At 33.1% G+C, this 63,333-nt stretch overlaps 1 protein-coding gene across 9 annotated transcripts; it reads left to right on the forward strand.

The window, feature by feature from the left end:
• Positions 1 to 1,228: 1,228 nt before the first annotated feature.
• On the forward strand, positions 1,229 to 41,187 carry LOC134852890 (uncharacterized). Of its 9 annotated transcripts, none has more exons than XM_063868740.1 (9): positions 1,229 to 1,276; positions 18,307 to 18,449; positions 33,459 to 34,330; positions 37,964 to 38,029; positions 38,555 to 38,649; positions 39,314 to 39,368; positions 39,793 to 40,128; positions 40,330 to 40,714; positions 40,897 to 41,187. In XM_063868740.1, exons 2-9 carry the CDS (start codon positions 18,422 to 18,424, stop codon positions 41,109 to 41,111), a joined length of 2,052 nt encoding a protein of 683 aa, XP_063724810.1. In that variant the 5' UTR covers positions 1,229 to 1,276; positions 18,307 to 18,421; the 3' UTR covers positions 41,112 to 41,187. The 9 variants fall into 9 exon arrangements, with proteins under 9 accessions (XP_063724810.1, XP_063724808.1, XP_063724811.1 ...); XM_063868738.1 differs by lacking the exon at positions 1,229 to 1,276 and adding an exon at positions 6,536 to 6,654; XM_063868741.1 differs by lacking the exon at positions 1,229 to 1,276 and adding an exon at positions 11,623 to 11,664.
• Positions 41,188 to 63,333: the final 22,146 nt, after the last annotated feature.

Below are 63,333 nucleotides of genomic sequence, written 5' to 3' on the forward strand. Positions count from 1 at the left end.
TCAGGAGTTGCCAAATAACTAATTTTTTCTGCAACCCAAAATTTCTTTATAACTCATTTGGAATTTATGTAACTACCAAAAATCCATCCAAAAATATCTAAATCCATTTCAGGCGCTAAAAGTAATCCTAAAAATTCTGAGCAGGTTAATAGAAATTAAATTAGATATATCAGATTCTATCATCACATTGTCAATCGATTTGACATTTATCAATTGTGAATCAAAATCAGTTTGTGGCGCGTTGCAAAAAGATCTAAAACAAAGGCTTTTTGTCTGATCCCGTACCCAACGGAGGCTGTTTTTTCTGAATTTTCATATTGATTATCTAGCCTAGTCGTGTCGTTTTTTTTGAGCAGAAAAGATTAACTACTTTTCTAGTTTAGAAATGAACAGTTTTTGGAAAGTGTTAATCACAAAGTGAACCAGTTCAATGTTCAACCGAAACGAGATAAACATGCTTCGAGTTTTTACAATAACAGTAGCAATAAAACGCAAATTATCACTTGTTATAGCAAGTTCTATTTTGCTTAAGCTATTAAGCTTCCTTAAGGCCTGAAGCATGGTGGTTAGCCAATTGACCTAGGAAATTGAAGGTCAGGGGTTCGAGACTTACCAGAACATTTTTTTCTAGCTAAAAATAAACTCTATTTAGGTAATTTTTGATCAGAATTAGGCTGAGAAATAAAGTTTTTAAAAAAATCCCTGCTTTATTTAAACATTTCAAAAAGTATTTCTGACCAGAAATTCGATTAGATAGAGAGTATGTGGGTTCAAAAATAAAGAATTTTCTCGTTATGGAATTCAATTAAAATTTTTGCGACTGAAGGTGCACGTGCTGATAACAAATTTCAGACGCCCTTCTTAATTTACAATTTAGTGCGTTTTAGTACTTTTTTAAAACAGTTCAATCCTAACTTTAAAAATTGCTAACTAAAGATTGACTCGTAATTTTGTTTCACCATTCAGTTTGATATCAGTTTTTGACAAACAAATGCAGAAATTCTTGTGGTAGCTTTTATTTTGAATTGTCTTTCAAAAAATATTTTTTTCATAATTGTCAATCAATTAACATTTTAGCATCATGTAACATAAGTTGAACTACTGATTCACAAAACAGTTTCAAGCATAAACCAGTTTGTAATACATTACATGTTGAAATGAATTGACAGCAAGACTAGCTTGGGAAAAAATTCCTGCTGGTAAAATTGGTAAACAATTTTTTCCACAATCTGTGTTTAGTTGAAGGTTTAATCCGAAAACTGTTATTCCTGCCATGGTAAGTCGTATTTTTTAAATTGAATAAAAATTGATATTTTCGTCATTTATAAACTTCAGTTAGCTGTAAAAATTACAACACCTTATAATTTCTGTTGAGAGGTTACAAAAATTAAATGTGAATCAAATTTAACCTTTTTGTAGACTTAGAAACAAAAGAAAACTAGATAAATTGAACTAAATAGCTAAATCAGCTAAAAACAAATAGGTTGTTTTTTAAAAACACTTCTGTGTTGATCGAGATTTCTACTGGTGAAGTTTTTATTCACTTATAACATTCGAAGCTGAAACTTACAAACGATACTTGAAAAATATTCTTTTTGATACAGTTTAGAAGAAAGGGGGATAAAATAGGAAAGGTTTAATGTGGGAAGCGTAAATTTGAAGGAAATGGCAAGTTTAAATGTCTGTGAGAGTGGGAGTGAGTGTTGTGGTTTGGGTGGGGGTAGAAGTGGGAGAAAATATCAAAACATAAGTTTGGGGTATGATTGTAACCTTAGAGTGGGTTTTAAGATTGAGAAGAAAACATCTTGCAAAATGTAAGTAACTATGAGTAGGTTTAAGATTAATAAATGAACAGGCTGTGATTAATCCTAAAAAACTGCAAGTTTTCCAGGAAAATTGGAAAAGTTATACATATTACAAGCAATTATAGTCCTTACTAATGGATTTTGAATGGAATTTAACCTATTCTACTTTTATTGAAAAAAGGGGTTATATGATATTTAAAGGTCCAAAAGTGTGGAACTAATCATTATAATGGCAACCAGTAGCGGATTTAGGCGGGGCGGGAGGGGGTTTAGGACCCCTCAGGGATTCCACCCCCTGGCCAAACCAAATATTTTGAGATATCCATTTTTGGCGATGGACCCTACAAACCTTCCAAAAGCGCCTTTGGCGCCAATATATACAAGTTTTGAAGGGGGAGCTTGCGTCGAGAAAATGCAACTTTTTGGTCAAAATTTTCCAAAAAGTGCCTAAAAACGTTTTTTTCTTGTCCTGTTTTTTCAAAACAGTGCTTTTGGAGGGCTCGAAAAATCAATTTGGTCGACCTAAAAAAATGGTCGACAAAATTTTCGAAATTTTTTGAAAATCCCCCTCCCCCCTTGATCCGCCCCTGATGGCAACGTTTTTGATTAAGAAAGTCGATCATAATCGCTTGTTGTCAATGAAATGTCAATTTGGAGCCTGACTGGTTCATTTTTTTCGAATACTGATACCACTTCAGTCTTAGATTTGAAGAAGTTTAAAAAAAACAACAACATTGTTTTACAGAAAAATGTGTAGGACTCGAGTCTTTTTTGATTTAGTATTTCTTCCAAAAGTTGCCCAATTTACAGTTTTTTTACCTTTTACCGCTTCGAAGGAATTCATATAGATTGAATAAAACGAAATTTTTGAACCGTCAATTTCTCAAACCGTACGTATAAGAGTATAAATTGATAAATTAAGAACAGTTGGCCGAGCGGCCTAAGCTACAAAACGTAACGTGGACTATAGAGACATGACAGTTGACGTAGGTTCGAGTCACCCACTTGAACATGTTTTAATGTACTAAAAAAGGGGTTACATCCTATTTTAACTGTTTTTGGTTCTAATTCTGTTCAGCCTTGATAAAGGCTGACGGTCAAAAAAAGAAATTTGTCTCAAGGACATTACCGACCGGTACTGTGGCTAGCTTGCGCCAATTTGTTTATTGGAGCTGATGATTGTTGAAATTATGAACATGAGTTATGTGAGTTTTTGGCTTATTTATAAATTAATGACGATGAATGTCTGTATTGCCGAGAATACGAGTTAAACATCATTTCCGAGCCGTTTTATCTAGTTTACGGAGATTGAGCGCATAAATGTTTTTTTTTTGTTGAGAGCGATGTTTTTTTTTGTTGAGATTATGAGAGGATCTGAACGAAAGACTAGCAGTCAATTGCAATAGTTTCAATGAGCAAACATGCATGTTTTAAGCTTTTGTGAATAAAAACTTAATCGAGAAGCAATTTCAAATTGAGACAGTTTTTTAAATTTTATATTTAAATGATTTTCTGATTTATTTTTGATTCACAAGGTTTTTTTCTTCAATGATGCGCTAAAAGAAGCGTCACAAATTAACTTTTTTGGCTACAAAAATGAGTCTGTAAGTCTTTATTGCCTCGAAATTAGACCAAAACATTTTTTAAGAAGAAACGAACTGGCTGTACTCTACATTGGAAAATTTTTTGGAAATTTTTCTTTTAAGGTTCGGAAAAAAACTGTAAGGGTTAAAACAAGATATATCAAAGGACTGCGTCCGCTGAAATTTTTTGTGGCTGAATTTACTGGCGAACTAAGAAAAACAAAAAGTCAGTCGAATGAAAAGCATCTCCCCACTTTCAGTGGTCAGAGCAATTAGCCGGAGCAGAATGAAAATTACTGACTTTCTTTGATTGTGACAACTGAGCGAATCGTTTTCTAAATTTCTGAAATCAAAAGCCGATATGGAGAGATAACGATTTTTTTTCTCCTCGGATGAAAACTTTCACTGCAAATTTTTTCAATATAAGAGAGAAACGGGGCGCAACGTTATCGGTTTGGATATTTTACTATCAGTAACAATTAAACTATGTTGAAATATGTCTTAAAAGCCCAAATTACAAAGCCAGTAGAATACATTGGCTGTCTTAGCATGATCAATCCAGCAATCCTGTATTTCCTGGCAGAGGCTATCCATAAACCTGCCAGGAAGACTAAAATAAACTCTTGAAAAATTTTAAAACAAACGTATTTTAAGACTACAAATTTCTTGTTAGTTACTTGATTGAAAAATTGCATTCTCTGATTGATTTATAATATAAACAAGACTGCTTGTATCAGGGCGAAGCCCTGAATGTTCCGACTGCCTTTGAGGATTTATGGAGCAGTAATAATATTAGAAAATTAAAAGAAGTAAAACAAAATGAAAACTTTTTTTTCTGAAATTTGATGGTTTTTATGGAAACCATCCCCCCACACGCCATATTAAGTACAACAGGATAGATTTCGCTTCTTGTAACAAATCACTTATGTCAAATTGGCTTCTTTCAACCAATTTGAAACGATTTCTAAGACAGGTTGACTTTCGCGAAATATATCGCTCGTTAATTGTCCCAAATTGGCCAAAATGGAAATCTTTAAACTCCGTAACTTTACAAAAATTGATCAAAGGTGAAATATATTTTTTTTCAAATTTGAGCTCAGGACAACAATACTTTTCGAATGATATAAAAAATTTCGTTACTAGATAAAAAGTCGAATTTTGCCTGAAGGAAAAAAACTATCCAAGAATCCCAATCTGTGTTCTGTGTGAAGCCACAATATATTTTTCGAGCTCTAAGCTGGCAAGATAAACACTTATCTGTCAACAAGCTTCGCATATTTTTTTAACACACGGTTCACGGTCTAACTATCTAAATTAGAACACGCTTCTTCCATAGAAATCTGTGTTAAACTTACTTTAACTTAAATAGCAACACTTCAAATGCAGTTTTTCTGTGAAGTTTTTTTCACTAAATATTTGGGTTTTCTATTTGAAAAGTTAATTGATTAAAGTGATTTCAACAGGTTTGAGTAGAGTAGAGAGTTTTAAATTTTACCGAAAAACCTGGCAGTCCACGCCTGATTTTTAACAAAACTGAAAATCAGCGCAGGGCTCTTTGACCGATCCAGGAATTTCAAGCCAATCAATGCTAGACATTGGCATGGTTTTTCTCGTTGTCAGGCCTGATTCCTGAGATAGTTCAAGATATGGTCTTTGATTTACAAGTACCCCAAGATAGTCTATGTGGAAGTTTTACCACAATTTTTATTCCTGGTTGCCATTTTAGTTCCAAATCAAACATCCAAAAAAACTTAAAAAGGGAAAACGCAAGCATATCCCAATCAATTGTAATCGTGAATAATAAACGCCGGTTGCCTTTTAAGTAGCACAGAAGGTTTTTGGTTACAGTCTGTTTGAAACAAAAAGTTCGCAAGCTTCACTTCTTTCTCTCAGTTAAATCTTTTTTTTTATGCGTGGCTGAAGCCGCTGATTTGAAACAAAATATTATGAAAAACTTCAAGTGCATTCCGTTATCTATGAAAAGTAATGACAAAAATGAAAACTAATTTTCTAAAATCAGCTTATAAAATGTTTTCATTTCTTAGTGCAGGGAACGTTCTTTAAAGCGAAAAACTGAATAAATAAAAAAAAACTTGAATTTCTCAACGATAGCTTTTCTCAGTCCTCAATCGCTTATCTTGTTACTATTTGGTAAAAATCAAAAAATTTAACCTAGTTATTTAATTTGAGAAAAATTTTTGGAAAAAAATTGAAAAAGCTTTGACTTACAATTGAAAAGATTCAAATAATATAATTACTTGAAACATTTTAATGATTAGGCCTGGAACTCTATTGCGTGAACAAAACTTATAAATGCTAAAACACAATCAAAGACAAAATTCCATCCCAATTTCTATGGTCCGAGAAACTAGCAATGACTCTGAGTAAGTTTCAAATGCGAAATCTGTCATAATTTCACCTGCTCCAAATTGATTACAGTGATTATACAAATCTCCTACAAAACTTGTTCTCTTTTGGAATGACAGCTATCGTTTTTTTTCTGATCAAATTAAAATCATATCCCTGATTTTTCCCATTTAAAATTATCCGCCTATTCGGATAAGTTAACTGAAGTTTGCTAGCATAAAATTACTTAATTTTGATTGCGTAACAAGTCCTACTTAGTGTCAAGTTATCGTCCTCCCCTAAACAACTCCATGGGAGAGGAATTAGCTTGGTCTTTTTTTTTCAAATTTAAGAGTCTTAAAAATTATGAAAATATTTACAGGCGCGCTATCATACCTTTTAATGAGTCACCAAAAGGCTTTAAATTGGCTTAACCAAATAATTTTTTGTTTTTCACCTGCCAAAAACAAAATAATATCCGTTGCAATTTCCCACTGATACAAATAAATTATGCGTTGACATATGATAATGAAATTTTCAAATCTCAGGAAGGTTTTTTAGGCAACTAAAGCATCATGCTAAATAATTCGATAAGCCTTGATCACTTCAGATAAGGATTTATGCAAATTTAATTCTTCATATCAATCATCCCTTTTATAATCCGTATTGCCAGTTACACTTGCACGACAAAATAGAAGGAAAAGTCCAATAAAAGGCACAAGAAAGAAGGAAAGTTTTCGTAAGGCTTTATTCCCCTGGGAGCTTTTTAAGTGCCCAACTGGAAAACTGCTTTGATGAATATAGGTGTGACCATCAGATACTCTTATTAGCAATCTTGTAAAGATGAATGCCGCTAGATTATTGTATTGGAGCGGCAATTTTAAAGTGATGGCAAAAAAAGTCCTCCTATTCTGTTTCAGGTTAGTTCAAAAATATTTTAAACTAACTTTTCTATTCATGCAAAATAACATGACAAATTGGCTGGATTTAGTTATTGTTCAGTAATTCAAAAACATAAACCGATTTAGTGAATTAAAAATGAATTGATTTGGCTTACTTCCAATGCGAGGGATTTTGTCATATATCTTATTCCAGCCCTTGACCTTTTATAAGTTTAACTGTATTTTAAATTTCCGAATTTTTTATTACTTTTGAGAAAATGGTTTGAAAGTTTTTTTTCTCAGGTCCCAAACGCAAAAAAAAACGGCTAGGGAAATTAGCAAATTATCAGGTCATTTTTTTGATTTTTCAGGCTTAAGTGTCACAAAACTGTTCTAAGAAAACTAATTTTTCGGAAAGCAATCAATTTGAGAGATTATCAAACGTAATTTGATTGAATGGATGACTTAAGATTTAAATTTTGCTATTGCATGCTCACACAAAATCAAAGGAAGTCTTAATTTTTTATTTAGTTGTAAATATAATTAAATTAATATGAAAAAACATTATAATGTAAGCGGATGCAACAGGTTTCAGAGATTTATGGGGACTCCGCTTACAGTTTTCAGATTTCGCTTACAGTTTAAGGACTCCGCTTTCAGTTGCATATTCCGCAACTGTGTTGTCTTGTTATACACATATTTATATTTTTTATGGTTAATGGGTTTCACGGAATGTTCCGGATTTGTACATTGGCCTGTTTTGCGGGCAATTCTGAGTGATAAACTTTTTTGGCTAGTTTTTCATGAAGTTCAAAACAGCAAAAAAAACCAGAGATGTTTAGCACTCCCAGACAATTTTGTGCTTGTCCTATTGCGGACTCCACTTACAATTTAACAAACACATCTTTGGCCTCGTTTTGCGGGAAAAAATGTATTTTGGGAGTCAAATTGCGATTTCAAACTCGGGAAAGGGTTTTTTATCTCAAATTACGGATACTTATTTTTGAGTAGAACGGGCTGTGATCAACCAATGAGTCATGGTTATTACAAAGTCTGCGATATGGTTTCTGGATTGGATTATTGATTAGGATAAAATTTGATTCAACAAAACGCTTTTTGGGAACAAAACCGCTCGTGTATTCAACGATTTTGAAACACAAATGATTTTCACTAGCTTGAAAGAAGCAGTTGTACTGCATTCACATCTTTGTGAACTGCAAAAAAAAATGGAGTAATAGATAGAAAAATTGTTTACTACCAACAACGGATCTTGTTTTTTGATTAACAATCTTTTTTTGATTTTATTTCGTTTAGTTTTTAGCCCTTTGATTTAGCTTTTTTCTACCATTATTTTTTTACTATCACTTTCCGGGTCTTTTTACATTTTTTTGAGCCTCAAATTTTCTCCAAGAAAATCACTCAGAAAAAGAACTCTCACCTAAGGTTATCGAAAGAAAAAAGCAGTGATAAAATTTCTAATCAAAAAAAAAAACAGGGAACGCTGCTTTTTTGTATTTTGAAATTTTGTAGATTCTGCGAAATGCTAAAAACAAAATCTGCAATGTGTCCCACCGGAGACTAGACTGCTGATTTATGTTTACTTGATGTTGAGAGAAACCGGCACTTAAAACTTTTTTCGTTGAGTTTTCTTTATTGTCAAGAAAATAATTGATTTTTTTTATTTGTTAGGTCAAAGCTTACACATAGTTTTATCAACTATGTTTGTGTAAGTTATCAGAAATTTCCTTTCAAAGAGTAAATGAGTTTGGGGTGAAATTAAAAAAGCTTAGATGTTAAGGTATTTGCTCGAAACTTGCAACTTGTACATCCATAGCAACATTCTTCATTATATTGCTTCTAGAAAAATACTATGAGTTTTTGATGTCTTCGGTACTACAGCTCAATTTTTTTGTCCAATTTTTTCATTCCGAACTACAGATCAGAAGAAACCACATTTTATATGGTTATTAGAACTTTTCTTATACGGTTTTAATTATTCCTTACATGATTCGAGCATTTTGAAATGATGGATTTTTTCCGTTTTTAATAAATTACGGCAAATAAAAAAGGACGCGTCAAAGCCAAAAGAAGTTCAACGAATTCTCTTGTATGACCATTGAATAGTTGAATTTTTCGAATGCTGACGCAAAATAGAAGTTTGAATGTCTCGATATTGAGATTAGAGAGGAATAATAATCCGTCAAAATGACGTTTGAAAAAAAATCGAAATAAAACATGAGCAAAGTAACCATGTTCACTTTTCAATATAAGAGAGAAACGGGACGCAACGTTATCGGTTTGTATATTTTACCATCAAAAACAATTAAACTATGTTGAATTATGTCTTAAGAGCCCGAATTACAAAGCCAGCAGAATACATTGGCTGTCTTAGCATGATCAATCCAGCAATCCTGTATTTCCTGGCAGAGGCTATCCATAAACCTGCCAGGAAGACCAAAATATACTTTTGAAAAACTTTAAAACAAACGTATTTTAAGACTACAAATTTCTTGTTAGTTACTTGATTGAAAAAATTGCATTCTCTGATTGATTTATAATATAAAATGAGCTTAGGACAACAATACTTTTCGAATGATATAAAAAATTCCGTCAAAAGTTTCTAGATAAAAAGTCGAAATTTGTCTGAAGAAAAAAAAACCCACCCGAGCACAAATGTTCCGTTACTTTCGTATCGAAAGTCGAAACAATAAAAATCCACGTCCACAAAAAAGGCCCAAACTTCTGCTACATGCCTGTCTGTAAATTAGAAGAAATTAACGCGTCAAAAAGTCCAACGAAGTGAACAAAATCCAAGAAATAAACGCAACACTGTTTTTGAACGGCTTTACAATGATGCAAGTTCATTTCGAAGTTCGAGTAATTTTTCACAAAAAAAAAATTTGGTATTCAATTTGGTATCAACTTCTGTCAACAACTTATTCCAGACACATTTTTCACGCAAATTATCCAAAAATCACAATCTGTGTTCTGTGTGAAGCCACAATATATTTTACGAGCTTTAAGCTGGCAAGATAAACACTTATCTGTCAACAAGCTTCCCATATTTTTTTGAACACACGGTTCACAGTTGAAGTTCTCTAACTATCTAAATTAGAACAAGCTTCTTCCATAGAAATCTGTGTTAAACTTAATTTAACTTAAATAGCAACACTTCAAATGCAGTTTTTCTGTGAAGTTTTTTTTCACTAAATATTTGGGTTTTCTATTTGAAAAGTTAATTGATTAAAGTGATTTCAACAGGTTTGAATAGAGTAGAGAGTTTTAAATTTTACCGAAAAATCTGGCAGTCCACGCCTGATTTTTAACAAAACTCTGTGAAAATCAGCGCGGGACTCTTTGACCGATCCAGGAATTTCAAGCCAATCAATGCTAGACATTGGCATGGTTTTTCTCGTTGCCAGGCCGGATTCCTGAGATAGCTCCATATATGGTCTTTGATTTACAGGTACCCCGGAATAGTTTATGTGGAAGTTTTACCACGATTTTTATTCCTGGTTGCCATTTTAGTTCCAAATCAAACATCCAAAAAAAACTTAAAAAGGGAAAACGCAAGCATATCCCAATCAATTGTAATCGTGAATAATAAACGCCGGTTTCCTTTTAAGTAGCACAGAAGGTTTTCGGTTACAGTCTGATTGAAACAAAAAGTTCGCAAGCCTCACTTCTTTCTCTCAGTTAAATCTTTTTTTATGCGTGGCTGAAGCCGCTGATTTGAAACAAAATATTATCAAAAATTTCAAGTGCGTTCCGTTATCTATGAAAAGTATTGACAAAAATGAAAACTAAATTTCTAAAATCAGCTTCTAAAATGTTTTCATTTCTAAGTGCAGGGAACGTTCTTTAAAGCGAAAAACTGAATAAATAAAAAAACTTGAATTTCTCAATGATAGCTTTTCTCAGTCCTCAATCGTTTATCTTGTTACTATTTGGTAAAAATCAAAAAATTTAACCTGTTTATTTACATTGAAAAAATTTTTGGAAAAAAATTGAAAAAGCTTTGACTTACAATCGAAAAGATTCAAAAAATAAAATTAATTGAACCATTTTAATGATTAGGCCTGGAACCCAATTACGTGAACAAAATTTATAAATGCTAAAACACAATCAAAGACAAAGTTCCTTCCCAATTTCTATGGTCCGAGAAATTAGCAATGACTCTGAGTAAGTTTCAAATGCGAAACCTGTCATAATTTCACCTGCTCCAAGTTGATTACAGTGATTATACAAATCTCCTACAAAACTTTTTCTTTTTTGGAATGGCAGCTATTTTTTTTCTGATCAAACTAAAATCATATCCCTGAGTTTTCCCATTTAAATTCGGATAAGTTAACTGAAGTTTGCTAGCACAAAATTACTTAATTTTGATTGCGTAACAAGTCCTACTTAGTACCAAGTTATCGTCCTCCCCCTAAACAAGGGGAGGAATTAGAATTAGCTTGGTCTTTTTTTTCAAATTTAAGAGTCTTAAAAACTATGAAAGTATTTACAGGCGCGCTATCATACCTTTTAATGAGTCACCAAAAGGCTTTAAATTGGCTTAGCCAAATAATTTTTTGTTTTTCACCTGCCAAAAACAAAATAATATCCGTTGCAATTTCCCACTGATACAAATAAATTATGCGTTGACATATGATAATGAAATTTTCAAATCTCAGGAAGGTTTTTTAGGCAACTGAAGCATCATGCTAAATAATTCGATAAGCCTTGATCACTTCAGATAAGAATTTATGCAAATTTAATTCTTAATATCAATCATCCCTTTTATAATCAGTATTTGCCAGTTACACTTGCACGACAAAATAGAAGGAAAAGTCCAATAAAAGGCACAAGAAAGAAGGAAAATTTTCGTAAGGCTTTATTCCCCTGGGAGCTTTTTAAGTGCCCAACCGGAAAACTGCTTTGATGAATATAGGTGTGACCATCAGATACTCTTATTAGCAACCTTGTAAAGATGAATGCCGCTGGATTATTGTATTGGAATGGCAATTTTAAAGTGATGGCAAAAAAAGTCCTACTATTCTATTACAGGTTAGTTCAAAAATATTTTAAACTAACTTTTCTAACTTTTCTATTCATGCATGACAAATTGGGTGGATTTAGTTATTGTTCTTCAATTCAAAGACATGAACCGATTTAGTGAAATAGAAATGAATTAATTTGGCTTACTTCCAATGCGAGGGATTTTGTCATATATCTTATTCCAGCCCTTGACCGTTTTATAAGTTTAACTGTATTTTAAATTTCCGAATTTTTTATTACTTTTGAGAAAATGGTTTGAAAGTTTTTTTCTCAGGTCCCAAACGCAAAAAAAAACGGCTAGGAAAATTAGCAAATTATCAGTTCATTTTTTTTTTGATTTTTCAGGCTTAAGTGTCACAAAACTGTTCTAAGAAAACTAATTTTCGCAAAAAACACAAAAAAAATCGCAAAAAAACCAGAGATGTTTAGTACTCCGAGACAATTTTATGTTTGTCCTGTTGCGGACTCCACTTAAAATTTAACAAACACACCTTTGGCCTCGTTTTGCGGGAAAATATGTATTTTGGGAGTCAAATTGCGGGTTCAAGCTCGGGAAAGGATTTTTTTATCTCATATTACAGATACTTATTTTTAAGTTGAACGGGCTCTGACCGACCAATGAGTCATGGTTATTACAAACTCTGCGATATGTCTGTTTCTGGATTGGATTATTGATTAGGATAAAATTTGATTCAACAAAACGCTTTTTGGGAACAAAACCGCTCGTGTATTCAACGATTTTGAAACACAAATCATTTTCAATAGCTTGAAAAAAGCAGTTGTACTGCATTCACATCTTTGTGAACTGCAAAAAAAAATAGATAGAAAAATAGATAATATATAGAAGAATTGTTTACCAACGGATCTTGTTTTTCGATTAAAAATATTTTTATGATTTTATTTGGCTTAGTTTTTTTTGTTCTTTGATTTAGATTTTGTCTACCATTACTTTTTACTATCACTTTCCGGGTCTTTTACATTTTTTTGAGACTTATAAGTTATCTCACGAAAATCACTCAGAGAATGAACTCTCACCTAAGATTATCGAAAGAAAAAAACAGTGATAAAAATTCTTATCAGAAAAAAAATCAGAGAACGCTGCTTTTTGTGTTTTGAAATTTTGTAGATTCTGCGAGATGCTTAGAACATAATCTGCAATGTTTCCCACCGGAGACTGGACTGCTGATGTATGTTTACCTGATGTTGAGAGAAACAGGCACTTAAAATTGTTTTTCTTGAGTTTTCATTATTGTCAAGAAAATAATTGATTTTTTTTATTTGTTAGGTCAAAACTTATAGTAAGATATTACTAGGATATTTATTTAGGATAAACTTATGTAAGATATCAGAATTTTCATTCTGCATAGAAGTTTAGAGCTAAAAAGTAGATTAATATTGGGTGAAATTAAAAAAGCTTAGATGTTAAGGTATTTGCTCGAAACTTGGAACTTGTACATCCATAGCAACATTCTTCATTATATTACTTCTAGAAAAATACTATGAGTTTTTGATGTTTTCGGTACTGCAGCTCAAAATACAAAATTTTGCCAAAATTAGAAAAAAATTTGTCCAAATTATTTTTATTCCGATCTACAGATCAGAAGAAGCCACAATTTTATATGGTTGTTAGAACTTTTCTTATACGGTTTTAATTATTCCTTACATGATTCGAGCGTTTTGAAATGATGGATTTTTTCCGTTTTTAATGAATTGCGGCAGTTAAAAAAGGACACGTCAAAGCCAACAGAAGTTTAACGGGCTAATTCTTTTGTATGACCCCCTTTAAACAGTTGAATTTTTTGAATTATGACTCAAAATATATTACTATTTATTGCAGATTATTTTTTTTTGAATTTTAATAATTATTATTTTTTTTAATTTAAGAGGAAATTCGGCGGAAATACTTTATTCCAGGTATTTTGCGATAACTTAAATCAGCTGCTATTGAAAATTGCGGTATCGGACACAAACAAGTTTCAGTTGGTAGTCTGGCTCGCAAAGAGTTTTGAGGCAAGAAAATTGACTTTACTTTCGCATCTAGGACACTCCGCTCACGAGCTAATACCGCATAATATATTGTGCGTCAATTTTCCCAAGTTTGCCATATTGGCACATCCTAAACCTTCATAACTTCACAAAAAAAAATCGCAGGTGAAATTTTCTTTTGAGTTTGAGCTCACGACAACAATACCTTTCGGCAGATATGATTGAATTTCTCAAAATGACTAGTTAACAAAACGAAACTTGTCTGAACAAAAGAAACTGCCATTAATAGTTATTTTATTCAGAACTTCCTGCGCTATTTGCGTTTCATGCTGGCCTTTTAGTAGGGTGGAAAAGTACAAAGATTAAGTTGGGCTTATGCTCGGCCAGTTTTTATTCCACCTCGCGCATAGCTACTATAGGTCAAGTCAACTTTCAAATTAGATTTTTATGACCTAACTCGATTTTGAAAAAACAAATTCTAAGTTTTCATTGTCAAAAACAAACAAGTTTGAATGTCTCGATATTGAGATTAGAGAGGAATAATAATCCGTCAAATTGACTATTGAAAAATTCGAAAAAAACTTGAGCAAAATAACCATGTCGAGCACAAATCGAGCACTTTCTTCGAGCACTTTCTTCGAGAGTCGGAACAAAGAGAAACCCATTTTGACAGGTTACCGAAGCTCTTTTCATTTAATCGCTTTGTCTAAGTTCAATGTCTAAGTTAATTCCTTTCTAAATTTTTAAAACTTTTTTTTTCTAAAACAACTACTTGTTATAAGTTTTCAAGTTTGGAGTTTTGTGGAAATTTCAAATTTATTTGGTTTCCGACCATAAAAATGATATTGAAGTATGAAACTGACTGTTATCATTTCTAATTGATCCATGCAAGATCAAGTGTCACGAATGCAAGTCTTAAGTAGTCAAGTTATAGGTATCGAATTACGAAGCCCTCATTTCTGATTAACTCTCAATTCTTGAGGTTGAAAAAAGTCAGAACTTCGTGTGATGGCGATTTTTATGCTAAAATTTTTGCTGTTTAGACAATTCAAGAACGAATTTTCAAAATAAATATCTCTTAAAGGCATCGGAAAACCACATTTTTTTGTTTGAAGTTACCTTGCTTATTTCCAACTTTTGAATTAATTCTAAAATTTTCCAACCGCTAACAAGAAAAAACATTAACTAAGAAACTTCAAATATTTTATTCAGTTTTTATTTGCAATAATTATTTCTAATCTTTGTGCGGTACTTGCTTTTCGTGCTGACATTTTAGTGGAAAAGTACTATGATTAAGGTTGGTGTTTGCACGGTCATTTTTTTAAACCTCGCAGATAGCTACCAGGGGTCAAGTCAGGTCTCATATTTAAATTTTTTGTCCTAAAAAAAAACGATTTTTTTTTCAAGTTTTCAGTGTCAGAAAAACTAGTTTCAATGTCTTGACATTGTGATAAGAGAGCGGATAATTATCTTTATTCGTATGACTTTTTTTGAATAAAATGGCAGTTTTTTAATGAAAAGATTAATTTCACAAATAATTGTAATTGTTGAAAAGAAAATAACCAAAATTGGGCTCACTTTATGGAAATTTATTAAAGGATTTGGGTGAAAATTTATTTGTGGAATTCATATCGTCTTTTTTCACATTTGTTTTCAGCTCACATCACCAATACGTCTTCCTACTGCTCTCTTATTTCTTTAATTAATAAATTTTCGTCGCCTGAACTGAGGAGTTTATGCCGTTTAATCCCAGACATTATCTCAGATTACTATCTGTTTGCTTCCTTTTCCACACAAATTAGAATGCCGCCAATGTTAGCACGGGTTCAGTTTTCACAATAACAGCTAGACTTCTGTAGCTAACAAGTACTTGTTGCTTGCCTTTTTGTTCCGACTTTCGTAACGAAAGTAACTGAATATTTGTGCTCGGGGTGGGTTTTTTTTTCTTCAGACAAGTTTCGACTTTTTTAACTAGCAATTTTTGACTGAATTTTTGAAAGTAATTCCAAAGGTATTGCTGTCTTGAGTTTCAACTTGGAACGATAATTCACTTGTGATCAATTTTTATAAATTTATGGGGGTTTAACGATTGCCATTTTGCCCAAAATGGGACAACTGACGCGCGATATATTTCGCGCTGTTAACACGTAAGTGCAGATTTATTCCGTCTCGGAAATCGTGCCAAATTGGTTGAATGAAGCCTATTTGCCATTATTGATTTGATAATAGGAGCAAAATTTACCACTTTGTATTTTATATGATGCGGGGGGATGCTTTCACAAAAAATCTCAGTTTTTTTTTTTAAATTATTTTAATTTTTTTTTTTACATTTAACTTTTTCATGTTCCTACTGCTCCATAGACCTTCAAAGGCAGTCGGAACATTCAAAGCTTCGCCCTGATAGGAGCAGTTTTGTTTGCATCTATTCTCGTCTGAAAAAATTTACGGTAGCGAAAGCCAGGACTTCTGCATTTCTCTATATTTGAGTGTAAAGAGATATGCAAAACCTGTACTTTTTATTAGTTCACCAAATTAAAAACCACTCTAAAGTCAAATACTATTTATTTCAATACATATTCGAAGCAGTTTTCACCATCTTGAACTAAATTGAAAAACGTATTCTGGTGTTTGTAACGTGATATGATGAACACTATGAACCGCCCATTTTCAAATGAAAAAGAAATCAATTCAGCTCAATTCCTTCCAGCCCCGTTTGGAGTAAAGTGCTCCAAAGATTAAGTGGCACACTTAAAAAATCCAATCCTTCCTCAGTTCCTTTTTTCATTTCACATGTCAACTTAAAAATTGGTAAACATTTGCTGTTCATTGAAACTTTTGTTGATTTTTCAATTCTTTTCATTTTCTTTTTGTCGACTTTTTTTTGCAAAATCGAAATCCTTGGGGATTTAGACTTTGCCCGTTATTTGACATATTGGCGCTGCCAATTTTTTCGCGGCAATAAAAATAAAAAACACCTTTTTAGCTTAGATTAGGACCAGTTTTCACAAAACTTGCCACTATCGAAACAACAATATTTCGGTTTAAAGAACATATTCTCAGCGGCCGTCAAACCTATCAACTGAAGAACAATTTTCTTATGTTAATTTTCCTCAACTCCCGTAGTTTTTTCACACAAAGTGGGCTGGAAAGTAATAACTTATATCAGTGATAAATTATAAATTTCCCAATGACATCAGAACTGGTTCGTATAACACGCTGGGATCAGGTATGTAGCGCTATTGGATATAGATTCACTGAATCTAAAACCCAAATCTAGATTTAAAAGTTAGTACAGGTTTTATGAATTTATTAACTCAAGAATACCATGATTCTGGGCTATTTGTCTATCAAAATTTGCAGTTAGTTGTCACCTGGATTTGAAATAGAGGCTCGAACTTTTATTTCAAGTTATAAATTATATTTCAACTCACTTCCTGGTTAGAAGCGCCCGATCCCCTTCGAGTTTTCCTGCCAAATTGTTTTGTTTTCCTTAATACCGGCAAATAAAACCTCACTTTAACTATCAAAGGTAAATTGAAGTTTTGACTGAAAGCAATTTCAAAGATTTCTGAATTCAATCAAAACGAGAAACTTCATTACAATTTTATTAGAATCAAAAACCTAAGAAATCTTTCAAACCTTCTTCAGAAAATGTGATTTTTCAAAACTTAGGGAAAAGGATTTTAGATTATATTTAAAATCATTGGCTGAAATAGTCGTTTGAGCAAGAATTCGATGCAATAAATTGAGCACAAATCCACACAGCTTAAAATTGCCAACAGTTTCTCAATGTTTTGCAATAACCCCGGCCAGCTCTTCAGATCCAAAAACCCTTTCTAATCTCACACCAGCGAAGTTTGGATTAGATCTAACTTATCACTAACTTATGAAGACATTTATACCCTCCTTAACAATCCTCGACTCGCCATTCTATTTGCTTTTCACCCCACAGATTTGTATCTGCTACAAAAACAGCTTCAGAGCCGCCATTTTATAGATAAGTCAGATTACAGGGTATGTCAACTCATACATTTCTGATTAAAATAAGTTTGTGTAAAATCGATTTCCAGTTTTTTCATGTGGTTTGTTAACTTCTGTTTTTTATTAAGTTCACCACCCCCTGCGAATAGAAAAACAAGAAGAGAAAAATTCTTTAAAAATTAAAATCTATTTTTTTTATCAGGATTGATAATCCAGTTGAAAATTTCTCTGCCATAACTATTTGAATCACTTTGCATTCTGTTTTTTTTTGCAAAAAGTTCCCTCAAATCAGAAGAGAAAAAAAACCTGGATGAAAGAACAAATTAACATTATTTTTTAAAAATTATTCCAAGAATAATTTCAAAAATTTAGATTTTTGGCTATATCTTGAGTAGCTGACATTCAAAAGAAACTCCTGTAACTTCCAAAAATTTTTAGCTAACTTTGCAATCGATTAAAAAATTAGTTCTCTAACAAATTCTTCAAAAAAGAAAATTCATTTATCAGTAATTGGAGACATCTATCATTTCAAACCGAAGGGAACAAAAAAGAAGCCGTGACCGAATGAATAGTTATAAAGTCTCCTCTAATCTAGTTTCAACTGTCAATTATGCCGCGAGATAGATTCTAATTTGATTCAATTTATCTAATTTTTACCAATTTCTCAATTCTTTTCAATTTCAGATTAATTCACAATGAAGACTGACCTTAATATCAGGTGCCGCAGCAAATAGGAACTGTGAGACCGACGCAAAATGCAACCCGTTTAATCTCTAGCGTGAGGAAAAATTTGCTGAAAATGACGGACCGATTCGTCGTTCAGACAGGTAAGCTTTAGAATGTTAACCCATTTTAATTTTCAAATTTAAAACAAGTATCGTCGGTTACCCTGCAAATAGCATAGAATATTTTCAAATATTTGGCTTGTAAATATAAATTTTAAAAAATTTCATTTTTGAGTTACAAATTTCTGGCTCGAAACTAAAAAAAAAATTAGAAAAATTAGTTTTATAAAATCGACAAGCAAACAAAAATTCATTTTTCCGGGTTGACCTCCATAGACTGAATAAGCTATTCATACAATTCCATAAACTAAGTCTGTAAGAAAATACTAGTCATACATATTTCATGCGTTTTGCTAAAATGAAGTCCTTGAACTTTCAAAGATTTTTTTCTTGTTTTGGCAATAAAAATCGGTTTATTGTCATAAGTAAAGAAAGAAAAATTTTTGTCGGGCTAACCACACAATTTCCATATAGGAAAATCCTATGACTAGCAATTTTGTGATGGCGATAGAAAAATTTTTTCTAAGTAGTATGAAATCACCCTAAAAAAATTTTTTTTTCAATCGCAAAATGAATTTTGTACTCGAACAAACACTCTCTTAAAAGTTTTATGCATGTAAAAACTGTTTTTTTTGTGTGTGTATGCATATCGAAGTGCTGGATGCACAACATTTTTTTCTCTTTTTCTTTTTAGTAACCAAGGACCAAGGTCTTTGCCACTTGTGTTCATTAACGAACAGAACACAAAACTTTTGAGAAATAAAATTTTAAATGATCAAATTGTTAGTATAACGGCAATTTTCCGTATTTATTACATTTGAATATGAAAGTGTTTTCCACTTGAAAATTGTATGATTAGCAATTTTGGTCAACCCGGGTTGTTACCAGACTTAGTCCTCTGCAAGTTTCGAAGTAGTCAAAACCGGTTTAAAAATATAGTGGAAAAATGACCCTAAGACATAGTTCCTTTCCACTCATCGAGAGGAGTCGGAACATTTACCGGGTTAACAAAATGTACTATCTTCGAAAATTCCCTTGTCAATCTTAACATTTCAAAAAACCGACATGAAAAAAATAAAAGATTGCTGATGTTTTTCATAATGTGTCGCATTGAGTTTCTTTCTGTTCATGTTTTGTTTAATTTTGAAAACAAAATGGTGAAAAAAAGACTTTCGGCTCAGCTATTTTTCTAGAAGTAAGAGCAGTTATATTAAAGAAATGTAGGACATTGATTACTAAATTGAAACGTTCAAGTCCTATGTTGTTATCCAAGTTTGACTTTAAGAGACACACAATCTCTAATAAAAGAAAATACAAATAACTTTCAAATTTAAAAAATCGAAAGTTAGTTTGTAATCGCAAAACTTTTTTTCCATGAACAGAAAAGCTACGTTTCAAAACCCATATAGTTTTGCTAGACACGCACTCTTATTAATAAAATTTTTGGGATTTTCAATTTTTTTGAAGAGGATTTCAAAGACGCTGTTGGCCAGCTGATGTTCTGTGAAGTAATTTTCTGCAAAGGAAGTCCTTGAAAATATGAGAATTTCAAATCGAGCGTTTTTTCAGTAGAACTAAAACGTTTATGACATTCCAAGTGAAAACTTCAGACACGCCCAAATTGAGATAACTTAGTGTCGCAAAATCATTTGTATAATCAAGCAAAGTGTATCAAGAAAATGGCTCAAGCTCTCTTTTGCTGAAAATTAACCTTCAATTTTTTTGTGTATAAGGTTTAAAGATGCCCAAAAATTAGAAACATTTTTCATCTTGTCTTGTTTCTTTTGTACTCAACAAAACTTAGATGACAGCTACATTGGTTTGATATAAAAGGAGCAAAAATTGAGAAGGTACCGTTTTTGACCAAATACTAAAATTTTAGTTATTATATCATAAAACTGCACAAAATCTCTTTAAAAAGTTCGTGGATTTTTGGGAACACTATGGAAAGCACTTTGTCAACGCTAGAAATTTAGATTCAACCAAAATTCACCAAACTTTGAAAATTCTGGTTTTTTAAAAAATTGATGTCTTAACAACGACCATTCCTGAAAGCTTCAGCTTCAGCTTTGGCTGTAAGAAAACTAGTTCGAATTTTTTCACCCATTCGGAATTTTTTCAATCATCGAAGTTACTGCAGATTTGTTTTTATCGCATAGCGAGACAATTTTGGAACAGGAAAAAAAATTTTGCAGATTTGTTTTTATCGCATAGCGAGATAATTTTGGAACAGGAAAAAAATTTCTCTCTTAAATCACCTTTCGAAGGAGATTGTTGTCTCAATTACTATCTTTTCTTGTAAGGCATGTGCAATTAAATGTGCAAGCTAAGTTATTGTTCAAAATTTCTGCTCTTTTTCTTTTTTGGTGTGCCTGAACGAGTACCGGACATTCTTTACGCGTGGCAACTAATTCACGAATAATCACTCTTAATACTAAACTTGATCACGACTCAAAATTTATTACTAAAAATTTGAAAATATAAGCCTCCAATTGAAAAACTGCCAATTTTTCATGAATAACAAATCAAGTTCAACTAAAGGGCAGTCGGAATTTCAAAATTTTTCCATGATAAGAGCAGTCTTGTGTTATTTTTAAAAAGATTTATATTCTCTTATGTTTGATTTCTGTCGATCCTTGTTTCAATCGCTTGGTTGAAACGGCTCATCTTCAAAAAAGCAATTTCATCTATTTTTCAAATTTCAGTAAATTGAATAGCGGCTTCCAAACCATTGATCTCGAAAAATGACACGCGGCTAAAATCGAATGCTCCTAATCAACAATTTTGTCAAAAGCGGAAACTTTGCATCAACAGGGAAATCAGCTGGAAACTTAACCCCCTTTGAAAACAATGAGCATTTGATTGTACCTGCATTGTTCAAACATAAAAACTAAATCAAGACAATTTCGATTCTCAAAAAGTAAAATTACTAAGAATCACGACCTTACCTCCATAGATCAGAATGTTTATCATCCAATTCCATAAAATAAGTCTATAAAAAGTTCTAATCATAAAAATTTCATGTAATTTTTTAAAATGTAATCAATTGCTCGAAAGAAAAAAACGTTTCTTGTATTGGCATAAAAGTCAGTGTATCGTCACATATGTAAAGGCAAAGTTTTTGTCAGAAAAAAATGCTATTTATACAATGCCATATGTGGAAATCATTTAAATAGCTTTTTTTTATGGCGATAACTAATTTTTTTTACCAAAAAGAATCTTTCAAATGTCCCCGAACTTATACATAACTTTTTCAATTACAAAACAAAATTTGTACTTCAAGCCACTTTCCAAATTTTTTTTCCTCATGCCAAACTTTATTTTTTTAAGTACAAAAGTCGTAGATACACAAAAATCAGATTTTTTTCCCATTTCTATGGATAATGTTTTCCAAAAACGCTCAAAACGCTTTTTTGTATATCATGTTTTATCTATGACTTGGTCATTTAAAAGTTCGCTTTAAAACTTTTTTAAAAACTGCCACAATTTAAAAGGTGTTATTTTAAGACAATATATCAGATGTGTAAGACAATTTTAAGACAACTCAGGTTGTTTCAAGTGTATTGTAAAAACAAGACGGTCAAAATTTTGGCAACACTTTTCTTGCAATGCTTTAAGTACAAAAAAAGGCAAACAATAACTATAATTAGTGATTTTTGATATATGTAATTTTTATGACTAGCATTTTTTGGAAACAAATATTAAGTTTTGTACAATTTATTTTGTGAATTATTTTGGGTTTTGTTTGTAATCGAAGTCATTTGAGAGAAACGTGATTTACTCAAACTAGGAATCGGTTACAAAAACAACCCAAAAAAAGTTCGAGAAGAAAATATGAGAAGGAAGAACAAAATCATTTTTTATAATGATTTTCATAAATTTTCCATATATACGAAATCTCTAATCAAATACTTTTCATCATTTTTCTGTACTTACGAAATTTCATATGATTAAAGTTTTCTAAATATGAAACACCACGTATGAGGAGCTTTTTTTGTTCAACCAGTGTTGTAATCCAATGAAAACTCTCTCGTCATTTGCGGTCAACCAGTCTTCTGGTCAAAAATAAGCCAATTTGATGTAAATAACGATGAAAATGATGCTATGTAATATGTTAATCCGTTTTCCTAAAAGTAATTTGACAGTTCCAAAAATTAGTCACACTGCTGAAAATATTGAAAAATTTTTATATTCACTGCTGAAAAATTTTTATATTCATTTTCAGGGTTTCTTGCATAAAAGAATTTGCATTTCGTACTTTCAGTCAAAAAAGATTGAATTAAACTGCTACTTTAGGTAAAAGCGAACAACTTTCAACAAAACCTGGTTAATGAGGCGAAGAAAAACTTATTATGCTACGCAAGTTTTTTCAAAAACCCAAAAAAAAACGTGCAATTTACTTTAAATAAGACCATTAACTCATTTAAAATTATTCATTTAAAAAATAATAAATTGTTCAATTATCTTTTGAAGCAAATAACAAACTGCTCGTACATCAAAGCAAAGCATTTAATGTCCCATTCAAAGCAAAGCATTTAAGAAGCTAAAATCTAAAATAACTCACAGAAAGTGACAGAACATGTCACTCAAGTGGCAGAAGCATTCAAAGCAAAGCATTTGAGCAGCTAAAATCTAAAATTATTCACAGAAAGTGACAGAACATGGGTTTTTGGTTGGCTTTTTTTTTGCATTTGTAGATGAAGTTTTTTGTTATCTTCCGACAAGCATTGTTGTTCAGAGCTTAAACTTACAAAAAATAATAAACTTGAGATTTTTTTCTACAGTTATGACTATTTAAAGATTCTCAATGTGGTCGATTTGTGACGATTAACGAGCCCAATTTTTTGTGCTATTAACTTTTCAGCGGAGTGTTTATCAGTATTTGAAATTTCAAATACTTGGCCACGATGTGAGCAGTCTTGTTGTTCCGACTTTCGTAACGAAAGTAATTGTTCTGACTTTCGTTACGAAAGTAACGGAATATTTGTGTTCGGGTTGGGTTTTTTTTCTTCCGACAAGTTTCGACTTTTCAACTCATTCAAATCATTCAAAAGGTATTGTTGTCCTGAGTTTGTTTTGGAAAAGATATTTTACCTGTGATCATTTTTTGCAAAGTAAAGGGGGTTTAAACATTTCCATTTTGCCCAAAATGGGACAAAAAACGCGCGATATATTCCGCGCTATAAACGCGTAAGCGGAGATTTAATCCATCTAAGAAATTGTTCAAATTGGTCGAAAGAAACTTTTTTGCCACAATTGATTTGTTACAAGGAGCGAAATCTGTCCTTTTTTACTTTATATGGCGTGTGTGGGGATGATTTACACAAATTTCTTAAATTTTACAAGAACCTTTTTTTTTATTCAATTTAATTTTTTTTATGTTATTACTCCTCTTCCATAAATCTTAATAGGCAGTCGAAACATTCAGGGCTTCACCAAGTTGAGAGCAGTCTTGTTCAATTTGCATTACGAGGCCAAAATGTGCACTGGATAGATGGATTCCACGTACAAATACCGTTTAGTAAATTTTGTCGGCACATTGCTTTTGTTGCGGATTCCGCGACGAGCGAGTATAGATAGTTGTTCTGGACTCCCCAAATGTAAGTGGATTCCGCAAATTTATGCGGATTCAGCTCACAATTTGCGGATTCCGCTTGCAATATGCGAAATCCGCTTACAAATTGCAGATTCCGCCTACAATTTGCGGTGTCCACTTACAGTTGCGGATTCCTCGACAGCCTAAATTTACTAAACACGCATATTTTTAATTGTTCATGAATTTCACATACTTGCTCCGGATTCAAAACATTTTGTTTTAGGATTTGTCTGTGGAGTCCAAAACAGATCAAAGATCAAAGAAAAAAAAACAATTTTGCGGATTCCGGGACAAATCTGATTTTTGGCTGTTGCGGAATCCGCTTAAAATTCACAAAATGCACAAATTGGCCTGGTAGTGTGCCTTCTTTTTTTACCCCCCTCACGCACAGACGCCATTTAGAATACCAAGGGATGTATTAATTGTCTGACATTGCACTAGTAAGACCAAATTGCTCGCTTAAACTCAATTTGGAGCTTAACTTGCCGGGTACACGTATTGCAATAACTCAACATACGACGCACTAAATATGCCAAGTTTGGCTATCTTAGTGATTTTCAAACCCGCATAAAACTTAAAAAAAGTGATCATAACTAGGACAAACTTTTTAGTTTCGGGCTCAAGATAACGATAAAATTTCAGATGGTATAAATAATTTTCTGAAAAATAAACGCTCACATGAAAAATCGAAACCTGACTAAGTTAAAATTAAAATAACCCAAACATGAACATTCTGTTTTTTCTTCGAACGGCAAATGATTTTTTTTGCGTAACTGAATCAAACGATAGTGCAACGCGAGCAAAAACGTATGTTGAAAGGAGATTTCAAAACTTTTGATAAAAATCGTGCGGTATTCTTTTCAAATCTTGTCTTTCTATTATCGAATAAAAAAAGTGCCGAAGCGAAATCTTTTTCCTTCGTCAAGTTTAAATAGCCAACTAATCCTTTTGCTTAAAAACTACATCAACATTGTATTGTAGGAATTATGATTACTGAAAAAAATAAGTCCTCATAATTGTAGAAATTTTGCTATTAGAAGCTTGGGGATGGAAGAATTTTGTACCCCGTTTTTATTTAAGCCTCAAATTCGATGAAATTTAGGGCCTGATTAACCACGCTTTACCAAAATTTATGTCTTTACGAACGTTTTTTCTTTTTTTGAGATCCATTAGTTCAAAATCAATGAAGTCCATTAATTATTGTGCTCGAAAATTGATTGTTAGAACCCTGAAAAATAGTTACTCTATAATTTGGTCCAAGCAGGCCTCCATGTTTAAAATGGAGGCTAAAATGATGAGCGATTGGAAAGTGCTGTCAAAAAGGCCATCCATTCTGCACACCTGTTTTTGACATCAATCGATAGATTTCAATGCTCTGTTTACTTATACTCAGATGTAGAAGTGTACTGAAAAATGAAAACGCAAAAGTGCGCCATTTTCTCATTTATTTTTGATGGGAAATGCAGCAAAACCGGAAACTAATCAGCAATTGAATTCCATTTTTCCTGTATTTATTTGATCAATATCTGGAGATGATGTTATTATTAAAACTTTTAATTTTGGGTACTTAATGGTAAAATCAATTTAGACTTGTCCATAAAAAATTTATTTGTGAATTAGAATTATTAAGAGCAAAAACAAGCAAGGTATAGGTTACAAAGGAACTCCAAAAGCTTTAAATTTTGTGTCATATCGATATATCTGTGAATTGTTGCAAAAAGAATTCTCTGTTTTTTTTCGCAATTGACACAAATTTCTCTGAAATCAGATTTTAACGAGCGTTGTTGAATTTCATTTTTGCTGTGTTTTGTAGGTTGTATCAGATTTTAAATTTTTTCACTGCAACTTTTACCGAAACAAGCGACATATAACAGAATCATGCACAAAATTTGATCAGACTTAAATTTTAGCCCAATAGATTCGTTAGACCGGCTAGATCCATGCCGGAAATTAAACTTAATTTCTCACCTGCATAACTGCTGTCATAACCAATCAATAACCAGGGCGTTCTAATGGATTATCAACAAACAAAATATCAACCCTTTTTGTCGTACATTAACAGATTTAACTCAAATTCACCATCAATTTGTTCTTTACCCTCCTTCCAAGACGACAACTGGTAAATATAATCAGCTATTTTCTATTTTTACCCCCCCCCCCTTTATTCAACAAGTTTTACCAATGAAACTTTTGTGAACCATTTCCGATTTCTTTTCAGATTTTTTTAAATATTGGGCAGTCATTGTCATTATCAAACAGCAAACATTTTTGATCTTCTCAAAAAAAATCTAAAATCAATTTTTTAGCCAAAAAAATTATAATTTCATGGTTGTTGAGAACCCTATTAGCCATTTTGATGCAGAAAAGTAATATGAGAGAAAAAAAATCAAATTTGGATATGTATAAATTTTTCTGCGAAAAGTCATTTAAAATAGTATAAAGGCAGTAGTTTTAACTATTTGACAGTGTCTATATTTTAAATTCACACCATTTGTTCTTAAAAATTTTTTTACAGAGTTTTGAAGTTTATCGTCACCCACAATCGTTTCTTATTCACAGTGAACAAATATTAAACTTGTTTTCGAGAAGAGAACAATTTGTTTATTGTTTACAAAAAGATGCCATCTTGGAAGAACACCAAAATCGCCAGTGAGCTGCCCTTTGAGTGGTGTCTTCTACCTCTATGTTTCATGTTTTAAGCCAGGGTCTGTTTAAACTTTTTTTTGAGACAATGAAAAAAAAAACAAAGTTTTGATTATTATTTGAGAGTTTTAACTTCCTCCTCGTGTCGAAAACAAGTGATTTTACGCAATTATGTCCTTGAAAGTTCATGATTTATCATCAGTTTTTGTTACTATTAACAACGATACACAAAAACAATCCTTGCAATGAATGAAAACTGGAACCACCTACTAAAAGTGCCAAAAACACTCGAAGGTCGACACATTGCTGGTGATGACTCCAAAACAAACACAATTGTTTAAACTTGGTTTGAACTAGACATTTCAAAGGAGCATTTCAATACTTTTACTCTCTGAAACACAGACTACCGATGGCATCACATATTACTCTCTACTTTTAGTTGTCTTTGCAAGGAAATTACTCAAACAACATGGTGAAAAATTGATATTTTCGAAAGTCTTACAACTTTTCTTGAAACTTATCTTCTGTTCTCGTCTCAGGCCAGGCACAAGTTTTTTTTAATTTTTTTTGGGCCCAAATCTTCAATTGAAGGGCTTTCGTATGACATGAAAATTGCGGTGCCCTGTGAGCTAATTTTTACGTCTTAGTTAGCTTATTTTGCTGAAAAAAAAACATTCCAAGCCCTTGTTTTTAGCCTTAGTAGTCCGGGTTGACGTGCATAAATTGAAAATGCTTATCATACAATTCCATACATAAAATTTATGGAAAAATGCTTGTGATACAATTTTCATACAATTTCGAAAAATGGTTGAAAAAAAATCTGAACTATTTTCTGCGGCTGTTTGATTCTAATAAAACAGTTTGGTGATGAAAAAACCGAGGTTTTTGATTTTTGTGAAAAATACTCATCATACAAATCCCATATATGGAAATTGTTTGACTAGCATTTTTTTTGATAGTCACTTTGAAATTGCCCCAAAATTTTTTTTAGTTTTTTTTTTCAATCGCAAATAGAATTTTGCACTCAAACAAACATTTTTTAACCTTTTTTTTGCATGCAATATTAAGTTTTCGTGTGCAAAACGTAGTCCTCGATAAACTAATAGTAATTGTTTTTACTTTTCGCTGAAAATTTTTTTCGAAAGCTCCTTTTTTATTTGTATGGCATGTTTATTTATGTCTTGATCAATGCCTGATAATTTTAAAATTCAAATGTTAAAAAAATCATTGTTGAAAAGTTCTGCCAAAATTCAAAAGTTTGTTACTTTTGGTATATGATTTGTGAATAACACGTCTAAGATAAATCAGGTCATTTTCTATGCACTGCAAATGAGAAACCGGCCATTTGGTGCTTTGAGTAGCCAAGGTTTTTGTCAATTGCATTCGGTTACGAACACAACCCAAAAGTTTTAAGAACTCAAATAAAAAAAATCAACTTTTCGGTTAATGGAAAAATACTTGTCATACAATTTTCAAATATGGAAAAATGCTTGTCATAAAACTTTCATAAAACTTTCTATACGTATGGATTTGTATGGAACTAGATGACACGAAGTTTTTCATATAAGGAAAGTGTATGATAAGAAGTTTTGGTCATCCCGGGAGGTTGTCAAACCAATAAGTTCGCAGAACGAAAACTCAGTACTATTCAGCAGCGGATTAAGGGGGAAGGGGGAAATGTCTCCTCTTTTCGGGGATTCGAACCCCTGTCGACCCATCATACTCGTTGAAGGTCATAACATCAGGAAGGTAAAATCAAACAAAATTAAGTAAGCAAAAGAAAATGATGCAGTTCTCAAAGTTTCCCTTGACAGCAAAAAAACTAAATTAAATTTAAATAAAGGTAACTGACCCTTTTCTCAACCTAGAGGAAGCTGAGAAATTAAAAAAATGAAAATAATTTCAATAATTACGCACTCAGGTTAGGCACTAAGTGATACTGGTTAAGCGGATGAACAGCTAACATGAGCAGTTACACTAAGTTGGGAAAAAAATCGGCGGAAAAATTCAACGGAGTTATGCAACTACTGGTTACCCACTAAAGTAACCAAATAAATTTGAGTTGACATGATAGCACTAAGGATGATAGGGTTTGAACAATGGATTTAGTCAATTTGAAAGCAGTAAAAAGTTTGAAGGAAAATTAGGTTTTATCTTCTTGAATGACTTTATTGAGTTTCGCGCTAAATAACTCACTATTTTAAATAAAGTTTTAAATAAAGAGTCTTTTTAAATAAAGTTGAGGAGGTCCTTCGTTTCGACTTGACTCATTATCGGCAATATTTGTTGTTTCCTGTTCAGCAGTATTCTCGTCTGAGAAAACAATGACTTCATATATAGAAAGTTTACAGCTGTGTCCTCATCTTGTGAAGTCTCTTGTTTTTCCGGCGGATTGCGTTTTTTCGACTTCGAAAGTTATAAAAGACTGTGAGGTAGGTGGGTATTGTGTCCAACTCTGACAATCAGCAGTGAAGCTTATCGGGCAACCGAGAGGTTTAGCCCTTGTTGTCTGCCCGTCTAAAATATCTGTTTTTTTTGTTATCTCGAGTGATATGTGAATTTAAGATGGCGATATTAGGTTCCGGTTCTCCAATATTATCCGAAATGTAGCGTTCCCCAATCATATCTCTACATGGAAAGCCTCCAGCAGTCCACTCCTTATCACTAATATCAGAGGTATTCGACGGACTTGACATATATTTATCGCAAGCTAAGTAACCTGTGCTTGTGGTGGATTTCTAGTATGGTCGTGGTTGAATTCTAGCGGTTTTAGTGAAGGTTTTGAATCTCTAGTCCTCGTATCGTTGTCAGAAGTCGCTTCTTCGATTTGGAGTCTCAACTTAGGGCCCTGTTTTCTGAAGATTGTGGGTTTCTTTCTGATAGTCCGCTTTGAACTCATTTCAAAATCAGGTTTAGGAAGTAAACGAAAATAAATATTTCCTCTAAAGGATCGAATACAAGCAGAGTTTGTGATGATTTTTCCGTCCGATAATTCGACCGTGGTTCTCTTTTGTTCTCGGGTCTTTCTGTTTTCTGTTGTTTTCTGGCGTGCTGTTTTCTGGTTTTCTGTTTCATTATCCGGTGGACTTTCTAAGGATGGTGGTTGTGGATGGTGTCTTTCTATGAGATAAATTAGATTTTCTATATCAATATTTTCTTTGCTATCACCGCAAGGTGCAAAAGCTCGCTGAACTCTTCCCACGGAATTGGTGGGTCCACAGTATGAATTTGTCAAAATGAAGTTATGCCTCTCACGCTAGATTCGTTATTGTTTGACTGCTCCATGATAAAATGTTATCTTGTTGCAGCAAATTCTACTAATGCACAGATAAAAAGTTAAAAGTAAGAAGTTATTCAATCTTAAAATTGAAACATCAAAAAAGAGAGCATCTTCTCCGCCGGAGGCAATGAACAGTTCAAGGTCATAACATCAAGACCTGTTATAATAATTTGCGTTAATTAATATAAATTAAAACACTGCAATTCACAACAAACCCCCTCGAGAAAATCTAAGATGCGCCCCTTGTATTATTGGTTCATTTTCGTAACTTAAAGATTTCTTTGCTCTTAGATTTAAAGTTTGTCATTTTCTTGGAAAATGGATTAGAAAATTTAGTGCCACAAAAACTTGGTTTCCCTTTCCCTTAAAAAAGTTTGAATAATGGCCAAAAGGTCACTTGGATAAAACATAGTAAGTCAACCAACTTTTGAGTTGCTAATGTGCGCTAAGCCATGGCTGCATGCAGGGTCGGATATAGGTAGAGTTTCAGAGAAATTAAAAAAAAAATGTCGACCTCTTTTTCAAATCGACCAAATTGATTTTCTGGAGCTCTGCCATATCACTATAAAGCCCAAACTTTGACCAACTTTTGAAAAAATTCAGGCCAAAAAGACGTTTTGGGCACTTTTTAGAAAGTTTTGACCAGTATTTTGCGTTTGCTCGGCTCGCGCTTCCCCTCAAAGTTAGTATGTTTTAGCGACAAAAACATTTTAGAACATTTTTTGGGTCAGTCAGCCAAAACATTGATATCTCAAAATAGTGCAAAGGGGAACCCTTTGGGTCGGCAGAGAGTCAAATTCCTGAGGGAAGGCGTCTGTCTCCCCCCGCCCCCATACTAAATCCGCTGGTGGCTGTATGGTTGTTGAGTTTTGGGTACCAAAAAAGAATAGACAACGGTCTAATTTAGTTTCTGCTATTTGACAGATACTTGATAAGTCAGAATTTGACAATTCAAAAAGATGGATTTTTTTCACAACAGGGACAAATTGTCATTCTGAACTAACAAATATTAATGCAAATAAGACCGCCTCAGCTTAAGTTTGCTTCGATTTTTTGTCCTAGGAAATTTCCTGCTAAACTTAATCGAAGTAAAAAAATGTTTTCAATAGTTCAACCCATTTTGACATTGCTTAAGTATACTAGAGACTCTCTGACTATTCTAAAAGGTAGAGATTGAATAGGTTTACCTTAGATGATAATTATATCATGCACCAATGAATTCGCCTTGGCTTTGGCCTAGATTTTCGAAAAAGTGTTATTTTTAGACTAATTTTGCGTTTGAAAACTTCAAAATATTAGGCAAAACAAAGGTTCCATTTGGATAGAGATAAATGGAAATACATGGGACTCAGAACTCTTCCGATTGAATTATTTTTTTGACCAATAGTTCGAAAGAACTTTGTGTTCTGATGAGTTTTTGTTCTGATCACTTCAAAATAAGGACCAACTATGTTCGGGTGTTTTAGTTAGTTTTTTTTTTCTTTTTGTTTTCCACGCAAAATCAGCTACCACAAATAATCAACAGAATGAGTCGAGTGATATTTCATATTAAAGCCTTTTAAGTCGTGATTTGAACGACATTCAAAAATTTCTGGAAAATTTTTTCTCAGTGTTGAGAAAAACCAATTTGAAATTTTTTGATTTTTGAGCTAATGGGGCGAGCGTATAGTTTTACAATAGCTTATTGGAGCTTAAATGAAGCCGTGAAATTTTAGTTTTACTGGAGTGAAGATAGTTTTCTACGAGCTTTTCGCCGCCATTTTTGGAATCAAAAGCTTAAAATTTTCGGAAAAAAATTTCTCTAAAAAACTTTTCGGAAAATGTGGCAGTCGTAGTCAAATAGGCGTTTTAAAATATTGTTTTTCTGAAAAAATTCTTCCAGAAAAACAAAAAAAAACGTAACAACCATTTAAAAAATATCAATTTTTTTTTGTTTTTCTGGCAATTTTTTAGAATAACAGTCTTCCAATTCGCCTATTTGACTATGACTGTCGCATTTTCCGAAGTCCTATTTTTTCATTCAGTTTTTTTATCATGCCACACAAAAAAAACTACACTAATTTCAAAAATAAGTTGTATCTTTTAAGACTATGGTCGGAACTTTCTGTGCAGTAACCGGCTACCCTTTGTTTATTTTTACTAGTCGGGTAATTCTTCATGTAAAACGCCTTTCAATTTTTTAGAGGAATAAAGCACGAAAATACACTATTTGGAGTTTTTCGAGGAAGAAGATCTAAAACATTTTTTAAACTTAAGGTCAAAGCCACTTGTATGTTGTTCTAAGCCAATTCCTTGTTCTCACACGCACAAATAATTACGGTAAGAGTTTGATCAAAGATTTAGAGGGAAAACGAAAAATTTGTTCAGGGCCAAGCTTTTTTTGCAATATTGACCTATGTTGGACGTTTCTATGTTCATGAACAGCAACCATTTTAAAAAAAAAAATTCTGATAAGTTGAATGTAGAAATAGAAAAATAGTCGAATGTTTATAAACCATAAAAAAAAGTGTTTTTCTTCATATCCAGTTTTATCTATCAAACACTCGAGCTTTTTCCTTCCCCTTTTACCGCTAATTAGATTTCATGAGACAAAATTGAACCGAATAACTTCAAATATTGTTGTTAAACTTCAAATTGGACTTGAAATTGAAGATTTATTGAGCTATTGTTATAAATTTATGCCGATACTTATAGGTCGACTTTGTTTAGATCATTAAAAATTTTTATTCAAACCGCAGCCTCAATTATCCGCCCTCATAATTTTCCTCAAGAAAAATTACAACTTTTTATTGTCAACGTCTTATAAAAAAAAACATATCAATCTCAATTTTAATTGCACGGGCGGTGTGAGTGAATTTTTCGACATACATGGACAAAGATTTCGAGTCTTGCTTTGAGTCATCAAGAAACTTCAGTTTCGAGGACTGTTTTATAATGAAGATTATTGGCAGAGCATATGGTTGAAAAGTGTTTTGTTTTATTTTTATATTTATTACCCTGGGGTTTTAAATGCTCCTCTTTAATGGCTGCTGTTTTATCTTAAACACTCTGTGATGTTTATTTAGTTCCCCTGATTTTTGACGTAATTTTTTCCGCGTTTTTGGCCAACCTGAAAGAAAGTCCGGACGCGCTTTTCAAGATTATCCGGGGCTTATTGGTAATAAATGGTCTATTTACCTGTTTACTAGTAAAACGGTCGGGTTAATCCAACCAATTCGAGCGTCAGCGATTCAACCGAAATCTAGGACTGGAGAAAATTAGCCGAAAATTACAGCTACGCAAATTTATAATTCTAGTTGATATTTTTGCAAAGACTCTTTTGTTGCCCGAGTTTTGCTGATTAGAACCGGATAAGCTATTTTAATTTTCGGTTTTTTGCACTTTTCAACCCTAGCCAAACAGCTTTTGGTTAAATGGAGTTGAAAATTTTGCAAATATTCAAATCGGGATTTGATGTTTACCAAATTGAGGAAAAATGGTTTGTTTTGAATTCGAAATGACTTTTTTGACATTTTCATTTCCTTCTGTTTAGGTGAAAACTGGCGCTCCGATGCCAATTTTCTCAGTTCCGGTCAGCGAGATCAGCCAGAAAATGTGCCTTCTGGTAACGAAAATTCATCGCCGTCGTTTCATGAAAATGTGTCCACTTTTACTGAGAACTTACCTGTAATTAATAGAAATTTTTCACAATTTGACCGCCAAAATTACTCCCCAAGGACTCAAAATGGCGTCGGTTTTACTATAAGCCAACAACAACAACAACAACAACAACCTCTGAGCCAGAATTATTTGAAGCATGAAAGCAACAACAATTACAGTTATAATTTATTACCAAGTTATTTTACCAGTTATAACTCACCCCAGTCTTCAATTTTTACATCACCTGATCGAGAATTGAACCCCTGCCTACATTGTATTTCTTGCGCCCATAAAAGGATCAACCCTATTTTTTATATAGACCACCAATCGCATTTTACCCCTCACTTATTATCAAGTGAGGCGGGACCCCAATATTTTAAAGCATTGGTTCGCCCTCAAAGTTGTTACGCCACACCCCAAAACTATCCTAAAAGTCCTTCAATTACCCGGCCACTCTTAGAAAGAAGCCCAGCTATTACCAGTAACAACCAAGTAAACCACAAATCACCTTTAAGATCCCACTCGCTTCCCGCGTCCCCCTATTGTTCAAGGCCGGAGTTATTTCTAGCCGAAATGCCGCCGAAGCGAAAACAGCCGGTCAGCCGAATCTCTCCCTCGGCCAGATGGGACCAAATCTACAATTCGGCAGTGACTATTCTGTTTTTCTCGACAGTCAATGTGGTTTTGTCAGTTGTGGATTATCAACTGATGGCCGCTGGCTCTTCTATTTGGTTTCCTCTGGCGTATATTCTATCCTCACTATATGTAAGTTTTAGTAACTGCTTTTGTAGCTGACCCTTTGACCCTTTCTTACTATTTTTTCTAATTTTTCTAGGAGGTGCCATTTATAACGAAGATGTCACACCAGAAAAACACTACCTTTTGGTCAAAACTTTCGAAATACTCAAAACGGCGTCTTTTGTATTTTTTCCATTGCCTGCTGCGCGAATATAATCTTCTACAGGCAGAAATTATGAAGCTCGAAATTTCTACTTTGTTTACATAAAAGAGGTCGACAAAAAGTTTGATCTTTTTAAAATAAACCATCGTAGCCAAATAATCCAGAGAAAGCCAGTTGTATCTGAAAGCTATTTTTTAAAAACAACGTTTATGAATTCTCTCTCAGCTCACGGATATCTAGTTTATTGAAGTTATTTTTTTAAACATTTTGTTCATTTTGTTCACACATGTTTTTGCGGCTTGTCTAAAATTCACTTTTTGTGCTGAATTAGCTTCTAGTACTGATGTAAAATAACCGGATAAATAGAACAAAAACTACTTTTGGTCATTTTAAAAAAAAGATTAGAACCAAAACGGTTTGATTTAATTTTCCAGTATTTTATGATGCAACCACATTTGCAAAAATTGCAAACGAAATAGCCCAATGAAAAAAATTGATTGATTGAATAGCACCATTGAAAAAATTGAACCTACTGAGGCAAACAAAGTAAAAATTAACTACAATTGAGCCCGTCTCAATTCAAATTTAATTGAATTGACTCGACTTTTTTACATGGTGCTATTTCAGTTTCCACATCTTAGAAATGTTGTTCGCCGTCGTTTTTTCCAAAGTCACCAAAAATCATTGTCCTAGTTTTAGATCCCGTTTTTCCGATCAGTACCATAGAAGCTTTTTCAGCACAAAATACTGTGATTTTCGATGAACCGCGAAAACATGCTTAAACCAATAATTATCAAAACTAATGAAAATTTTCGAAATTTTCCTGCCTCTCACAAAACCTACTGGCTTAATTAATCGAATATTTGTGATATGATATAATATATCACAAAACAGATTGTTAAATCACCCTGTATGACAATTCTATGAGTTTATTTATGGTGTCAGTTGGTCGAGTAAACAAAACTTGCAAGCTTTCTCAAAAGTTCAAACAGATTCTGAAAGTTTGTCAACCCAGGTTGACCGCAAAGGCTGGTCGTTTATTTTTCATACTTGGAAAAAGCTAATCAGGCACTTTTTATGCAATTCCATACACAGCAACCTGCATGAAATATTTTCTAATTAGTGATTTTTCATAGATGAAAATGTATGACTACATAGTTTTCATAAATAAAAAAAAATTGGAGCTTTTTTGAAAGTTTATTTTCTTCTCCAAGCTTTTAAGTTGTGTTCGTAACCGAGCACAAGTGACACAACCCTTGGCTGACTCAAAACTAGAGTCAACTAGGGTGGACGTTTTTCATTTTACAAAGCATAGCAATCGAACTGAATTGTCCCAGAGTTGTCTTAAACCAATTATAAAATGAAAGTACTACTAAAAATTGGCAAACGTTTTGAAAGATGAAATTTATCAAATTTCAAAGATTTAATAAATCAGACATGGATTTAGTCATACACAACCTAGCAACACAAGGGAAATAACCGTTTTTTGAGTTTTTGAAAAAAATACTGCTAAAATTCATTAGACAAATGGGCAAAGGCACAATAAAATTTTGTTGTCGCCATTAAATACATGCTAGTTATTATATATTTCTGAAATTTCCAAAAATTTCTCTTCCAATATTAAGACAATGCACCGGCTTTTATGCTAACACAAGAAAAACATTTTTCGAAAGTTTGATTACACCATTTTTACAAAATGTTTGAAATAATGAATTTTCGTTGACTTAATTAATGAAATTGTACGATCAGCATTTTTGAACTATAGAGGTAAGCCCGTGAATCTTTGTAATATCAGTTTTAAGGAAGATAATTTGCTATATTTAATTTTTATGTTTGATCAAAACACGTACACTCAAGTCATTGTTCTCTTTCGATGTGCACAAGAAGAAGCTGAGAAAGTAACTTCATTATAACTTGGCTTCGCTTTCCTGGATGAATTAACTAACTCTCAAGAAAGCTAACAAAAAGCAACCTACCATCTTCCAGCTGTTTAAGTTTCCAGCTGATTTCCTTGTTGATGCAAAGTTAATGGTTGTGGCAGCGGTGTTGTAAACCTAAGCCGAAGTATAAACCAGCCGAAGTATCAATCAGCCGAAAATACGTTAGTGTTAGGTAAAATTTATGCAAAAAATAAGAAACAGTTACGGGAGTTATGAAAATACTTCATGATAATAAGATGTAACTTTTCGGCTGGCTTATATACTCTGTAAATTTTGGTTAGTTTATAATTCGGCTGGTTTATTTACCTACGTGACAACATTGTTGATCGGTTTCAGCCTTGTGTCGTTTTCGGAGATCAGTTTTTAGGGACCATTGGTCTCTTTGACAACAAGCTATGGATTGGTTTTTGTTGAGAGATTTTGAGCGAGTATATTGAGACAATCTGAAATCAACCCTAATAGTTTTTTCCTTTTTTTTCCATGTGTTTTCCCGATTTAGAGAAAGTTAAGTTCCTATGATTGGTCATCACGTTTGCTTGATTAAGATGAAAATTATTGTGAAATGAAAGAAAATTCAGTTTGTGGTCTTTTTTGTCAGCAATCAAAACAGTGATTAACTTTTCTGATTTTTATGAGTGTTATCATTTCGTTTAACTGATCAATTTCTATTTGCTTAACAGATTTGGAAGCACCAATTTTTTCGTTGCTGTTACTTAATGAGAAAAAAGATCGATGGTTACTTTTTGGTGGATAGTTTTCCACAAAAATAACGGGCTGTTTGGAATAAAAGCCAGGAATTTTTGTTTTTTGGGAGCATTATTGTAAACATCAATAGGTGTTAATAATTGTCAAGAGCTGACAGAAGCGGCTGATTTCATTGATGTTTTTCTGATTTTTGTTTGTGGACCTATTTTTAAAAATTGTTTGTAGTTTTCAAATTATTATGTCAGGCAAGCAGAATGAGATAAATTGTACACTTTAAAGATACATATCCATATGTCACATAAAATAAATCTCATTTTCGAACAAAAAATTATACTTCAATTTTCGGTTTTTTTTTCGTACCCACTGGCTGTTGCATGGGTTAAGCGATGGTTGGCACTTTAGCAGTCGTATCTTTTGAGTAACTAAGTCAGTCTTATTTCCAGACTAAATAAGTACACCAGTGGTACCCCTAATCTTTATTACTTTTCAAATTTTGTGGAACATTATAAACCGTCGTGTGCTAAAAAAAAAAGCGTCGTTTTTGTTAAAAAATTTTCAAAAACTCCCGAAAACGTCAATTGACGCTGTTTTTTTTGCAGAAATTTCTTTTGTGGCAATGACAGATTGAGCAAAATAAATCGGGTCTTCATCGTTTTGCTCCACTTAAAAAACTCAATCAAAAGTATTTTTTTTTTTTGAAAATCAGCTGTTCTTGAGAAAATCCAGCGAGCTCTTGTGCTCTTTATTTAAAAAAATTTTAATTTTCAATTTAAAAAAGATTTACTGTAAGCCTAGAAAAAAACTGATTATTTAGTTCAAAAGTTAAAAATTCATTTGGACTTTTTGTTTCAGAACAAATTAGTGGCAATTTCGGCGATGTGGGTTTTCAGAAGACGATACGCTGCCTCTACATGCTCGGTTAGTAATTCTGATTGATATAATAATTCGAATAATCTGAAAAATATTTGCATTTCATTTGTTTTTAACTAACATAGGTTGCAGCAGACGCAAATATTTTTTGAAGAATTGAATAGTTTTGAGCTGGGGGGGGGGGGGGGGTGGATTTTTTAGGGGGGGAAGCTTTTTATTTTTGGGATTCGACCCCTCACCAACCAAAGGATTCCCCATTTGGCATTTTTGTTATTGATATCCACTTTAGACAGAACAACCCTTAAACTTTTATGACAATGTATACTAATTTTTCAAGAGAGCGCGCACCGAAAAAAAACACACTTTTTTGGTCAAAACTTTTCAAAATATGCTCAAAAACGTTTTCACCTAATTTTTTTTTATTGTTTTATGTTCAAAATAGGGTCTTTATAGTGTTCTGGGAGTGCTCGGAAAATCAATTTTGTCGACCTAAAAAAGGTTGACCCTCCCCCTTGAGAAAAACCTAGATCCGCCCCTGTTTTTGAGTGTTAATTTTATTCTGGGTTGTTTCAGATTCTACTCATTTTCTACCTTTCCATCATCGGAACTCTAACCTGTATTGGATTAGTGTTCACTACTACCTATGCCCTAGCACAACGGAAAGGAACGTAAGTGAAACACATACTCTGTTGTTTCCAGTAATAACAAGAGAATTATTGAATTCATCCCGAAAACAAGAACACCCAACCAAGAAAACCCTCAGGGATATAAGAAAATTTGACTGTGAACTTTATTTCTTTCAGGCTAAAACAGTTGAGGTTTAAAAATTGAATGTGGTTTAGTGAGCTTGTAGTTCGAAGAAAAAAAAGAAAACGTGTTCTGGAAAAAAGTAAAATTGATTATTTTCATTCCAGCCTAAATTGATTATTTTTAATCCAGACTTAATTGATTGCCGATTTGAATCAAGGGTATAAATCGGTATACACCATGACATTTTCAGATAATAAAAAGACAAAGAATAGCTAGAAAAGCTTTTAAACGTAGGGCAAAATATAGAAGCTTGGATATGATGTTCATCCAATCTAAAAATATGCTAAAATAGAAAACCAAAAAAATTGTACAGCATTTTTTCTTGCAGAAAATGGTTCATTGAGGCCTTCAAAAAGATCAAAAAATCAAAAAAAAATAAGAAAATTGTGACAACGTTCAATCTTTTAGAGACAAAATATGAATTCAGTGTTTTGCATCTAAGGCAAAGATCTTGGCATACAAATCTTGCAAAAAAACATTTTTTTATTCATTTTTCTAGAAAAATAATTCTGTTCATTTTAGATTCGACTATGTAAGAACGGGTGTTACACAAAGACGCTACTACCAGAGTAAAACGGTGAGCACCCCTCTAAAACAAACCAATAACCCCTTCCGTAAAAAACCCCACCCTACCCCACCCCACCCCCTTACGTTGAAAAACTCTGTCGCACGCTTGTGATCCGATAACTGAAATTAATCAAAATCAATTCAAACACCAGAATTTATTAGAGCGATCCATCGTTTGAAGCTTCAATGCCGCGTTATCGCCGCGAGTTTTTCTTGGGAATATTATCAGAAACTAACGAATAACCTTTTTGCCTATTGAAAACTTTTTTCTAATAATTTTGGTCCACAGTGAAAGTAAAATTGTGCAATTTTTTCGGCGACTTTTCGTCCAATGCAACCATTTAAAAAAATTAAAACCTAGAAAAATACAGACTTTCAGCACGGAAAGTCAACTTAATTTCTTAATTTCTTAGTAAAGTTTCTTTGATTCACAGGTGAGCTGTGGCAAAAAGTGCACCACGGATTGGGTTGTCTTAATGTTCATCAGCTGTGGATTCTTCGTCAACGGAGCCATAAGCATCTACCTAAACGCCATTCTGAAGTCACAGTACTGCGAAGCTAGACGAACCGATGAAATGATGAAGAAACACCGTGAAAAAACTAAGAAACGTGAACAAACATTACCGCCTTTGAAATTGAACGGGAGTTTGCCAAATGGAAAACCTAAAAATGGACACATACCAAATGGAACTGTAGTCCAGAAAGCATTGGAAACGCCAAAAAAAGCAAAACAGTTATCTCGAATCAAGTTTATTTCTTCCACACCCAAAGTGAGTAAAAACTAATTTAAAATCTTTTTCATGACGTGAACTATTATTTGGATGTTTTCAGTTTTCTATTAAAAAAAAAGATTTTTGTTTTCGGTTAAAAATAAATGGATATCATTTTTATTATTTTACACATCCTGGTTTGAATCTTCCCTTGACAAAAAACCATGCTTGGAAATTGTAAAGGTTTCATTTTGTTTACAGAAGCGTAAAGCTTTATCAGTAACTACTAACCCTTACATCGGATTCCAACTGGGTAAAATGATTACCGAAGAATACATAGAAGCTCCGTTCAATCAATTTGATGGCCAAAACTCGACTGTTAACCCTAATTCCGAAACGGCTGAAAATCCAGACATGTTTTCTTTGGCCCAAACCAGATTTGGCGCCAGTTTGCCTACGATTACGCAATCGACACTTGTGGAATTTTCCCCTTTTCGATTCAGTGGAGATGATCAAAACTTCGCTGACGAGGATCTAATACGACCAGGCATTGCGTCATTTGACGAGTACAGTCTGGCTATTCCGAGATTGGGCTCGAATTCTTCTGAGTCGCTGACAGCCTATTTCGCCACAGACCAAAAACCAGGTTGGTTAGAGTGCTTCTGTTATAATTTAAATTTTTAAAAGCGTTATAATAAAAAAAATTTTCTCAAAAATTGATTATGAGAAACAGGGCATCTTTAATTGCGAGACAAACTATTTCCGTCTTTCATGAAGATTTCATGAAACAAAAAAAAATTGCTTAAATAATTTGACTTAATTTTTCAGAAACTGAAATTGTTTGCCGAAGCGAAGTTCCGTTGGTTGAAAAACCAAACGAAAGCCGAAAATGCAAATATTCCGAACCAGTGAGGCCAGACGCACCAAATGCGGAAACTTTGATCGACTTCGAATCGCCGCCGAGTGTAATCGGGTCTCCGTTCTCGGCATTCTCACCCCTAGACCACAACAGCAGCAAACGGAGAGAAAGTGTCGAAATTTAAAAGAAAATTAGTTCCTAACTAATAAAAAGTAAAAGCCAACCTTTCGTCTTGTTTTTTAATTAAAAAATGACTTGTTTGTAACATTTTTAACTTAGTTTTGTTGTTCTAAATTATATTCTTTCACATATGGTATCTAGTTTTGATTTTTACCGCGTATTTTTTAGTCCGATGATCTGTTCAAGAAAAACTCTTCTAGATAAATTCTTTTCTTTGAATAGACTTGATTTTGTGAAAAACCTGAAAACATTGAAATGATTTGTTGTCTCTTTGAAAACATTTTAACGGTTTTGCCACTTTTTAAATTTCTGTTACTTTATGAGGTCACTAAAAACTGAAACGCCAATTTTATTTATTGCCAAACTCAAATACTTAATGATCCACTGTTCGATGCATTGTAATTTAGTGATCTTAGCATAGTAACTTTATCGATAGTTGTATCTGGACAGAGTTCATTTATCTACATCATTGATCACATTTTTTTCGAGATGCAATCAACAACCGGTAAGTTGGAAATGAGCTGACTCGATGTCCGTATTGGGCAACCGGTAGTGAATCGGCATAGATTCGACTATGAAGTTTTGTCGGGAGCAATTTTTGGCCGTTTTAGTGTCACCGGATTTGATCAAAATGGTACCTTGCAAGCGAGGGGCGGATCTAGGATTTTCTCGTAAGGAGGGGGGTGGGGTGTGATTTTCAAAAAAATCTAAATTTTGTCGACCTTTTTTTTAGGTCGGCCAAATTGATTATCCGAGCTCCCCCAAATCCCAAAGCAGTAAAAAAAACCCTGTTTGGCCAAGTTTTCGGCAAAAAATTGGGAATAAAAAACAGGCCAAAAAAGGTGTTTTTATGCACTTTTTGGAACATTTTGACCAAATTAACGCTTTTTTTGTCACCCCCCCCCCCCTCAAAAATAGTATATTTGGGCGCCAAAGGCGCCTATAGAAAAATTTTAGGGTGTGTTACCAAAAATGGATATCTCAAAATAGTACAAAGGGGGGACCCTTTGGGTCGGCAGCGGGTCGAATCCCTAAGAGAGGAAGCGTCGCCCCCGCCCATCCTAAATCCGCCCTGTTACAAGCTCCATAAAAGAATAGGTCCTATCCATAAAAACTTGTTAGATAACAAACGCTTAAGGTGACTGACGCAAAAAATAACCAGAATTTTGGGACGAAACGAGAACCAATTAGCGAACTTGGAATACTGGAGCAACGCTTGGCTACTCAAACATTAACACAGCCTGCTATGCAGTTTGCCTTCAAATTGCTGGAAAAAAATTGTATTTTGAACCAGATGTTTTCAAATTGCAGTTCAATTCTAGAAAACTATTTACTTTCACAACAACGGATTGACCAAAAACACTTGTCATTTCATGTATGAAAAACGCTTGTCATATAATTTTGCACACTTCTTTACGTACCAAAACTTGCCAGAAAAATCAATGACAAGCATTATTTCACTTGTTCCTTAGTATACTCAGAACTTGAGTTTGGCTCTTGAATTTGGCTAGAAAATTTTCAGTCAAAATTTTTAGCTGTCGGAAATCATGGCCTGATTTTTTTTGACAAAATGAAGTCTATCTTCACAATGCAAGATCACTAAAAGTTTCAAATTGGATTGGCACTCAGGCTCTTTGCCAAGTTTGTTTCTTTTGTATGAGAAGTTCAGCCTGGACTCTGTCATAGTTAAAATAACAAATGTTTGCAGGCTTTTCTTAATCGAAAAAAAAAGCTTATTCGTGCAAGAAATTATTTTGTGACTAAAAACTGAGGTTCTTTTCCAGTTTAACACCCCTCGTAAAATTACAAAATATGCCTGTTCGAAAATTGTTCACAATGAGTTTTGCATTGAGAAATGTTAAAAATTGACCACTTGTTCACGCTGACACAATTTAATGCAACTTATAACGTGAAAAAAAAATTTAAATAGTCTTTCAAAAATTTAATTTCGTAAAAAAATCGAAGTGGGTGGTGGAACTACAAAAGTGCCAAACTTAAGAAAAACTTACATTGCATGTTGGATTTTTTCTTCGAGCATTTTTGTGCACAATGTAAAAATTGCTTACATTGCAATTTTCATGTATAGAAAATGTTCGGTAAACGTTGCTTCAAAAACACTGTGTTTGAAATTGTAAACCTTTTCTTGTATGAAACTGTACGATAAGGAATTATGGTGCATGGAGGTCAACCCGGGGCTATAACAGCTGAACCTCTGGTGTTCAGTTCTTAACAGCTCAACGTCTGTTTAACCTTGTGGATTAAGTGTTTTATGTTTGTATAGTTTAATAGCTCCAAAAAATAGGTGCAAAATCCTATAGTCCTTTGGTTAATTTTTTTATCAATCAATATAAAATTATACAAGACTGTTCGTATTAGGAAGAAGCCCTGAATGTTCCGAGTGCCTTTGAAAATTTATGGAGCAGTAATAACATTAAAAAAACTTGGAGCAGTAATATGGAGCAGTAATAACAGTCTCCGCTTACGCGTTAACAGCGCGAAATATATCGCGCGTTAGTTGTCCCAAATTGGCCAAAAGGGCAACCTTTTAACCCCCGTAACTTTACGAAAAATTATCACAGGTAAAATATATTTTCAAATTTGAGCTCAGGACAACAATACCTTTCGAATGAAATGAAAAAATTCCGTCAAAAATGGCTAGTTAAAAAATCGAAGTTTGTCTGAAGAAAAAAAAACCCACCCCGACCACAAATATTCCGTCACTTTCGTATCGAAAGTCGGAACAATAATCATGAGATCATTTAAGAAAAAAGAATTATCAGAAAAATGCAATTAAATCAACGCAAGCTTTTTACTGTTTTTGCTTGATTCGATAATTTGTCATGAAACGTCCCGGTACCATTATATTTATCTAACCTAATTTAAAGCAATTTAGATGAGACCTTGTTTTGTCTTGGCATAACTCTCATTCAAAGTAGTAGCCACAGGTTACGAGCATTTGATCTTTTTGTTGCACAATTATGGCAAACTGTAATTTCAATTAAATTTCGAAATTTTTAGCTTTAGACTCGATTTTTCTAATTCTCACATAACACATAAGCTAAGTGGAACCTGATCTAAACTACATTTTATGATTGGATAATTTAGATATTTTACCAATGTAAAGTATTTAATATTAACCAATCATGATCCATCTAACTAACAACCCACTTATTTGTAAGTGCTGAAGTTACTTGTAATTTCAGCACCAGAGAGATTTGAATTTAACTTAGAAATTAGTTGGACTCTCCCGAGCACTTCAGCAGCCGCAATAAACCAGTATACCCTAGATCTATTGAGCCTAGCAGAGACTAGTTAAACAACCTGAGACTAGATAGTATAAGAGTAAGATTAGGATCGGTATTAGACTAAGAAGTTGCACGAATCTATCCGGCCGAAAATAAGATAGCGTGACGAGCAGACGGTGTACCCTATCCGAAATTACTCTATGAGTTATACACCCAAGACCTAACTCATCTGGTGCGACCATAAGTCTCGAACAAGACCTTACTAGATTAGAATTAACCAAAAATAGATTAGAAATTAGACAAAAACATTTACAAAATGTTATACGACAATAATTTAATTGAAATGTCTCTCCGACTCAATAGATCAGAGCCAATATTCCGAACCATAACAGAACTACCCCGAATTGGAAGAAGACCTCGAACCAAAGACGACATACGACAAAGTAGAAACTTGCCGTATAGTTATATGATAGTTCGGCAAAAGCCAGAACAAACTTTTATATTTCGAATACTACTTGCAATGAATTTAGATTTCCATTTGCAAACATAAAACCTTGAAGTTACTCTTCAAAATCATTTCAGGCGCTAAACAAAATTAATATTATACAATAACGATTGATAAAAAGATCTTAGATCGTTTTCCTAAAACTCTGCAGTATTATACAAAACATGTTTGAAAAATATTTATTGGAAAATAAAAATAAAAATTAGTAGCATGACAATAAATGGTTAGTAATCATAAATCATCCTGTTGTTCCAGCTTCATCATCTAAAACATAACAGCAATCATAAACCCACTAACATCATCAAAACACTAAATCTTTCCTTTACACACATTTAAAATTTTATTAAAACTTAAATTCACTTAATTTTAAAACCAGATCATCAAGGCTTATCCTTGGATCTTAAATCATTTTCTACTTAATTAAATTTTAAATTTGATCATCAAGGCTTATCCTTGGATCAAACAGAACAACTTGGTTCTCCCCCACCCACTTAATTAGTGTCTAACGACCTCAAACGTCGATTCACTACCCAACCCTTTCTAAAGACCCAAGACTAATAGAAATTTTTAAACAAAACTAATCATTCAAATTAGGATAAATAGTGAAGAACTTCGGTTATTCATCCTTCACTTGACCCCCCCTCTTACCAGACCCAGGATAAATCTTAGACTTAGTAAGTTTAAAATAGTATCTAACGAACTACTCGCGTTCTAATTATACCTGAACCTTGTGGATCGATTTACTATTCTCCAACCCTTGAACACAATCACTACCCCTAAGTAAGATTAAGTAAGTTAACACCTTAGCTTATACTAGTCACGAGAAAGTAAAAATCATTCTTCGGAATCGATATACTTTTCTCTCCAACCCTGAACAAATAGACCCAGGTTAAGCTAACCAAAAAATCGTAAGAACTAACAGTTTAGGAAAATAGAAATCATTTAACAACCTTTGCATCCGTCATTCTAAACCTTATGTCATTTAAAAACCTAGGAAATAAACAAACAATCGTTTTACACAATTGTGAAATAAATAACAAAAAATACGACCTTGTAATCACACCTCATACACAAACAGTTGGATACATTCGCACAAAACGACAAACACTAAAGAGGAAAATAATAACTAAACAAAGACAAATAACACGAAAAAGATTTTCAAAAAATTGAAACGCATTTTCAGAATCAGAAACCAACAGTTTAGACGAACTTTACAAACTAAAAGAATCAATAGATAAAAATTGCCCACTTCACGATCAACTATATTTTTCTGACTCAGAAACAACTTCAAATTCATCAAAAAGAGGAAAAAGAAGAATAAAAAAGCAGTATAAACACAAACCAGTACATTTGTACAATTGGAATCAACCAATTCGACACATTAATAATTACATATTAACAGTCATCGAACGAAAAAATGAGCTCAACGCACACCCCAGGTGACGAAACCCCAGATGATGATGAAATCTTTCCTTTTATAGTAGATGCAGATACTGATAGAGGACAACACATATTTTGTCAAAATTTACTCGTAAATTTATTCGAACCCGGAATCAGTCCATGTAAAACAGAGTTCCCCGATGTAAAAATCAAAAGACAAATCATAGATCACTATCTAAAAGATATATGCAACATAACACAACAGTATGGAATCTACTCTATAGAATTCACTTCCCCAAACCATAATAATAGAACATATACTATTCAAACAGACGATCTTGATTTAGAATTTTCAAAAGTTTTTTCAGAATATATAAAAAGCATCCAATACCATAACTCACAAAGAGCAAACTCCATTTTCACCAATGAAGTTTTCGCAATAATATATAGTTATATTTCGATATTAGAAAACGAAATCCCATTAACAAATGTCTCACCGACAGAAACATCTAAACATTTAAGAGTACGACATGAAATCACACTACTCTCTAGTTATTTAAACATCATTAAAGAAAATTTCACGAAAGACGACGTTTCACAACATACCAAACACGATTTACAAAAAATTTTGGCATGGTTCATAATAGATTATTTCACACACAATATTGATTTAATTGCACAAGCAAGAAAAAATTTTAGACCCCAAAATTCGAACGATGATACCGCTATCACAGAACAATCAGATTATGTTTGGGACCCCGAATGGTCTCATCCCGCATTTATAAGCTTTCCACAATCAATCTCAAGTCAAGCAATAGGTACAATATCTTACATAAGAGATTATGTAAGAGTAATACCATTAACAATTGATGCAACACCATTAAACTATAATACATTTTTACCCGATACACAAAATAATAGTTTAAACTCTACAGTCATACACAACGAAAACCTCAATGGAACTAGGAATCTTACTCAACAAGATATCCAGACACCATCACACTTCATAAATGAAGAAATTGTACACACAACAACTACACAACAAAGTATTTCACCAATACGCCCAAATTTAACAACACCAAGAAATACAAATCCTTCACAAACACAGGTAACCTTACAATCAACCGTTAAACCTTCGGTTGCCCCTAAATATTCACATATGGATTACCAAACATACAGACCCATGACAATACCATCAAAAACACGCAAAACATTCACTAGAAACAACTTTGCAGACCATAATTATAATTATACACATACATCAAAAACAAATTATCAACCACAAAGGAATTTTAATCAATATACAAAACCTCGAAACTGGGATAACCCAACGGCCCAATATAATTCCAAAAATTTTCAACCAAATCCTCCACAGGATCGCAGTGAAAATTACCCATTTTTTCAACAAAATAAAAATAAAAAACAAACATCTTATCAAATGGATTATTTATCCTCAGATGATGATTTCTTACAACCAGATATATTTGCACAAAATACTCAAGAATATCGTAGACAAGGAATACAGAAAACATGTACAAACCATAGAAATTTTTCTCCACAAACAATAGATGCACAACATCAACAACCAATTCAACAACAAAATCCAATTAATACACAATCTTTTCAACCAATTCAACAACAAAATCCAATGACTGCACACTCGTATCAACCATCACAAATGCAAAATGAAATACCACTCCCATATTATCTCCAACAACATGAAATAACAAGAAACCAACTTTCAAATTTTTCTCAAATGCCAAATGCAGCAGAATCATTACAAATGACAATGAATCCATACCTTATGGGTGGATCATCAATAACATCAAACAAACCCTTAATGGTTTTCACAGGAACAGACCCTGAATACTCTGTAGAAGATTATTTAAATGCAGTAACAGCAAATTTGATTTTAAATATAGGACCTGAACCAATTAATACGCCACTACATCAAAACTGGATACATCGACGCACAGCGTTAATACAAACAACCTTAGATGGCGCAGCCCAAAAATGGTTTTCAGTACTACCTCTAGAAATAAAATCAAACTGGAAAAGATTTACACAAGAATTTTCAAAAATGTTTGACTCCGAAAGAAACAAACAACAACAAAGAGTTTTATGTAATGAAATTCGCAGATTACCAAACGAAACCATCAAGCAAATAGCAGTACGAATCGAAACACTAGTTCGAAAAGCATATTCATTAAATACACATGACTATAAAAACACAAAGATGACAGAAATCTTAACGATGACCTTAACACCACAATTAAGGAAAATAGCAATAAAAAAGAGAGCATCTCATCCTTCTTCAATTCGAGAACCCGATTTAGATTTTCGAAAACTAGTAGACAAATTAGAACAAGCAGAAATCACGATGAAACTAGAAGAAACGGAAAATCTGAAATTACAATACGTTAACAGAATTGAAACGACTCCCACTAATATTAATAATATACAGGAATCAGAAACAGACCTCGTTGAAAAAATCACTGAAATACTCAATATTTACGAAAAGAACCCAAACTTTAAAGGCAAACCATCTTTCAAAAAATGGTGTAATTATTGCCGACGATACGGACATAGTATTTCCGAATGTAGACAAAAACAGCAAGATAATCAAAATAAACCTCAAAAATACAAAGAACCAAATAAATCATTCTATCAATATATGAAAAAAGATCAAAATCTACCAAACAAAAATGTATACAGCAACAACAGTTCAGGAAAGCCACTTCCGAACAATACAAGTTATACAAGAAATCAATCCCCATATAACTCAAGTTATAGAGGAAGATCACCAGAACGAAGAAACACGAACAATTCATCACAAAATCACTACAATAGACCAAATAGTCGAAATAACTACTCCAGATCAAATTCAAACACACAACGATTTGTTTCTAGATCTAATTCCCAACCAAGAAATAACTACTATCCAAACAACCAATCACGAAATTCATCATACAATAGGAATAGAAACTACTCCTATAATCGAAATAGAAGTTATTCAAACAACCGAAACCAGAATTACCCGAACAATCAATCAAGGAATAACTCATATAATAGATCGAACTATAACAGACAAAACAATAATTACCAAAACAGATCGCGAAATAATTCACAAAATCGACACTCAAGTTATAATAATCGTTATAGAAATTATTCCCAATCACCACACCGGAATAATAATCACTATAATAACTCTAATAATCGTCATAGAAGCAGTACACCTAAACATCAAAGACAAATCAATCAAGTACAAGCTAAACCAGAAACAACATCAGACCCCCCAGGTATTGATGACACAGTTACTGATACGTTACAACTCAATCAAATAAATTGTACATCATCAGATTCAGAAAGTGATACAGAAAACACTCTTTCTATCAATATGATAAAAGTCGAAAATGACTATGAATCTGTCATATATGAACAACCTTTTCCATCACACATATATGAAAATCAATCAGAATTTCTTCAAAATTATTACACTACACCCATAAATTCCACACCAACAACGCAAGAAACAAATGCAAAAAATACTACAGAACAACCCAATCAAAATGTCAAAACAAAATGCTTGAATACAAACCACATCTACCAAAATATACAAAAAGAACAACCCAAAGAAAAAATCTGGACAATACCATTTCTCTTAGAAAGCCCAAGAAACAAAGAATTTCAACCACCAGACCTTGAAATAGATTTTTTAATTGATTCAGGAGCAGAATCAAACATAATAAACATTCCCACATGGAATGAAATAAAAACTTTACACCCAAAGCTAACACCTCTTGAAACCTCCAGCAAACTAGCAACAGCACAAGGATCAACACTGATAAACTACGGAAAAATCCAATTATTTCTCCTCCCTACCAGAACAATGGAGCAAAGTAAAATTCTAAATAAGCCATTTAAACAAATATTCCATATCACTGATATTAAATATAATATCATTGGAATACCATTTATTTCGAAGTATATACCAACAATTAACATCCTAAATAGTAAAATATTAATCAAAGATAAATATACAAAAACAAAAGAAACATCCTTAACATTTTTTCAAAGATTAAATAAACAACCACCATTCTTTTCAAAATTCTACCCGATATTTAACCAACAAAGAAAACACCTAAAACCACTATCAGGAAATATCTATAATTTTTCAATCAAACAAGTTCACCAATATGATAAAGAACAAAACAAACAAAAATTTCATATGTCAGAATTTGAATTCAAACCTATTCACAAATTTTTCAAAATCACAATCTCATCAATAAAATATTTGAAAAATTCGAATTCAGATATTATTTCCTTACATGTTTATAACAACACACCTTACCAAGTAACATTACCTTTAGGACTTTTAGGATATTGTGAAACCAACGCTACAATATCACCAATACACGAAAAAGCCTATCGCGTAAATAATATACTCCAATTACTAGATATTTGCCAATCTACAATTCTTAATGAAGAATTATCTATAAATAATATAATAAGTAACGAAAACAGAAATACGGATTATTTCACAAAAACTCCATATTTCAAACCTACATTCAACATAAGTAACTACACAGAGGACCAACAAAAATTTTTAACAATGTTTAATTTCCAACATTCACAAATAACACAAGACGAATTCGAAAAATTAGCCAAACAGCTAATTAAATATTCATCAGTCTATGCAACATCAAAATTCGATGTTGGAAAAATCAGTTCATCGCTACATCTCCCATTAAAACCAGACGCAGTTTTCAAAAAACAGAGAGCAAGTAAAGTACCAATTCACTTACATGATAAAGTAAACAGATTACTCGATATTTTAGAACAGTACAATATTATATCACCAGTTAATAAAGAAGAACAACCAAAAGGCAACACATTCATCAACCCCGTTATCATTCTAGCTAAAGGAGAATCATTAAAAATCGTTCTCGACGCTAGATACCTCAATTCACTCATAGATGAATCAAAATGCAATTGGCCCATCGAACCAATACAAGTTATTTTAACAAAAATAAATGGCAAATACTTCACAACCGCCGATATGAATAGTGCATACAATCAAATGCCACTAGATGAACAATCACGACGTTTAACACAATTTGTTATCGGAAACCAACAATATGAATTTAATCGCTTATTCTATGGAATATCCATAGGACCAGCAGCATTTTCAGCTTTTATGAGCAAAATTTTTAGACCACTAATACTCAAGAAAAACGCAATCACCTATCTAGACGATGTTTTTATGCAATCACAAACAAAAGACGAAATGTTCAAAGTTTTAGAAAAATATCACCAAATACTTCAGAACGAAAATCTGAAGGCCGCCCCCGATAAATCACACTTCTTTTTGACAAGAGTTAAATTCTTAGGACATAATATAGAAAGAAAAACAGTCACTCCATTGAAATCACGCATTGACGCTATTCAAAAACTTCAACCACCAACAAATAAAAAGAAAATCCAAGAATTTCTTGGAATGTTAAACTTTTTAAGTAAATATGTTTATAAAATGCAATTATATCTACGACCATTTTACAACATCCTTAGACAACAAAATAATTTTGAATGGAATACAGAACATCAAGCACGATTCGAAGAAATAAAGAAACTTTTAACTGAACAAATTTCAAACACAATTCCAGACCCTGATCAACCATTTTATGCAATGTGCGATGCTTCGAACTTTGGCATCGGTGCAGCACTATTACAATCACATAATGGTACAAATAAAATGAACCTCATATCAGCAAATTCTCGATTATTCACTCAAGCAGAGCTACGACTCTCAACTCTAATGAGAGAATGTACAGCCATAATATATACACTGACAGAATATGAATTTCTGATACTTGGATCAAAACATCCAACAGTTCTATTCACAGACCATAAACCAATCATCTTTCTCTTTACACAAAAATCTAACCCAAACCACCGAGTTTACAGATTTCAACTAATTCTAATGAAATTTCCAAACTTACATATAGTTTGGACTGCAGGAAAAAATCTTGCATTACCAGACACCTTAAGTCGAAATACACCACCTGAATTACTTACACGAAAAACAACAGTTGAAATACCCAAAAACATAAAATTCTACCTTGCAGAAAACGAAACATCACCCCGATTAGAATGCAAATATGCAGTTAAAACTGATATTGAACAATCACAAATAAATAATTTACAACATTTCCCACTTTATTTAGATTGTCAAAATAATCATTATGAAGTTGATTTACTTGGAACATCAACTTTCAAACCAATCCCATATTCTCAATGGATAAAAAATAACACCCAACAAAAACGAACAAAACAACACCTGTCTAAGAAAGACCATTTTCCACTAATTGAAAAAGAAGATTTAACTGATAAAATAAATTTATCAGGACCACAAACAAATGATTCAAAATACACAATAAATCAAGTTTTTGACCTTCACGACCCACTTGATACAATACCTTTATCTAAATTAGAAATTGAGAACATTTTTCTCCCTCCAACAGAAACGATTACAATTTCAACACTGAAACAATATCAAAATCTTGACCCGATAATTAGAAAACTAAAATCATGGCACAAATATAAAACTAAACCTGTCAAGGCAGATTCAACCATTCTAGGAAACAAAACACTCCTCCGATACTTTCGCAAATTTAACAACACAACAATTAACGAAAATACAGACCTTTTAGAGTATAACCTGAATGAATCTACAGTTCCATGTCTCCCTTTAAGTATGATTCTCATCGCTTTTAATATTTCACATACACAAAATATTAAAGGACACTCTGGATCAGAAAAAACATATTCAAATTTTATACAAAATTTTTACTTCCCAAATGCACCAATCTGGATAAAAGTACTATGCAATGATTGTATAATATGTCAGCTAAATAAACCTTACCCAAATCAAAAACAAATAGCACAAAAACAAGATTTTAAAGGACAAAGTTTGTACTTTAATCATCGTATCTCATTTGATACTAAAGGACCAATTTCACCCTCATCAGAAGGAAACTCCTACATTATGGTAATTGTTGACGCATTTACACATTATGTAGCACTTAACCCAGTACCACATTGTAACGCTTATTACGCTTACACAACACTCTATGAACACTGGATAGCAAAATTCGGACTACCAGAAATTTTAGTTACAGACAATGGTACAGAATTCATAAATAATGAAATAATAACACTATGTCATTTATACAACATTAAACACAAACCACGTACATCTCATGCACCTTGGACAAACGGCTTAGTCGAAGGTATGAACCGTTCACTACAAGAATATCTTAGATGTATCATCAACGGAAATGATACAAAATATACCGAATGGTCAGCAGATGTAAAATTATTTCCCTTAGCATATAACTCACAAATTACGACAACACTAGGAATGTCACCATACGAAATGGTTTTTAACCAAAAGCCACGCAAACCAATAATGTTTACAGCAAATTCCCATAAAAACGCACAAGGTTATTGTAAACCAAATAAAGATTCAATTTGTTATAACCTACCTTTACATACACACGATGAAGATCATTTTCATCACCCACAAATTCTTAAATTAGCCTCCGGTACACACACCGAATGGATTTTAAATAGAGATAAGAAACACAATGAAATTTACCAAAAAATAACGAAAAAGTTATTACAAAGACAAAACATAAATGAACAAATCAATTCACGTTTTACACCAGCTTCCGATTTAAAAATTGGAACATTTGTTTTAATACCTAATTTTAATACTCAAAAAGGAATTTCTAAAAAATTACAACCCCTTCGAAAAGGACCATACCAAATAATTGCAAAACCCACTGATGTCACATATAAAATTACCGACTCAAACAAAAAAGAAATCGTTCAACATCGAAACAACCTATTACCTTATTACCCAAAAGAATACGCACTCCGCGAATTAACCCAATTATATTCTTTCACAGGATTAAAAATCATTCAAAATGAACCACATCTGAAAAACACAGAACAAAATGATAACCCCACCGAAAATCAAAACACAAAACCAACCGCCACCAAAAACAATACACAAAACCATAAAGAATCTCCAAAACAAAGAAAAAATAGAAAAATGACAGAACAAATAATACCCCAAGAAGAAATAGACAAATCTGAACATAGAAAAACAACAAGACTCCGAAATCAACCACGTAAAAACTACAAAATGTTCATCCCCCAATCTAAAATATTAAAGAAAGTAGAATTTAAAAAGTAATTTTAAGATTTTATACTTCACAATCTTGAAACCTCCGTAACATTTTTCATTTCAATTTTTCAAAATAACATGCTCACAAGTCCGCAATAATTCTAGTTCAAAATAGACCAATAGGATTCATCCAATCCGCCACTTTCTCTAACTCAAACTAAATACAATTAGACGAATAATCTAGAACTCCAGGCACATCTCTAACTATAACTTTACAACCTCCAGGTCAAAAATAAGCAAACCACTCCAACTTGACAACTAAAATAAATATCACCATAATACCGTACCCCTCCCTTATCTAATAACCCAAAGATCAACAATATTTCCCCAACTCAGACCACGAATACCCCCAAAACAAATTTGATAACTTAGCCTAAAGTAACAAAATGAAGATTTTAATTAGCCTAAAGTATAAAAATCTCACCATACCCCGGATCATTTGACAAACAAAAATAAAGAAAAAGACGACCTCCCAGTCACCATGAAAATTGCCCCCAACAATTTTTTACAAAACTCAACCCACTTGTCAAAAAACTAATAAATGATTCGACCACACTAGAAAATCGCCTCAAACAGCAAAAAATATTCGACCAAGAGATCATTTCTTAAATGCTCTTCTCTCAAACAGTTGCTCAAATACTTATAAATTTTAAACATTTTTTTTCAATACTTGAAGCCTTTATAATATTTCTTTTTGATATACTTGAATATTTTCTAATAATCCTAATCATTTTTTGTAACATTTTTTTAATTTTCTACACTATACTCGAACTATTCCTCCAACTTTCCAAAACCCTTGAATATATCCACAGGTACGATTTTAACAACTTGTCTAAATGATACAAACAATTTTCAGTAGAACTGATATTTTTTTATTGTTTGTAATTTTCATAGCATTCTTATCATCCCTCATTTTGACAATATGTAAATGTATAAAGAAAGCAATCCTCACATTTGCCCTAGCAACAATCCTTCTAATTCTTTTTTTGGAAGAATATTATAATAAACACAAAATTTCTCACTAAAGTAATAATTCAAAAAACTATCAAAAATTGCTACCCAACAGTCACAGAATCAGTCTTCACCGACATCATCCCAAGATAACCAAACACCACCTTCAACTACTCAAAATCCTCAAACATCTACACGAATTTCTTTTCAAGACAATCCATACACTTTTGAAGAACGACATGCTCGTTTATCAGAACCACTAGAACCAGTTCAACGACAAGCACCTTTAAGCGAACCAACATATAACCTATATCCAACACTACCACAAGAACTAAGTAGAATAAAAAATTCTAGTCAAAACCAAAATACAGTCGAAATAAATAGACAAATTATACATCCTCGACGAAACAGAAATTTTCAAACTCCCCGAGTTCATTTTGATATACCTCAATCCCCATCACAAAACACTCCAGAAAACCCCATTGGTATATTACCAGAAACCCCTACGCTTCTTTCACAACGTAGCACCTCAAGCCTACCATCAGATTACTTAGGTTCAACACCAACATCTGAGCAAATACGTGAAAATCCCTTTAACCCCCCAAACCAGGCATCACGATTTCCATATTGGACTACACATTCATTTACACAAGGTGAACCAAATTTAGTCAATGACCCCATAGATATTTCTACGGATACAACAACATCCTCATCACTACCAGAAACATTATCACTACCATCAACACCATCAATAAGCCAGTTTTCACCACCACCCTTTAACTTAAATTTTCCAAATAATCTCGACGCCAGATATCGAGAACAATCATCAATAAATATTCCTTTAAGATTAGATTGGAATACATTCACAGCACCTCCACCATTATTTGGACAACATCAAGAAAGTAACCGCCTTCATAACTGGGCACTTAATAGATTACAATATCGCCAAGATATTCACAACGATATCCGTGATCACAATATTCAAATACTCCAACAAAACAGTTTACAATTAAAGTTTGAAATCACAGTTAAGTTAAATAACATTACCCAACATCCCTACCCATTAAATCCACCTAACATAACAGCTCAATCACTACCACCACCGTTTATAACTACTGAAGTAATATATAAATACGACAGATATACCAAAAACACAATTGGTTACATTACATTTTATAATCCATACTCAGGATTATCATACACATGTATATTCTAAAATTATTAATTTTTCTCCAACTCCTTTTTCTAGTAATCTCAAATCAAAACATAAACCCTTCCCCTCGTACAGGACCACAAGATTTATTAGTAACACATTACGATTGTGAAGAAAATGAACAAAAAACACTACATAAATATGCAATAAATCAAGTATCACAATGTGAAACTGAACCACAAGCTATAGAAACCACAGATGTAATAGCAACACTCTATTCAAAAGCCCGAGCAACAACAGTTACAGGTTATAAATTCACAGCGACATTTTCCGAAAAGAAAGTACATTGTTCACAAGTCTCCAACGGCAACAAAAACCGACTTGACCATGAATCATTCTATCAAAGTAATATAGAACGTCTTTTACATCTCAATCCCGACGATTGTAAAAATGAATTACTTAGACTAAACATCACACAAAATAAAAACTCCCAAAGAAAATTAGTTAATTTTCAAGTTTTTTCAGACTCTGTACATCAATCACAACTTGAAAGACACCAAGGACATATAAAACTAGACGAAAAATACCCGTATAACGGCGCACACGGAAGATTAACCTATGACCTACATGATAAACATTGGATACCACACATTGGTATAAATAACCCATCAAACTGCAAAGCAGACACAAAAAATAAAGGATACCAAGAAATAATGTTTTTCGATTGGAAAATACAACTCGAAAAAATACAACTAACACGAGATTTATCTGATAATACAATGATCTATCAAGGAATCCGACTACCTTGTAAAAATGATCAAGGATATTGCGACCCTACAACAAGAACACAAGCAACAATTGTTTGGTTCCCCGAAGATACATGTACAACATTTCAAGTAGCAAAAATACACGCTCGTATGATAAAGTTTCACGAAAAATATTTCATACAATCAATTCCTTATGAACAAGTCCATCCATCACGAAAACTAAGTTCTAATTTTAGAAACATTGACAATATAGAAAATAAATTGACACGTTTTCAAATATATCAAGAAACAGAACTTGCATGTAAATACAGGAATCCACTTCACAGAACACAATACTCTGAAATATTAGTTGAATACGAAAAAGGATTCGACATGACCACTGGAAAAGTAAAAATCGACCCATATGCCACAGGTCATCCTCTAAACGAAGGAACATCCTATATACCAGTTAATTTTGAAAAAAGCAACGGACAACCTGGTGGACATCTAAAACCTTATGACACCAGAAGCACACGCTTACAAGAATTATCACTAATGAATACTACATATTTCGGTAATATCCACTATGATATTCATTTAGATATGAAACTAGATTATACAATTAGCCGAATTTTTCAAGAAATGTCACTCTCCGAATTAGAAACACTACACCAACTATGCGAATTAGAACGGACACAAATATTACAATCACTTGCACTAGCAGTATTAAAAATACCCTATGCAGGATACTTATTATCTGGAAATAGATCAAATTTTTTAGACTACGAAGGAAACATCTTATGGTTTTATACTTGTACCAAAAAAGTATCACCACTATACGTTTTTGAAGATAAACGATGTTATAAAAGAATCCCTATCTTTTATAAGAATAAAGTACATTTCGTGGATACACTTTCACGAAGAACCTATTTCTGGGATACCGCAGTCCCATGTGGATCAGAAAACAGCCACAATGTAGTACAACTAAACCCTGATGAAAATAAATATTATCTTCTCACTCCATATCCCACATTAATGCAATCACTCAAACAAAATCAGATATTCAACATCACATTAGAACACAACAATTCCAAGAATTATTAACACAAATGGACACTATACAAAGACAATCAATTGACCAAAATCTACGCAAACTTGCAGAAACCGCAGGTTTTGCCGATATCTACACACAAGACTATAGCGGATATTTTAAAGACATTAAAGATTATATATATCTAAACGGCGAAAAATACCGTCCCCAAGATATATCACCAATCAACATTTTTAGCTTTGTTACACTCAAGAATGAAATCCTTGATTTTCTAGGATGGCCCTACTACATCTTAGAAAAATTGACTATTTTATACGCAATGTTTAACTTTATTGGATTTCTTTTCTCACTCTTAAAAGGAATCTACAATACATGTGCTATACACACACAAGTAAACAGACAAGCAAGCGTAGCACGCATACTCTTTGCAGGATTTTTTGGAATTTTTTCCACATCTATCAACAAAATTCTTTTAGACGCACAAATAAAAGAATATAACACAAAAATAGCAACACGACAAAATACATACGACGAAGAACATAACAATGTCGACACACAGCCAACGGCACCACAATTACCACCCCTACCAAATAACCATCCACTATCCCTAGTCCCACGAAATTTTCGACAGTTAGCAATCACACATAATCCAAATTTTCGACTCAATACATCGCAAAGTCCCGTCCAACATATAATAACACATCAATCACAAGATGATAACACTTATGAACAAATTATTGAACAGCCCCATACCACCGCTTTTCAATCTCAAAATAATAATTTTTTTAGCCCACGATGAGCCGCCAACTTGGATCACTACACCGATCAAATTCCCATCCAACCAATCTTACCTCTCCAATCCCAATCATACCACTTTTTGCTTTTCCGCCACCCGATTTCCCATCTAGCAATGTAACATCAGGCATGAATTCCGACACTAACTCACATATTTCAGTTTTATACTCCATCTCACAGCTAAATCACCCGAATATTGAAACCCCCGATGAATTTGCCGACTCAGAACCATCCCCATCCAATAATTTTCATAACTCTCTTAATTTTTCTCAACCCCCTTTTCAACCCATATTATCCAATAACCCTGACCCAATCACCCCCACACCCTCTTATGCTTCCCAAGTTACCCCAACCTATTCCTCATACCATTCTGACCAACCATCTCATTCTCCAGACACCCCCCGAATCTCCCCAGAGCTAGATAATTTTATTACCCTCCAACAACAACCCCACCACCTTAACACCCCGACCATAAACCAAATCTCCTCCACTACAAATTCATCCAATCCCCCTACACCCTCTTCAAATTATACTGAATCATTAACACCATCATCCACATCCACTATATCTTCACTAAACACTAATAGAGCTTACCGCACTTTTAAAAGAAAATTCCCCAACCATCCTTTCCCAGCAAAACCAGGAACAGCCCGTGAATACATCAACCACCCCCAGCATACTAACACTAAAGAATTTTTAGCTATCACTTTACCCTCGTTTCCACAATACACCTTAAATACCCCTCACGACGCTAACGAAACACGCAACTTTGTAGATGAATACGTTTTAATGCCCACTCTCTCTTGGACCTCATACTATCATTTCACTAACCCTCTTTGCTTACCTTTATCCAACACTTCCATCGATATAGAACGAAACAAAGACATGCTATATCAACTAACTACACCACTAACCGCTAGACAGTTTACTTACGTTGGATATAAAAAATCACTAAAAATACACACTGCACCTAGAGCTAATGAATATACACTAGAATACTACGATCACAACATCATCAGAGCTAACCAAGATCAATTCTTAGACGACGATCGCTTCGCTAATCCACAAATCACCGAGAAATTTTTCATCAAGACACCATATATATTTACACTAAACATCTTTGACCGAAAGTTTGATCACATTATTTCAGAAGCACTAACAAACACACAAGCATACGAAAGTTTTAAAGAACGCTTCCAAATCTTTTCACTAACCTTTCATTTCCTTGCACCACACGAAAGAGATTTGCACTGCTCACATGATATTATGTTGCGCACTAAACAAACACATACATACAGTTACTATCGTTTCATCCAAAATCACTTTGACCTCCACACACCCTCTAGACAACCACACCATCGTTTTCAATTCATCAATTCAAAATACACTTCACCGTATTTCCTAAATTTCACATATTGTATTAAAGACACTAACCTCCATGGTATTCTTCGTAATTATGACCCCATAACCCAAATGTACATTTTCTGCCCCATCACCAAGACCTTCAACGCCGAAGAATCCCGACCCTTCCTTATCCCGCACGAGTTTGTACAGCCTATAGAAATCCCAATTTTAGAATTCATCCACAACACTAAATTTAACCACAAATTATATAACTTAATCCAAAACACACCTTATGAATTTGCAGTAGGCACTGAAGAACTAACCACTATTAAGGCACTTCAATTGCTTTGGCCACTGCTTCAGACTAAAAATATCATCCGCATTCTAGCTAAACTACTAACAACTTCAGAACTAATTCACGACATCTTCCCCCACGGTTTTTTCCCCGACGACTAACAGGTAAGTATGAATTAAGTGAATATTACTAACTAATTAAAATATTAAAAAACTCACCATACTTTATCCATGTTTTCTTTAGATTTTTAGCCTTCATCCGACAATCACCTACAAAAACCACAAAAGACAAATAAAAATCGCAAATTTCATCAAACAGATTTCAAAAATTCTATTAATCTCTTACACTTATAAATTAATAAATTTAATACCAATGCAGTAAATTCATCTATAATATTTTCCCCCAAAGCAGTAAATCTAATTATGATGAAAATTTGTATCTTAAAATTCCTCCATAACTAGCAGTTAATTTCCAAATTCTATGCAGTAAATTAATAAAATGCAATTGCAGTACTAACCTTTTAATATTTTCATTCATTCGCACAGAAATTCTATCCACACTCGCACAGCTCGCCCACGAAGAATTGTTTAAAATAATGAACTTCAGTTTCAAGTTTTCACACTCAACAACTCTAACATATAATAACATGTTTCAAACTTTCCTTTAACCCGGTTGGAAAGGAATCATATACTAAACAAAACTAACCAACGCAGCTTACTAAATACCACAAATCATAGAATAACAGCATGACTAAGAAAAGGAAACCAACGGTACCCAAACCGGATTAACCCAGTTTAAAACTGGATAATTTATTCTTTTGAGGACTATTATAAAGTCTAAGAAAGAAATAATAAAACACAAAAAAGTCGAAAGACAAACCCATACCACAAACAATTTGATTTTTGAAAAAAGGACACAACCAACAAAACATAAGAAAGACCACAACAAACCCAACATAAAACGTTGTCACATAACAGGACCCCTCACAAAAACCGCATGAAATCATACTCCCACTCCTGGCCTAACCCACCAGGAAGGACGTCCTGAGCATGCTCTATAGCCGGCCTAACCCACCGTGCTACATCCACGCTTTGTGACCACACCTCTATTTTTAATAAGAGCTACTCAAGTGTGAGTAACTCTTCAAAATAACCGAACTAAAACAAAAAGCTTTTGTGAAAACAACTAACTAAAATCATAATTAAAAAATATTAAACTAATAAATGTTTTATAAAATGTAAATTACATTATGCAATACATAGATCAGAATACAACACCAAGGACGAACATCTAAAGACAAAACGACCCCACTACACTCGAGAGAGAATGACCAACCACAATCGATATGCCACCCACAATCACAACTCAAAGGATTTAGAGTACGACTTGACTTCGCAGAAAAGGACTTCATTGAACTAGACCAATGACCACCTCGATGTTCAAGTATACGTACAGATCCGAGTAACCAGGCATCCCCTCCACGCACAATCTCCACGCCATTCCCAAGTTAGATCAGACACAAAAGAAGTTCTCCACGAAGAACAGAAAAACCTGACATAGCCAACCATTCTGAAATCAGATTTGAGTTTGTTGCAAAGACTTAGTCGTTGTCACTAGAAGACACAACGTCTTATGTCTCTAACTCCAGCTTCCTGGAACTTCTTTAATAAAAAGGAAACAGAAGAAATAAGATGTTCGCCAAACACCAACGTCCATCATCCATCCTTCGAATTGCAGAAGAACTATTCTAAAAAACTCTGTAAAACCCGGATGGGTGGAACCTGATCTAAACTACATTTTATGATTGGATAATTTAGATATTTTACCAATGTAAAGTATTTAATATTAACCAATCATGATCCATCTAACTAACAACCCACTTATTTGTAAGTGCTGAAGTTACTTGTAATTTCAGCACCAGAGAGATTTGAATTTAACTTAGAAATTAGTTGGACTCTCCCGAGCACTTCAGCAGCCGCAATAAACCAGTATACCCTAGATCTATTGAGCCTAGCAGAGACTAGTTAAACAACCTGAGACTAGATAGTATAAGAGTAAGATTAGGATCGGTATTAGACTAAGAAGTTGCACGAATCTATCCGGCCGAAAATAAGATAGCGTGACGAGCAGACGGTGTACCCTATCCGAAATTACTCTATGAGTTATACACCCAAGACCTAACTCATAAGGTTTTTGACAAGAAAAATTAGAAGCAATCTAGATGCCTGATTGAGGAAAATTTTGGCTATTATTGATTGAAAAGGATGAAATTTGAAACAAAAGAAAGTGGGATCAAAGTGATCATTTATATTCAACTCTATTCTATTGAAAAACAGACACAATAACATATGATGCTAATTGGTTAAAGTTTTCTACAATTGAAAATATTTTCTCATCATTAGTGGAGATTATAATCGTTTATTATTGTGTTATGCAGTGGTAGGTAAACAATTATTTGGGCCCTTCCAATCAATTATGGACTGATGCATTTAATTAATTGGAATTGGCCA

This window comes from Symsagittifera roscoffensis, chromosome 8 (genome assembly GCF_963678635.1).
Source record: "Symsagittifera roscoffensis chromosome 8, txSymRosc1.1, whole genome shotgun sequence".
Classification (NCBI taxonomy): Eukaryota; Metazoa; Xenacoelomorpha; order Acoela; family Convolutidae; genus Symsagittifera; species Symsagittifera roscoffensis.

Coding starts and splice junctions, on each gene's coding strand:
- LOC134852890 (XM_063868740.1), top strand. CDS start 18,422: ATGACGGACCGATTCGTCGTTCAGACAG. Junction 38,650..39,313: donor CTAGCACAACGGAAAGGAAC/GTAAGTGAAACA, acceptor TGTTCATTTTAG/ATTCGACTATGTAAGAACGG. Junction 40,129..40,329: donor TTATTTCTTCCACACCCAAA/GTGAGTAAAAAC, acceptor TTTTGTTTACAG/AAGCGTAAAGCTTTATCAGT.